At 38.9% G+C, this 72,089-nt stretch overlaps 1 long non-coding RNA gene across 1 annotated transcript; it reads right to left on the reverse strand.

The window, feature by feature from the left end:
- Window positions 1–14,350: 14,350 nt before the first annotated feature.
- On the reverse strand, window positions 14,351–44,271 carry LOC308631871. Its single transcript, XR_014018361.1, has 3 exons — window positions 44,195–44,271; window positions 17,745–17,920; window positions 14,351–14,551 (listed from the first exon to the last, which is right to left on the reverse strand). It is a non-coding gene; the product is annotated as an uncharacterized lncRNA (long non-coding RNA).
- Window positions 44,272–72,089: the final 27,818 nt, after the last annotated feature.

The raw sequence follows: 72,089 nt of genomic DNA on the forward strand, positions 1-72,089 counted from the left end.
AGTCAGGAATGAAGATGTATATGATAAATGAGTTGGGTTTTATTATCCTAGTGTGCTTACACGTCTAGTTAAGGACTTATTGTTTGATCTAATGATGACCTATAGAAAAAGTTCAAGGACAGCCAAAGACAGCCAAAGCTAAGTGTGCCACCCATATGGGAAGCGCCATGACTATTCACGGAGGATGCCCAGTTAGGAAGGAGGCTTCAATTTTCCCAATAACAGCATGTTAAATGATTCCACTCCCTAGAGATGATCGCTGCTGAAGTGTTTCCTTGTGAAGTGATTCTGTGAAAGCATATAAGCACAGCTCCACAGCAAATGCATATACACACATGGAACTGGGACACATACGGAACAGATCTGAGGCCTTTAGAAACTAAAAGTACTGAACCTTGACACTTGCCGTGGAGCAAGTATTGTTTAGCAGAAGTGTCAAAGGAATTATAACAAAAGGAGCCAAATGTTCCATTCTACTCATTATCCAATCTATTCATTAGTATCTTGTGCTTTGTGGATACCAAAAAACACTGCAGGTTTGCCTCGAGCTCCATACTCTAGGAGCTAAACTGTAGAAAGTGCCTATTTATTTGTATTTGTGTGTATGGAGGTGCACCATCACCCATGATGTACAATATAGAAATAACTATTTCTTTTAAAAGGGTCTTTTTTGTTTCTTTGCTGGTTTAATAATAGCTTTATTGAGATATTATTCATCAGCCATAAGATTGACCATTTAAAGGGTACAATTTGGCCAGGCATGGTGGTACACACCTATAGTCTTAGCTGCTTGGGAGGCTGAGGCAGGAGGCAAAGTTGAGGTCAACCTGGGCAATTAGTGGGACCCCCACCTCAAAATAAAATAAAAAGGGCTTGAGAATCTAGCTCAGTGCTATAGGACTCACTTAGTGTGCCTGAGGCCCTGATATCAATCCCCAGTATTAGAAAAAAATATATACAATTCAGTGGTTTTAATGTATTTAGTGTGATGTCCAAATATTACTACTGACTAATTTCAACATACCTTCAATACCCCCAAAGTAATTTTGTTATCCTTGCTATAGACTGAGCATAACCGTCCTTTCAAATTTCATATCCTGAGGAATGAAGATCCCCAATGTGATGGTATTGGCGATAGAACTTCAAGGAGGAAATTAGGTTAAATGAGCTCATAAGGGTGGAGTTCTGGTTCAAAATGATTGGTGGCCTTACAAGAAGTCGAAGAGAATATTATTATCTCTCTCTGTACTCATGCACCGAGGAAAGACTATGTGAACTCACAGAAAGAAGATAGCTACCAGCAAGCCAGGGAGAAAGCTCTTCCCAGGAACCAAGTTGGTACCCTGACTTCTCAGACTTCAACACTATGAGAAAGAAATGCTTGTTCTTTAAGCCACCCAGTTCAAACAGCAACCTGAATTACTAATATGAATATAAATCCCATGCCCACTAGCAAGTCAGTCCCCACCCTTCCTTACTCCCTGTCCCTGGGAACCACAGGCTCACTTTCTATTCCTGTGGATGTGCCTATTTTGATCATTTCACACAATGGAACCTTTCAACATGTGGCTTGTGTCACTTAGCGTAGTGTTTCCATTCATGCAGTAGCATATTTCATTGATTCATTACTTTTTATTGATAAGTAATATTATCTTGTTTATCCGTTCATCGTTTCATGAACATTTGGGTTATTTCTACTTCTGGACTATTACAAATAATATTTCTGTGAACTTTCACGGTTTGCTTTTTGTGGAGACGTAGTCTTTGATTCTCTCGAATATATATCCAGGACTGGAACTGCTGGTAACTATCATTTTAAAGAACTGCCAGATTACTTTCTAAAGTAACTGCAGTTGTTTTTCCTTTTCCCATTTCTGCGCATTCTCATCAACTCTTGCTATCATCTATAATTTTCATTTTAGACATTCTAGTAGTTGTGAAATGGTATGTCATTGTGATTTGCGTTTGCATTTCCCTAGTGACCAGTGCCGTGGAACACCTTTGCATGTGCTGATTGGCCATTTTTATCACTTCCTTGGAGAAATGTCTATTCAAATCTTTTGCTCATGGTTGGTGGGGTGTTTAGGTGTGCCTATGTTGTCCAGTTGATCTTGAGCATTTGGTTGCTTAGACAGCTTTTAAACTCTCAGGATCAGGTAATCTTCCCACCTTACCCTTCCAGGTCACTGGGAATATAGCCACACACCACCATACCCTTCTCCTTTGTTCCTTTTAAAACTGTATTATCTTTTCATTGTTTCATGGTAAGAGTTCTTTATATATTCTGGGCATAATCCGATTATCAATTACACAATTCACAAATGTTTTCTTCTATACTGTGCTTATCTTTTCATTTTCTTAACAGAGTCCTTTGAAGAAGAAAAGTTTTAAATTTGATAAAGTTTAATTTATTAATTTACTTTTTTCTTTTGCTGCTCATACTTGGGCATCATATACGAGAAACCATTGCCTAATTCAAGGTCAGAAAGGTCTTCCCTGTGTTCTCTTCTGTGAGTTTTATAGTTTTCACTTTTACATTCAGGTTGAAGATCTACTTTGAGCTAATTTCTTCTATAGTTGACAGGCAGGGTGGAGAGGGACTTGTTAGACACCATTTGGATATATATCAGCTTCAAATGTAAAGTCCAAAATCTGTAGATTTCCTGGGAGTCATTATAAAAAGCAACTTCTGTGGCTAATGGGACCTGCCTGATGATTTATTGAGTTGAGTTCTGTTTCAGATGGCGAAGGGCAAAGACATGCTCATGACAGCTGAGAAGATTTGTGGCAGGTCTATGAATCAATTTTAAAGACTTTTTATAAAATTTCAAAAATGATTTTAATTTCGCTAAAAAGCTGGACAGATCCTTTTCCAAATATTTTAAGTTGGCCCAAATGATTTATTTTACCTCGTGTGCATTTTTCAAAGATTTATTCTATGTGGTTTGATTAATTTACACAGAATTCCTCAAAACTGTCTAAACCACATTGTTGATATCTAAGAAACTCTACAAGCTTGTCCTAAAGCCCTCTTCAAAACACAGCACACTCATGATAACAGCTCCAGGTTCCAAGTTGAAATCCTCCCACTTCAGTCTAAGAACCTTCAGCTTTGAATGAGTCCAGGTACAAAAACCTATTTTCCCATTTTGAGGAGAAAATCCTTTCTCAGAGACTGTTTTTGACCGTAAGTTTGTTATCACATATTTGGGCTTAGGACTAAAACCTTGGGTTTGTAAGCTGAGGTTTTCATTTGTACTTGTCGTCAGCAGACAAGATGAAAAGCCTCTGGGATCTGGTTGCTGCCCTGAGTTACCTCCAAGGAGAGAACACTGAGAAGAGCATTTGAATCACTGCACATTATGTTTTCTGGCTGCTGCCACCATCCTTTCATTTGAGGAGGACGGTCAATGAAAACTATCTCTGTGGATCATGATGACTGGGCACATTGTAGGTCCTCAGTAAATGTTGATTTCTCTTTAAACATTACTAAGCCATGGCAAGGAAATCTTAAAAATGGTTTTCATTTGTCATGACTTTGGAAAATCAGCTACAGAGAAGAAAACCTGTGAATAAAGAATTTGCCAATACCCTGTCACTGAGCATGTTACCTAATGGTTATGTAAGTAGCGAGCATCATCCTGGCATTAGTAAGCAAATGTGGAGCAGGAAGAACTCAGGTGAGGATTTTTCCCAACCAAAGTAGAGGACTAGGGCTGGTAAGGCCATAGATTAGACTATTTGCATCCCAGGCAATATTGTTGTCAACACCAATTCTAATGAGCATTTTATAATTTATGACTTTAATGTATTTGTTATGAGAACATTTCTGAATATATTATATAAGTGGTAGTCTGCACCAGGACTAGGTATTTGGAAGACTTGGTTTTCAGACTCAGCTTTAAAAGTTTAAAAGGTCTGAAAGAGTTGAGACTTGCTAACAAAATAGACCACAGTGTCAAAAATTGTGCAAAGTCTTTTGTCTTGATTTTATGAGACTATTGAAAACTGGCCTAACAGTCAATTACAGGACAAATATGAAAAAAAAAATTCTTGATGTCTTACTATAAATATGGGAGCGGGCTGCTCACAACCACTGCTATAGGATGCTAGATAAAATAACGCAAATATATGACAAGACTTAGGACAAGTATTTTCTGTAGTTGGTAAATGGAAACGAGCAACAGAGGGGATTTGAGTGAGTTCAGAAAGAGTTTTCTAGTTCTTACATTGATCAATTTAGGATGTGAAAAGGCCCTCAAAACTTTTGTATCTGAATTTTAATCTGGTATGATTTCTTCTTTCAATTAGACAATCATTAACTAATTATGCATTGTGTGGAGGATACAGGAAAAAGAGAATACAATTTCTAATGGGAATGGACTTATATTTTCTTTTGGAGACAAAAAAAATTATAGAAATAGTTTGAATATCAAACCTCACAAGAATAGAAATACAGTATTTCCTAAAGTAAAATTTTTAGGAAATAATCAATTCCAAGTATTACTTACTGAGATAAGGATTTAAAGTAATGAGAGAGAGATACTGAGTCTCAAAGGAAATGCCCATGAGTCACTGAGACACAAAAAAAGTGCTCAGGAGCAAATTGTAGCTCCTGGGAGATAGGGCCTGCACCCTTGTGAAATGATGGAACTTCACAAGTGCAGGGAAACCATTAGGAAACTGTGTAACCCACCCTGGTTCCACTTCCTGTCCGGGCCTTAATGACTGCCCTTCTGCCAATATTAGAGACCCAATCCCACTGGGGCTTCTCACTCTCCGGAGAGCCCACGTTCTACCTTGAATGTGCCTCTACTTCCAAAATAAACCTCTGTGTAGGCCTTTGTCTGGCACAGGCTGAAATTCTTTCCATTGCTTATGACAAGAACCCACTGGTTCTGAGTCAAATTCTCCCTCCTCTCTGAGAGCTCCTTGAGCCCTTTCTCAGAGATGTCTCTTCTCCCATGACACTACCAGTCCCAGATGTCTTGTGGGGTCATACTTCTTTTAATGCCTAAATGATGTGAGACTGAATTACCATACTTTATGCAAGTGTGTTCAGCATCTCTCAACCATGCATTTGTAAGAATTCCCAGGAATGTGCTCAAGGTTCTGTTTTTTGTTTTTTTTTCTGGATTTTCCTTTAAAAAATGCATTTTTTATTTTGTCCTAATAAATTACCTTTAGCACAACCCACTGGAATGGAATATTGAATGACATCAATGTACAACTCTAAATCTAAGTTATGCAAGGTTTCAAAACACTACAGAAGGACTTCCACAGAAGAGCAAGGGTTGTTTCCAGAATTCCCTGCATGGAGAGCGCCTCCATCACAATCTGAACTGGTAAAGACGTACTTTCATATCCTACAGTGTCTATAGGATGCTGAATGTTTGGAAAAAGAAAAGGTACACGTCTGCCAGGAATGAAACTAATATTTAGAAAACAAAATGTTTGCAAAGAATTATGATCTATAAGATGCAATTCTGTCCACAAAAATAAATATCTTTTACCTAACATGCATAAAGAATATGACCTTTCAACTTTACTTTTGGTGAACTCAAAAGGCCTATGAAACAATTTTTCCAAAACAAAATTGCAACCATTCCCAAGCTGATTCAAATCTTTCCCTCTGGAAAAACCAATGATAACCTTATAATGGGAATCCTAACTTCTACCCTTTTAGCAATCAAGGTTTAAAACTTATTAGGGTTCAGTCCCATCCAGAATAGACCTCTCCCTATTGCAGGAGCAAGAATCTAAAGGATGATGGGGGAAGACTGTTGTTAGAAGAGCAGTCTTTATCCCCTACTATGCCATTAATGAACCACAGGAGTATGAAAATATTATCTCATTAATTTCCAACTTCCATATCTCTAATTTATTGATAGTAAAGCTTCTTTTCTGCAGTTTTTACAAAAATTAAATAAGAATAACACATTTGAATATCCAACACAGTACTTGGTATGTAATTGATGCTCTGCTATTTTAAGAAAGTAGAGCCCCTAAGTATTAGAGGAATTCAGAATGATACTATTTTACTTATTGCATTTGCCTCTTCTAGCCAACATTGCAAAATTTAAGAGCTGTGGAAGAAAGATCAAACCTTTCAAGTTTATGTCTGTGTTTCTGGAATCAGGATGGAATCATATAATGAATTTCATAACTTGGTTATAGATCTAGCTCCTTGGGAACCAGGGAAGATAAACCTACAGGAGACAGAGGGGAGAAGAAAAGTGACAAGTAAGAGCTGCTTAGAAACATTCTCATCAGGCTTCCTTAAGTCTGTGCTGCACTGCAACAACCCATCATCATGATCACGATGATGATGATGATGATGATGATGATCATCATCATCATCATCATCATCATCATCATGTTCAGTAGCAGCAGTAGTAGCAGCAGCACTTCTCAATGACCATTCATGGAGCTCCTGCTCTCTGCTCCGCCCCATGAAAAGCTATATAGAAGTACTGAATAATAAAGTGAGGTTATTCTGCTTCCAAATACATAGCAAAGAGAATGATTCCTATCCCTTCATAATTTTCATTGTTGCCTATGGAATCAGAAAACTAACTGCACATCCTACCTTGTTATCCCTTAGCTAGTGTAGGTTGAACAAACTCAGGGAAGGAAGGAATCTTAAAAATCATCAGATCCGCTTTACAGATGAGGACATGAATGTCCAGAGAAGCAGTGACTCGGCTGAAGGCAGAGAACTCATTAACGGGAAAGCAGGGACTGGATTGTGGATCACCCATATGTGAGCCGCCAAGACTGCCTGGCACAACACCCTGCCTCTCTTCCTGAAGAATTGCCTAGGTTCTAAGAGGCATCATTAGAATCCACCTTTTGCTAAAATAATATTACTACTCACGATAGAAATAGACCATTTTGACATCAGCACAATGATTTTATAAAGATAATTATTCCTGTGAAGACAAAAAGAATATTTCTGAAATTTTGATAATTGATGTAATTTTTCTGGTATTTCAATTTGCTTCCATGATTAAATCTTGGGACCCCAAATTTTATTATTGAATTATCATATATATCACTATTAAATGGTACCTACTTTTATGACTGAAGACAATAATGATGGGGTTGGGGTTGTGGCTCAGTGGTAGAGTGCTTGCCTCACATGTGTGAGGCACTGTGTTCAATTCTCAGCACCACATATAAATAAATGAATAGACTAAAGGTCCATCAACACTAAAAAATATTTTTTAAAAAAGACAATAATGGTGCTAAATACCAGAAGTCAGCATAATCCTTCCTATGACTTCATGAAAGTATCCTTTTGTGTGCAAAGTTTTCAATAGTCAGTCACTCACAGTGTAGTCTGGCAAAATGTGTACCTTCTTCTTAATTTTCTTCTCATCAAACAATACTAAGTTTGAATGTTTGTTGTATACTCTCCCAATTTTTGTATGGCTGCAAAAGACTTGAGCAAGCAACCTGGCTCTAACCCATTAGGAACAAAAACAGCCTGTTAACTCAGTAGAGAGTACATAGGTTTTGGAGTACAAAGAGTTGAGTTTGAATTCTAAATTATTCAGTCTCTCTGAATTAAGAGTTCCCAACAGTAACTGGTGATAATGATACTTTCTTCCTTTTTTTTAATAGAAAACAGCCACCTATTTTATTATAATATCATTTGAATATTAGGAATATGCTAATCAATGATGTGAATAAAATGAATGCTACAAGAGAAATAAGATGTAAGCATCCCATGACGTAAGATGTGTATTCCATGGCTTGTATTTGCTTCTTTTTTATTTTTTTTCATTTTAATTAGTTATACATGACAGCAGAATACATTTATGCACTTGATATATTGTACATAAATGGGATATAATTTCTCATTTTTCTGATTGTACATGTTGTAGAATCACATCGGTCATCAGTCATATATGTACATAAAGTAATAATGTCTGTTTCATTCTATTATCCTTTCTATCCCATATCTCCTCCCTTCCTCTTCTTCACTCCCTCTACCTAAAGTAACTCTATTGTTCTAAAGCACCCCCAACCCCATTGCTAATTAACATCGGCATATCATCTCACTCTAGTCAGAATGGCAAACATCAAGAATACAGGCAACAATAAATGTTGGTGAGAATGTGGGGGGAAAGGTACACTCATACATTGCTGGTGGGACTGCAAATTGGTGCAGTCAATATGGAAAGCAGTATGGAGATTCCTCAGAAAACTCAGAATGGAACCATCATTTGAGCCAGCTATCCCATGCCTCGATTTATACCCAAAGGACTTCAAATCAGCATGCTGCAGTGATGTGGCCACATCAATGTTTATAGCAGCTCAATTTGCAATAGCCAAGGTATGGAACCAACCTAGGTGCCCTTCAATGGATGAGTGGATAAAGAAAATGATACTTTCTTTAGACTCATTTAGTATATCTGGAATAAGCCCAGGAAAAGGGCCCGGGATGTGCAGGATCTCATTTACTGGTAGTTAATTTTAAATTTACTAAAAGAACACTTGTTGTACATCACAAGGTTCTGATAGGTTTTCACCACGTCCTCATATTTCCATTGTAGGGAAACTTAGACTGAGAGAATGTGGGCCATTGCTCAGTGCCTCCCAAGGGGCCAAGTCATAAAGGAGCTGGGATTAAATAAATAATATTGGCCTGATCCTCCAATCTCAGGCAATTTTATTTCTTTTTTTTTAATCTTTTTTTGTTGTTGTAGTTGTAGATGAACAAAAGGCCTTTATTTTATTTGTTTATTTTTATGTGGTGCTGAGGATCGAACCCAGTGCCTCACGCAAGTGCTCTACCACTGAGCCACAACCCCAGCCCTTTACTTCTTTTTGAAAAGTAGAATGGCTAAGGGTATGGAATGGGAGTGATGGTTGGGAAAGCTGGTAGGTCTTCAGCTTTGCCATCTCCTTCCTCCCCCATTCCTTTGTAATCCAAGATAGAACACTTTGGAAAGCTTTATTCATCCAGTGTGCATCAGCTTTTCCATATGACTTCGTATTTCTGAGCAGACTGTAAATGACTCATTCCAAGCTCAAACCACACTCTCTGAGAATAGTACTAAGAGGAATTCATTGATTATTGGGGACAAAGGTAGTCTTCTTGAGAACACTCCTCTCTGGTACCTTCGAGCCTGCTTGCTGCCTGTCAGCACGCTCATTGTAGCACAAGGCATCTAACAGCTGACAGGTTGGCAACATAATCAATACAGGAGAGAGCAGATGATTATCAAGGGCACAGAAGGCAAAGGTTATCACTATGTTTTAGCTTCTGCTTAAATTTTATGGGACCTGCATAAAGAACAGTGAGTATAAAATAATTCACTAAAAAATACAGAACTAATTAATCTATTACCATATTCCATTATAATGCATTTAAACAAGGCACCTACTCCCTTTTGTAAAAGTCATGCATCCAATTCTAACAAGCTGTTTTCCCCATTGCAATAAGAAAAAAAAAATTTAACTATGCTGAAAATTAAATTGGCTGTGGAGAGAGAGAGAGAGAGAGAGAGAGAGAGAGAGAGAGAGAGAGAGAATAAAGGCCTATGGCACTAAAAACTCATTAAGATTATTTTTTGGTGGCAGTGCACAAAATATTATAAAATGTTGTGAAATCCAAATATTCTTAAGCAATCAAAAACTGAATAAAATGGAATAGACTCTTTCAGTCCCAGATTTTATTTCCCTTCTGAAATCCTCTGTTAAAGTTACATTGTGGACCAAGTTTGATATATATGTTGATCTAATATACAGAGAATAATTTGTGGCATGTTCTGTCATAAGAAATTAAAAGCTAAGTTGGCTTTCAGGCAATGCTTGTAACATTTGGAATAATGTCTTAAGTAACTAGATATCACAGAGGATATTTTCTTCCTTTGTTGACTCCAACTCAAAATGGTAAAGAGCCCCCATAATTGTTGGGAAAGTTAAAAAGTTCAGCTTGGTGATGATTTGGAATGATAGGAAGATTAAAAGTCAGAATTTTGTTTTATTAAGATTTGAATGTATGATCTAAGGTCATCAATATGATTAGTGAAATACTTTTGTGATAAAACCTAAGACAATTCCACCTGCCATACAGAATTGGCCTTACTCTTAGGCAGAGTTGGTTTTTTGCTGCTATAAAATTATCAATTTTTTTTGGGGGGGGGAGACCATGAATTGAACTCAGGGGCACTCAACCACTGAGCCACACCCCAAACCCTATTTTTGTATTTTATTTAGAGACAGGTCTCACTGAGTTACTTGATGCCTTGCCAGTGCTGAGGCTGACTTTGAACTTGCAATTCTCCTGCCTCAGCCTCTAGAGCTGCTAGGATTACAGGTGTGCACCACTGTGCCCAGCCTATGAAATGATCTTGAAGTTAATATATTATTCTTGCTAAAATGACAAGGGTCCTTCAGTCCCAGGAGTTTATGAGTTCATGGACAATGTACTATCTTGCTGATGGTCATTTTGACCTGGGGGGATGTTGCAGGCCTAGGTCTAGAAGGCAGGCAGGAAGGGTCTCTTTGGAGACTGAAGTAGACCTCTGCTCATCCAGAACCCAGCCTTCCACCTCTGGTAATAGACCCAGTCTCCTTTTGGGGATTTCCCCTCTCATAATGCCTATAGTCCTAGTGAAACTATCAATCAAAATGCCCTTCCCTTCTCTGGCCAAAAAAAGGGAAATGGACAAATGACATTAACCAGCATAGGAGGCTCTCTTTAGCATCTGAATATTGAGCAGTATGACAGGAACTTAAAAAAATAAAATGGTTGAAATCGATTCATCCCAGTGGTGGCATGCTGAAAAGATTGTTACTTAGTTCCTGCCATTTAGATCCCTAGAGACACTTTTTTCTTTTCAAGCCTGCTTTCTCTATAAATCTTTTTATTTTAGCAACTACATATACCAGCCTTCAGATAAGTTCCTTTTGCTGAAAGATAGTCACATTTATTTTCTGTTGCAAAGAACAAAGAATCCTAATTCTAACCACCATAGCTTTTCTTAAGGATTATACTTAAGGATTATGTGTGTGTGTGTGTGTGTATACACACACACACACACACACACATATTTTATATATATATATATATCACTGGAATCCTGGGAATAATCTACCCACTGAGGGGCAAGAAGTATACATGATGAGGTGGGGATAGCCATATATAACTTCAGCTACATGCAGACTGGTCTACCTTTGTTAAAAGAAAAAGGGTCCCCCAAGTCTGGACTTTTGCCTTCTGTAGAGTTGATGCCTTTTATGAATTTGTCTTATCACTAGAAAAGCCATGAGATCATTGCCAAGTCTGCAAAGGAAAATATATGCTTTCTTGGAGTCATTGAAAACCCAGGTAAAATGAGTTTGAGTCTTTGTTCTGAATCTTCCTAACTTTAAAGGTAGGAAGGATAAAGGAAAATACTTCATGTATTTTATACTTCCCAAAGTAGGCAGATTTGGATCTACAGTCAGTCTCAAAAGCTCTCTTAGCTGTCCTGTGGCCACGAAAAAGATCCAGCTCTATCTTTGTGATGGTGTGAATCAATGGTTGCCTGGCTTTGGTCTTTACCACACACCCAAAGACTTTATTCATTCATTCATTCATTCATTCATTCATTCATTCTAATCGGCTTTACATGACAGCAGAATGCTCTTTGATTCATTATGCACAAATGGAGCAGAATTTTTCACTTTGGGTACTCTGGTTGTACCCAAAGTAGGGTCACAGCATTAGTATAATCATACATACACCTAGGGTAATGATGACTGTCTCATTCCACCATTCTTTCCTACCCCCATGCCCCCTCCCCTACTTTCCTTTGCACCATCCAAATTTACTTCAATCATCCCATGCCCCCCACCCCCCATTGTGGATCAGCATCCACTTATCAGAGAAAACATTTGGCCTTTGTTTTTTTCTTTTTCTTTTTTAAATTAGATTCAGTGTTGTCACCATTGATTCTTTTTTTTTTGGGGGGGGGGGAGGGTGGTAGCAAGGATCGAACCCAGGGCTTTGTTCATGCGAGGTAGGCACTTTACCAATTGAGTATATCCCCAGTGCTCCCACCATTGATTCTTAAAAGCAAGGTAAATTTAAAGACAAAAAAGCAAGCAGTATGTAAATTCACACACAAAGTCAATTAAGTGAGCTTCAGAAAAACCCCAATTGATATTGTCCTTATTTTCCTTAGTTTACTACATGGAAAAGAAGCCCTGGGACAAGAAATGGCCCACAGTGCATCCCTCCAAGGAACCCCCTAGAAGTACAGGTGCAAGGCCTTGGGGAGAATGGAAGGACATACCCAGGTTTAGGTCTTTCCAGGCTCATTTTTTTTTTCCCTGAAAACTGACCACAGTGCAATCACTAGTGCACAGGCTGGGAAAATTTGGTTTATATAAACTTCTGTAAGTAAACATGCTGGGATGATTGGGGACACGACTGGCTTTGTGTTCTTAACCGAAACTTCCATACCCAAGGGCAAATTCATGGCACATTACTCATTGCCCTGGGACAGCCTGGAGAACCCCTGGGAACCTCTCTTGGCTCCTTTTCCCAACATCCTTCTGAACTCTGGTGTCTGGTTTCTCTTTCATACCTGAACTTCACCCCTCTAGTCAGTATGTTCATATAGGTGCTGATTCCCTAGCTTTCTCACTAAAGACAGCGCAGAGGGGTGGCTTAACCTGCTGAAGACCTCTAACCAACTCTGCAACACCCTAGACCCCATCCTGAGTTCCAGGAATCTCTGCCCATGATGGATGTCCCCAGGCTTGCCATTTTTGGAAGAGATTTTGAGCAACTAATTTAATTTCTCTGGGCATGACAAATTGTGTGCTCAAAGTGAATGTCTTAGTCTATTTGGGATTTTATAACAAAAAATATCTTATACTGAATCATTTATAAACCAGAGAAATTTATTGCTCATGGTTCTAGAAGTTAGGAAGTCCAAGATCAAAGTGCATGGGCATTTAGCCTCTGAGGGTTTTAAGAAGGTACCTTCTCGCTGCATTTCCCCCTGGTAGAAAGGCAAGGAAGTTCTCAGGATCCTCTTCTATAAGGGCACTAATGACATGTGGTATTAATGTTCTGCCCCCATGACCTAACCACCTTCCAAACACCCATTTCTTATCATCATCTGGGGGATTAAGTTTCCAATACATGCATTTGGGGATGACACACACATTTCTGACCATAGCCATAACAATATTCTCTATTAACGTACTCTAGTGTAGACTAGAAAATCTTGGTATATTTTTCCCTTGAAATATTGTTCATTAGGATTAAGTCTCTGAATCCTTTCCTTATGTGAGTCAGGAGAGAAGAATACCGCTAAGCAAATGAAGCATAAGTTGGAGGTCACACTGGTAAGAGAAAAGGTACACATCAGTAGTTTTTACATAAAAGAGTAATAGAAGAAATAGGTTGGTTGCAAACTTCTGTAAGTAAATCCAAGAAATCAAGCACAAGTAGAAGAGAGGTCAATGGTACCAGATGCCAGCATTTATCTTACTAAAAAACAATCCTCATCATTTGTTTAGATTGATGAATTGCCAAAGCCTGTGTTAAGGTAATCAGAATTAAGTACTCAATATAATCTTAAACATGTAGTATGAACCATATAAGCCATTTAAAATTATTCTGCATTAATAAATTATTCTAAATTCATTGTGTCTGACAAAAACAGCTTAATTATTCTCATGTTCCATGTTCGTCGTATGTTGGCTGTGACTCTTTCTCATATGTCTTCACTCTGGGACTCAGATTAAGGGATATTGGTCTTGTTGGATCAGGAAAGACAGCTTGGCAGAATCACATGGTAGCTCCTAAAAGTTGTGCTGAGAATTGGCATGTGACCCTTCCACTCATATCCATTGGCCAATCGAGTCTCATGGTCAAGTCCAACATCAATAGGGTAAAGTCAATGAACATTTTAAATAATACTACAATATATCCCATGAGTACTGTTTTATCTTTTTCATCAAATATCTCCTAAGGAGTACAAATGCCAACAACCTTTACCAATTCTGTCACTCTAATGTTATAAGTAATGCAATAACCAAATCATAGTCTTCATAACTCCTAAAAGCCTTCAGATATTTTCCAAGTCAATTTCAAATCCTTGAGTGTGCCTCTTCTTTAGGGAATCCTGCTTACAAAATGGCAGACATGCCCACAAGTGTGTCAGTGTTTAGAGTCGATAATGCAAGCACAGCACTTCACCACAGCCCTGGTGGCTGAGTTGCAAAATTATTTATGGCTTTCCCATTTATGGCATGCTGCTCAGTTTCCCATGAGTTGCTAGGAAAAATTCCTGATAGCTACTATGAGCCATTGAAACCTATGAGACTTCATTTATTATGGCATAATATACACATTACCTCACTTGTGTTAGACCATATGGAGAGCTCTCTGTTGAATTTGGCATAGTTACTGGGGTGAAATGGGAACGGATTATGTTCCTAGTCCTCCTCAATTATGCTGTATGTTGCATCAGGCAGCCAACTTCAACAGATCATCTGGGCATAGCAATCAGTCCTCAGGACAGTGTCACTGCCTCCCCTATTCAAAATGAGAATAAAAAAATGTGAATTTGAAGGGTGTGAGTGGTAGGGAATAGCATGATTTCAAGATGGACCAGTTGAGCTCCCTGCTGATGTTAAGCTTGTGAGTGGAAGGTGAAGGAGTAGCAGATAGCTCCTCTGTCACTTATTATGGAAGGAAGAGCAAGAAGCTCAAGAGAACCTGAAAAACATAGCCATTTCGAAGGCCAAATGAACAACTAGCCATGACTCCCTAACTGTAGAAGGTGTGTGTGTGCATGCATCGGAGTGTGTGTGTGTGTGTGTGTGTGTGTGTGTGTGTGAGTGTTTTGGTGGGGGGAGGACAGCACACAGTCTGTCATGCCAATTTGCCTCTTGCTTAAAAATGGAATAAACTAACACTTGGACTCTGTGTTGAGAGAGGGAATATTCATCCCCATAACATAGATATACGGAGGAAAGTGGCCAACATAGAGATATTTACATGGGTTTTGTTTCTGGGACTGGTTTATCTGGTCCACACTACACTTGGTTTCTTCTGTTGTATATGATTAGAAATCCTTCGGGGATGATCTCCGACTTAGATGGTGGTGGGGAACACTAATACCTTTAGGAACTGATCAGCATTTTATTAATTATTACAGTGAATTTGCTTCAAATAAAAGCAATCACATTAAAAGTGGTCTGAAAATTCATAAGATAACCTATTGAGACAATAATCCCAACCGTTTCCTTCTTTTAAAATTAAAATTTTAAGAATTGTTATACAATTCTGTTTCCATTGCCAACCCATCTGTCTGGTCGGTCTCTCTTTTTCTCTCCCCCCCCCACACATACACACACACACACACACACACACACACACACACACACACTGACCTAAAAGACAAAGCAAAACTCAGCAAAGAATGAGAGCTGGTAAGTACTTTTAAGAGACTTAATGTATAATTGTAACACTTCCTCAATTTTTTCCTCCCTTGGCATCTCCTATATTTCTCATCTTTATGGAAATGGAACATTAATACTTGAAGAGTTCCCACTGCGAGATGTTATCAGTAATAATGAGCTGTGGGGGAAACAGACCCTTCCCTTCCAAAGGACAAGTCTAACTTTGCTTGTGGTTGACTATTTGAAATAAAATCAAAAGATTGGTGCCCACCCCCACCCCCCAAAAAAAAGTCTAATTAGTGTTCGTCTATTGGGGAGGAAGCTGAGCATGCTGCTCCACCACTGCCAAATGAAATTAAGGCCCAATTATTGATAAATGAAGAGTGGTTTGTGCTGGAGCCTGGCCTGGAGTCGCGGAAATACATCTGTCATTTGGCCTGCGCAGGAGTCATTCATGTGTGACATAGCATCCTGTGCATTTATCATGCATCTGTAGATTTTTGTTTTAATTCAGTTAGCTGTCTAACTAGATTCGGTGCTGGATGCCTCCAATGGAGTCAGGATTTGGACTGACAGATGCAATTCTAGTCTGAAATGGTGTGTGACAGGACTAGCTATCCTGCATATTAATTATTATTGAAACCATTATAGGCAAAGCTTTTGCACTAATGGTCGATTCCCTTATCTGTTTTGTGGCTTCTATGGTTGACAATCGCCCAGTTGCTCCAGGGCAGGTAGGAGACACGCTGGATCAATGGACCATTGTTGTTAAGTGCACTTACTATTACCATGAAAATTAGAATGGAAGTGCTTGAAAGGCAGGAATGAAAATGCCCCCGTCTTACCATTATGCAAATTGCAAATTCTATAAATGAGATAAGTGTGTGGGGGGGGAGAAACACTTTCATAAATCTCAACTAGGTAAGAGTTTATTAAATCCATTGTCAAAAACAAATTAAAAACAAACATTTGTTAAGTTGATAACAAAAAAGAAAAAGAAACAAAGAAAAAAAAAAAAAGAAGATGTCTCTGAGGCTGTTCCCATCCTGGTGCCACACACAAAGCTTAGTTTGGTAGCAAGCTTAGGTTTAATTTAAAGTTCCTGTCATTTATTCATGAGGTTGTATAAAAAGTTGAAATAATAAAAAGAAGCCACGAATGCAATTTTTGTCCAAAGTTCTCAGAAAGTGTTGTGTAGATAGGACTTTAATGAAACCAACTCCAGGGGCCACCATCCTGTCTTGACCTCCGTAGTTTTCCTTTGTTATTGTTTACATTTCATATTTTCATGGTCACGTGGCCCATGTCCTTCTTATTTTAATCATCGAGCTTTGGAAAATCCTGCAAAAAGCATTCCAGTCACTGAGAACTGACCAAAGCAAATGTTGCTGCTTCTTGGCATTTGCTTATCAACTTCATGTGATATAAATTTGTGATTATAGACTGTGAGTTGTATTTCTGGTACAGCTTGAATTGCACTTTTTCACTCCTTAGAGAATTTATGAAGTTGCTGAGGACTTTAACAAAGCAAAATACAAAATGGGAACACAATGAAACGTATTATTTTGCATTAAATAGAAAATTAATGGTAGAGTTAAACTAATAATGATGAATTTGCATCTTTTCAAGATTCATATTGTTAAAGGACATTTCATATTGGTATTTCGAGTCCAAAAGAGCTTCTACTTTCCTAAACAATTACAAACTTCCATCTTAGAATAAATGCTTTTTTCATCTCCTGATGTTTGAAAATGAGGTGTTTAAAAAGAACCTGGCTTCAATTTAAAAGTTCAATGGCTTGATTATGATATTGGATTACAAGATTTTAGTTGTTAAAGATCATTTTGAATAAAAGGGCAAATTAGAAAGCAACGCTATATCTTCATACAAATAGATCTTAAAATATTAATAGTCATAATATTCAGGAAATATAAGTAAATTTTGACTTTACAGTTTGGAAGCTATTATCACTTTTTGTGTGATTAGCTACTCCAATTTATAATGTTTGCCTCCCTGCTTTATTTCTTTCAATAGGCTTTTTTTCATAAGACTCCAAAAACTTAATTATGGCTTATGCAAATATCATTTGAGGGAAAAGAGGGTAATATTAAATCTTTAAAAGCATTGTTAGGTTAAATGCTAGGAAAGTCGTTGTAAGTATTAAATGGCATTCAGAGGAAAAATGGAACAGAGGTGGGAGGACTCAGAGCTTTCTCATTCCTTCCTAAAAGCCATTTACTTGGATCCATTTTTCCCAACTTTTTAATCGAAAGTGAATGTTTTAGAAAGCTAAAGAAACAGAAAAGAGTTTTGCTTCTGCTCACGTACAGTCTGAAAGCCAGCCCAAGTCGTCCATAGGATGCCTGAAATACTGAAATCCCATGCAGGAGGCACATAGCTGCTTTCTTCTCTAGACACAATACAGAACCTCTTCCTGGTCTCTCATCAAATGTCTTACATTTCTCCTATAGTGAGTGGGATCTCCAATAGTGTTTCAAACCTATGGAAAAATACCCACATGTGTTAGAGTAGTAATCATGTTTGATTTTTATGAATATTTACACTCCTGGGAGTTCACAGAAAAAAAATGGAACTCAAAGTAGTTGGACTTGGGGGCTTAGGTACAATTTTAACAAAGGAAAAAAGTTTGGACTTTGAGGGACCAAAAGTTGCGGGGAAGTCTTAGGAACATATGGGGGAACTAATGGGATAGAGGGACCGTTTCAGTAAGGTCTGATTGTGTAAACTCACTCTCCCTGCAAAGAGAGAAACTTCCTCAAAGGGAAAATCATGTCCAGTTTTTAGGCAGGTAAGATGAGGGCAGAGAATTCTTTCTGTAACAGTTGATTTTAAATCGCCTTCAGTTCAAAATAATCCTATGCCAATAACGTATATTTTGGTGTAGTATATTTTGATCTCCTTCAAAAGTTAATGATAAATTAAAAAAAATAATGATAAATACTTTTGTTTAAATGAATGTCTTTTATTCTCTGATTTTCTTTCCTACATTTCCAGCATTTAAAATAAGCTTTCTTTCATGAAAGAAAGACACTTCATAACTTTATAACTGGCAGCACCCCCCCCCATCCCACCAACAATACCTTACTTACTAAACTAAAACTTTGGTGACTCAATGTTATAAGTTTTATTTTTTTTATTTTATTTTTTTTTTATTTCAGTAGTCCACAATTTGCCTAAGACTTAGAAATAGTGCACTAAGGCACTGTCTATGGAAAAAATATTAACACTAACTTGTAAGGGTCCGGCGAAGCGTCGGAGAAGGAGAGACCACACGAGACTAACTCCATGCAATGGCAAGGGGGATTTTTATTAGGGATCCGTTCCAACGCGTTGGGACTCTGTGCTCACTCAAGAAGGGAGAGCAGCCCAGAGCCCAGAGCAGAGGTCAAGCAGAGCTTAAGTACACTTTTTGGAGAGGGTGGTGGGCTTTGCATACATCAGAACAAATCATCATGAGGCGCAGGGAAATTGAACAACAATTCTGATACATGATTAGTCCATTCATTGGAGGGAACAGTTTGGGCAGGGGTGATTGGTCACTTCCAAGTGGGGCACACATTCAAACTGATTGGTCCTGGGGCCTATATGCGTACGTGCCATGTTACCTGGAGCCCTTAGCTATTAAACAACCAGGGAATCAATGGAGATATTTACTGAGCAGGTCCTGCATTGTCCTAACAAGTTTACAGAGATTGCACCTTCCGGGGATAGCAGGGGAATTGTAACAATAAACTTTTACCTTTTAGCCCAGGCCTTGTAATCTAGAAGCTTTACAATGCCCTAGTCTTTTACACTTTAACTCAGACTTTTGCAGCTTAGAATCAGCTTAGAAATTTTACCCTTACAAACTGTACCTTATAGAATCCCTGCTATACCTCTGACAATGTGCAGAGAGAGCTACATATATTCTAGCATTAACACTAATCCTAAGAGGTAGGCCCAATTGTCCTGATTTAATGAATGAAGGTAGCAATGAAGACACAGTTGAGTTGCTTGTCCAAGGTGCCATCATAGAGGGTGACCTCATTGTATATCACTTAAGCAGTTCACTCTTTAAAGTGAACCAGGGTACCATAAACAGTTACACAGGGATAACAGATATATTGGGGTCTTTCCAGAACGACCCAGACTATGGTGTCACCCTGCAGAGCTACTTTGTAGGCTGAATTTAAAACAGCTTGCACCTAAAGCCCATATATACTCTCGTTGCTATATTCTACATTCTCTGAAAATATTTCTATTTAAATAGAAAAAAAGAGGGAGCTATCCATTGTGGAGATACTGGATTCACCGAATTGTCTGATACCAAGATACACAAAATAGTAATTCAGTTAACATTCTGTTTAGGATTGTTTGTATCACAGACCATCTACTCCCCAAAAGTGATTTTATCATGGGTTTGAGAATGAGATATGTGTAGAGGAAGCAGGCCTCCAGAACTCAGAACTGTGGATCCCTTAAAAGAGGGATTTGTTTTCTACACCTAGACATTAAATGCATGTAGTGGTTTTATGAGACTCTGACTTCATCTAATGGTGTGCACAGGACAAACACAGGGAGAGACTGTCTGGTTATGATTTACAGCAGCAATGCAACCCTAGAAATGGGTCTGGTACTGCCTGAGTCCAGCCTTATGGAAGGAAAACAGAAATTTGGCAATTATTTGCCTTGAGACCGAGCTGATCCTATACATCCATTAATACTACTTGCTTAAATTTCTCTGTTTTCTGTGAAAATGCAGACAAAACTGGCATGTCCTGAATAGATCAAGATAATTGTGGGAAGAGAGCTCAGTCCCACTAAATCAAAACGAATGCATCACCGTTTCCATCTCCCCAACATTACCATGAATGCCTACCGTTAAACTTCATGGTTGACTCCCAATTCTCCCACCTGCGCTGTGACCTGTAACTTTTTAATTTTGAGGGGAAGGCGCTTCCCTTGCCAGAAAGTGCTTTCTGTTTGTGAAAGAGTATGTAAAATAGCACCAGGTGAAGAACGACTTTTTCACCCAGTCTTGAAACCATCACAAAGAGACAAATTTTGCTGCTTTTGCTTTGTGTGTGAAATTTTTTTTTTTTTCCACACAGCTCTATTCATTGCCTAAAACAATGGGGCCAGTGTTGGCCAGCAAAGAATGAAGCTATTCATGCTCCCTGCACCCTGCACACTGCCTACACTTGTTAGTCTTGGCTGCCCTGCGCCGCTGGCTGCTGGCGAGAAAGTCGGGTCTATGTTGTTGGATGGAGCAGGCAGATCAGAGAATGAACACTGGCAGCCAGATTCCCAGATAACCCCAGTTCCTCTAGAAAAGTCTTGTTGACATAAGCCTGTGCTTTGAGGGGTGTCTTGGAATTCCAGGAACTCGGGCCAGGTGTGAGAGCAGGTGGTTGGGGTCCCTTTCCAGCCGTCTCCAGCCTCCTGCCACAACAGAATGCAGCTTCATTTAGAGGTTCAGAGCCTGGTGCAGGAATCAGACACCTGACCTCAAATTCTGGCTCCAGAGTTGACTGGCAGCAGGACCTTGACCAAGGAAGTCTCTTAACCTCTTGGAATTTCCACTCCTTTCTCTGCAAAGGGAACCAGGGCTATTTCCTTCACAGGATACTGTGAAATTCAATGACATAGTATTAAGCGATGATTGGCATGGAATAAATATTAGTTATTATTGTCAATATGAAAGATGGATGTAGTAATTATCATCACTAATAAAAGAGTGGTTTAATGCATCTTCTCTCTGGGTATAGAGTTAGCCACTCGGAAACTGTAACAGCATGGTAGGTGTGGGGGCAGGACAGAGATCAGCTTCAGAGCCAGGTTATGTCGATAGCAGCAGAGCCAGAGAATGTTTTTCAGAGAAAGAAGGTCCACTGGCTGAGGCTACTCCATTTACCTCAAGGACCCAACAGAAGACCGATTCACTTTCACATGGCATTATTCCGGGAGATTGGTTCCGTAAATGTATGCTAAGGATGGTCTTACCATCCTCTTCAGTATCTCTTCAACCTCAAATGAGTGCAGCACAAAACCTGGACCTGATCCTAACCCTTCATGTTCTTTTCCTTTCCTTTTTTCTTTCTTTTTTAAAAGGGAGATGAAATCTTTTAGCACCCATATGACTTCTGTAGGGAAACAAACTGCCAGGTCCAGGCCTCCTGTGGAAAACTTGCAGAAACTTTCCTAGATTTGGGGGTCACCCAGGGCAGGAAGCCTCCTTATCCTTCTCTGGCATCACCCCCATGCAGAGCCTGGCACAGTGCTGGACTCCAAACGTGTTGTCAGGGTTACAGCTGTAAAAAGATTGCAATTCCAAATCAAGTTAAGTTGAAGATGAATGCAAGGCTGAAGGAGACCATCTTTCAAGTTCCTTCCAACCCAAGATGTTGTGTTCTTTGAAGTTTTCTTTGCAATCCATGTTGTTTAATTCCCTGTTACCTCTGAGAAGTTGCCACCATGAAAGCTGACATGTCTGGCAGCATTTCTCTTGGCACAGTTTATATACTTGCACACTCAGTGTAGCATCAGCGCTTGAGATCCTGCTAATGTACTCTCTGAAGCACAGAAAAGGACTAATCACAAGGACAATTTTCTGGGTTATAGGTATCATAGAGAAAAGATACTGCCTTCTTGGTGATTTTATCCATTTTAACCAGTACTTCTGTGAACAGTAGACTTCACTGGATATAAGCACGTAATTAGAAGACATTATTGGAGTTCATAAGTGGAATTAATTAAAATTTTAATTAAATTTTCAAAAAATAATTTAATAAAAGTAGGATTGATTAGAAAATTATCAATGAATTTACAGATTCATTTAAGACATTTGTCTCTGTCACATTTAAATTTCATTGAAATCTGTTAAAAGTGATGGTAGCTATGTCCACAATAACATGTAAATAGTCACTATGTTGTTGTGAGAGTCAAACAGTATGTGAGGTGTGCCTTGACGTGTTTTATTGAGTAGGACATTTTATCAGTCAACTCTATGGAACATTATCCTGAAACAATTTGACAGAAAAATACGAACTGTCCAGTATTGATTCTGATATAAAAATATTATTTATTTGGCCAATTACATTTTTCATGAAAATATAAATAAGGGTTTCAGAACTACTAAGGACTGAGCTTAAATTATGGATGGTTTTTTGGAATACCAGTCATAGAGCTGACATAGAGCAAGTGGACATTCCAGAAGAAAATGGAAAATAGGTCTGAAATTTGTCAAAAATTAAAGTAGACCTCATTCATATGCTGAATGTGTTGCTTATGAAATATGATTAATAGTATTTATATTAGACCTGCTTTAACTATAGCAGAAGAACATGTACAGTTTTCAGAGTGTTTGATAATTTTCATTTCCTGAATAGAAATGACATCAAGTAAGAAAGGGGACTTGAAAATCATGTATTCCTTCCCTCATTCTTTTACTCATTTCACCAATGAAAAGTTAGACCTCTAATCAGCAGTTGGTTGTAGAATCATAAAACAGGGCAATACTGTCAGCAAATCTACCAACCTCTACCCTCCAAGTAGACCCAGAATCCAGCCACTTGGCACCTCTGCAGGTACTATGCTGTTCTATCATCTTTTATCTGCCTAAATAGGGGCATTAACTTCTTAATATGCCATCCTGCTTCCACCTCTCTCACCATAGGTTGCTCTGAAATGTAAGCAGGATTCAAAACCTGTCAGGGGTATCAATCCTCACCCGTAATAACACCCTGGAGTTTCCACTGACCTGAAAGGCCCTATGTTGTCCTTCCTAGCTCCCCCTGTGACCCCATTATCCCAACCTTCCCTCAGCCATGCTCCCCACACAAAATCCCTAATTCACTGGAGGGTTTGTGCCCTTTGCTTACATGTACCATGGCTTGCTCCCTCCCTTTTACAGTGCTCAGAGCCAATAGGCCTTTGGGACACTTTTCCTGGAACTACTTTCCTACCCTCACTAGGTTCATTTTCGCTTCTGTAGCTTTTATGGTTTGGATCTGAGATATCTCTGGAAAGCTCATGTGTTGAAAATATGGTCCCCAATACGGATGAGGTTTTTTTTTGGGGGGTGGGGGTGGGGGCAGTTCATGAGACTTCCAGTCTCATCAGTGGATTGGTTCATCAAATGGATTAATCCATTGATAGCTGAGTGAACTACTGGGATGTAGGAGCAAGTAGGTCACTGGGTTTGTGCCCTGGATGGGTTCATCTTGTTGCTCACCCCCTGCCCCATTCCCATCACTCTGTCTCTGCTTCCTAGATGCCATGACTTGAGTAGCTTTCCTCTACCATGCTCTTTCCTCACGTCCAAAGGAATATAGCCAACAACCATGCACTGAATTCTCTAAAATGATGAACCAAAATAAAAATTGTATCCTCTGAATTATTCTTTTCAGGTATTTTGGTTACAGTGATGAAGAATTAACATAGTAGTATTTATTACCCTTGTCTGTGTTATACACATAATGCATTTGTTTATTTTCTATCTTTCTTTTATAGAATGTAAGCCCCATTACAGAAACAACTTTATTTTATCTATCACTATATCTGCAGGTCTCAATTAATATATGTTAAATAAACAAAGGAATCATTGTTGTCTTATCTTTCTAATTTACCTGGAAAGTTGGGCAACAACTTGGGGAAGCAAGGAGAATCATGGCCATAGAAAAAATAACCAATGGATGTTCTTAAGGTCAGGCTATTTAGATTAAGCCTGAAGTATGGATAGAAATCAGCCAGCAAACAATTCCAGTGAGGACCAACCACATCTTTAATCTATTTATTTATTAATTTATTTGATTTAGATCTAGTCATCTCTTTTGTTCCCATCACTTTAATTCTTGGGGATGTGATGTCTGCTTATGACAATAATTTGAATTGGAAAATCTGAAGAAATCATGCTACAAAATAACCAGAAAAGTTATATTACTTATACATGTATTTATGCATGTTTCTAAATACAGTCATACATTGATTAACCATGGGGATACATTCTAAGGAATCCATTGTTAGACATTTTATCATTGTGTAAACATCATGGAAAGTACTTACATAAACCTAGATAGTATAGTCTACTTCATGCCTAGGCTACTTGGATATAGTCCATTGTTCCTAGGCTACACACATATATATCATGTAACCATAATAAATACTATAGAAAATTGTAACACAATGACAAATATTTGTGTATAGAAACATAGAAAAGTTACACCCAGAATACAAGGTGGTTGATAGGAATTTTTCTGCTCCATTATATTATGAGACCATCATTTTATGCCTGTTCTATCACTGATTGAAACATTGTTATATGGCATGTGACTGTACACAGCTGAGTCCTTAAGGAAATAAGGATTAAAAAAGAATCCTCAACCCAAAGAAGAAGTACTAAAAAAGTGAAATTGACTTTTTTAGGAAGGAGGCATCTCAAAATGAATGTCCAACCCAGGATTAAAGAACACAGGAAAAAACCATGAGTGATAATTAGCAGACACACACACACACACACACAGAGAATTAAAACTCAAAGAACTTCAAGTAATAGATTATTAGAGGAATATTATAAAATAAGGTGTTAAAATGGTTAAAAAAAGAAATTAAATCAGAAAATCATAAGGAATATGAGTAAGGAATAGGAAGCTTTGAAACTAATTAAATGGAATTTCTAAAATTGAAAAATATTACTATTGAAATGAAATGCACAATAGATAACTGAACCAGGAGACTAGAACAGTTGAATGACAATTTTATTAAAGTATAGAAAAGAGAGATTAAATCAAGAAAATATTTAAAAATATTTAAGACAGAGAAGAAAGCTCTAATGAGAGTGACTAAGGGAAGAATAGATTAGAGAATAGTAAGTATGTGAAGAGAGAAAACCAAGAATTCTGCAGATCTGATGAGAGACATGAAATCCCTAATTTAAGAAGATCAAGCAAGATTAAATACCTGGACACATCTTACAGAGATACCAAAACCAACAGAAAAATCTAAAAATGACAAGAAAGACAAAACAACCTGTAACAGAACAACCATATTAACTGTATATAACAATACGCGAAAACAAAAGAATATAGAATAACATGTTTAAGGGGCTAAAGAAAGTAATTGCCAACCTAGATTTTTATACCCAACTATACTGTCACTCATAGTTAAGAATAAAATAAAAAAATTATCAGATAAAAACCGAGTGTTTCCCAATATTAGACTCATGATAGAAGCATAAAATCAGGATGTATCTCAGGAAAAAAATGACTTAAACTTCAAAGAAAAGAATAGAATACAAAATTATGAACAAAGAAATTGACATATGTGTGTGTTTATGTTAATAACTAATGATTATATAAAATAAACATGATAATAATTAGGATGGATGATTTGGTAGGATATTGGACATGTAAGGTAGAAGAGGTGGTCAGAATAAATGTTTTTCGAGACATTTGCCATAGTAGATTAGAATAGAAAGATCAGTTAACTTTTGACCCTTTTACAGTAGGAGGAAAATTAAAACTCAAGGATAATAATTAATATAAACAATAGTAGTGTATCTTTGAAGTAGAGAAAAATACAAGATTTAAGGAAATTCAATCATTTCAAATAGGTAAGACAAAGAAATAAGAATCTCAGAAAGAGTGAAAGCAAAAAATAAGGTGGAAAAATGATGAAATACATGTGCAACTGTAATAAGCTGAAACTGTAATAAATTGAAACTAAGTAAAATAATACCAGTCGTGGCAGCAGAAGTGCACTTCATCTGGAAAATTGAAAAAAAAAAAAAGCTAGATTGAATAGACAACTAAAGAGTAGATTAGAAGGTTTCCAACAGTTATAACATCTGTGATAACTTTGTATATTATAAATATATCTGCATCTAAAAATTTTATATATTTCATGTGAATTACTAAGGTCCTAGACTCCACTTTTTCCTCATGTGATAAATCATGTGTTCTATGAATATGGGCCTACCAAAAGACAAATAGTAGTAATGTTGCCCAGCCTTGGAAAGATGGTGTTCAATGTAAAAATCTGGGGATTGAAGCTATGACTAGGATTACAGAATATCAGGGGTACAACTTATAGGAACTGAAATCATAGAGAGATGAGTCAAGATCAAAACAGTAAAATAAGTAACTAAACAAACAGATGAAGTAAGTGCATGAATAAGTGTTAAATGATGAAAGTTCCTCTACTTTCCCAGAGCATTGAGGCCTGGCCAGGAAGGCACCATGGGATACCATCCTCTGTCTTTTTACTTTTTTGGAGGAGGATGAAATTCATAAAGGAAAATTAACATAATTCAGGGTGAATTATGCAGTGGTTTTCAACACATTCACATTGAATGTTGTGCAACCATCACCTCCTTTCCACTTCTAAAACATTTTTATCATTCCAAAAAGAAGCCCCTTATCCATAGTCACTCCCTTTGGCCCCTTGTAACCACTAATCTGCTTTCTGTCTCTATGGATTTACCTATTCTGGATATTTTATATAAATGGAGTCATACAATATGTGACTTTTGGTGCCTGGCTTTTTTCACTTTTCACAATGTCTCTGAGGATCAACCACCTTGTAGCAGTATCCAAGCTTCAGAATTTGCTATGGCTGAATAATATTTTATTTTATAAATCAACTACATTTTGTTTATTCCTTGATCCGTTGATGAATGTCTGGGTTGCTTCAACATTTTGAATATTTTGCATCTTCTTTCTTTATCTCAACTCTTTCCCATTTCAACTGGAGATACCTCAATGAGCAAAATCCTAGAGGAGCCTGGGAGTCTAGGAAAGCTGTGAACAGAGTGCACAGCTTGCTGAAATATTAGTGCTTGGTATGCAGCTTTGGCTCACATCCTTCAGAAATGTAGTTTAAAAAAATTCATCCCTTATCTTCTGCCTTTTGCAAGTAAGTGTGCCCAGGCTGGTACCTGCTAGAGAAGCCAAACTAAAGACTAGAGTTAGGAATTGCTTCCATGTGGGCTTTATTCTTATCCAATTTCTTTTCTTTCTTTCTCGCTACTTCTACAACAGTCCTGAGAGTTGAAGTAGGTGTTACCAGTTCACCCATCATTCCTCTAGGGACTGAAGTAGGCCTGAGATGGTGGGGTAAATGCTGCCTGATAGGGACATGCTGCATTGTTACCTACACAGATTTTTTATTGTGGAAATTTTCAAATATACATAAAATTAGAAAGGCTAGTTTAATAGACTCCCACACATCTACCACCTAGCTTCAACAATTGACATCTGCTGTTCTTATTTTATCTATTCCCCTACCATCACTTAAAATTTTGTTGTTGTTGTTTTTCATTTGTTCTCATTTATTTACTTGTTACTGGGGATTTTAAAGCTAATTCTAGACATATTATAATTTCTCTCATACATATCTATATACATATTTCTGTATTCATATCTAACATTGTAAACATAACTGCATTATCAGTATCAAACCCTTCACACCTAACAATTTTCAAATATCATAAATTTGTTTTTAATTTCCTGATTGTCTTAAATAAGCCCTTATTATATTTAGTTTTTTAAATTCAGAATCTAAAAAATATTCTGTGAATATTGCGTATGGTTAATGAACCCTTGAATCTCTTTTACTGTATATGTTTTCTTTTCTCTGGTGCATTTATTGAGGACATTGAGAAATGGATATATTATCTTATAGACCAATCAGGTTTTCCTGATTGTATCTTTTGCTGTCATTTGACTTGTCTCTGATCTTCCATAAATCAGTAGCTAGAGATAGACAATTAGATTAAGAGTTACTTTGGTAGTGAGGGGTAAAGCTGTTTCACAGATGGTACTGTCTTGTATTACAATAATGCATTTGTCCCATCTTCCTTCATATATGAATTGATCAGTTAATGTTGTATCAGGCTGAAAAATAGTCCCCCAAGGCAAAATATATCCACATCTTAATCTTTAGGACACATGAATGATATTTTATATGGAAAAAAAGGTAGACAGGTCTTTCTACATGGGTCTCACTGTGGATGATGAGATGAGCAATTATCCTCAGTTATCTGGTTGCAAACCAAATGACATCACATCTGTCCTTATGAGAGGAGGCAGAGGGAGATCACAGATAGCAACACATCAAGAAGAATAAAAGACAATGTGACATGGTAGCAGAGATTACATTGATGAAGCCACAAACCAAGTGTTGCTAGCAGCCACCAGAAAATGAAAGAGGAAAGGAACAGATTTTTTCCATATAGAAGGAGTGTAGCCCTTTCAATACCTTGATTTCCACCCAGTGAAACATAGTTTGGACTTCTGGCCCTCAAAACACTGAGGGAATAAGTTCTTGTTGTTTAAAGCTACCAAGTTTGTGATAATTTGTTATAGCAGTCAAAAGAAACTGATACTGATCCATCCATTAAAAAGTTCCCCATTAACTTTTTGAATACTCATTTTAGATTTTTTTGATTACTGTTGTCTAGATTCATTATTTCATTAAGGAGTGGAAAAGAGTTATTCTATAATTCTTTCATTTTTTTCCTACATTTATTACACATGATTCTTTTATATAAAAAATAAGTTTTCCTTATCAACTAGTTGGTCTAGTCCTGAGGTCTAGTCCAAGTTAGGAAATATTGGAGAGATACTTGAAATTTTCCCTTAACTTTTAAATTTTCAGAGTATGAATTGATTCTCTAGCAACCTCCAAGGTGATCAATGAGATTTTTGCTTGTATATTTTTGAGGTATCATCATGAACCATCAGTTTTCATATATTCATTAAAGTTCTATTTATTATAGCCATTATTTTTAAGACTCAAATTGCCCCATGGGAGCCCCTCCAAGATTGTAAGCTGGATAACCCTGGCAACTGAGTAAATATGGGTAGTCCAGATTTGACAATCAATAACTGTTGATGAAGTGCTGATTTCTGTCCTGCATCTTTGTTTCCTTTGTGTGAGTCACATACATACTGTAAGAAAAAAAATTGTGTCAAAGCATTGGTAAAAATAAAGAACTATGAGGACACTTAATAAAACAAACACCTCCTCATCTCCTGTTATAATAATTTTCAACTATAACTTCATAGTAGAATCATCTGGGGAGTTTTTAAAAAAAATAGTACAGCTTGGCCCCTACTCCTTGAGGTTCTGATCCCCTTCTTTGGGGTGGGGGCGCTGACAAGCTTTAACAGGTCCCCAGCGACTTAATGTGTACTGGGGTGGAGAACCACTGCCTAATATGTCAATCATCCTCCAGAAATGTAGTTTAAAAAAAAATTCAGCCCTTGTCTTCTGCCTTTTGTAAGAATCTTGTATACTCAGAAAAGGGAGAGATTGTATCCCATGTGATTCAAATGTATGATATGTCAAGGTCATTGTACTGTCATGTGTAACTAATTAAAAAAAAATTTAAAAAAAAAGAATTTTTAGTTTTGACCACGCTGGGAACAAGACTGAAAGGCTGCCCTACCATGAATGTGTTTGCTTGCCTCCATATTCAAGGAAGATTCTTTCATTAATCACATCCCATAATTAAATTTAAAAAGCAAACTAAAAACTTGCCCTCACCCTAAAGCCTCCATTTGATCTAAGTTCACATTCAACCTTTCCCTCTCAGCTTGATCTGCCTTCTCTGGGCTCTGTTGACCACCTTGCGACATTTGTCTAGAGGGAAATTCCTTCAACATATTGTATGCAGGGACACCTCTCGTTCACCTTTTCGGTCATCCCCTAATACATGGAATAGAGATTTAAACATAATTGACATTTAGTAAAGTTTTCTTTGGTGCAAGAATATTAGTAGGAAAATTCTCCTTTCTTTCCCTCCAAAACTCTTCTTGCAATCTATAGTATAAATAAAAAATTTTAAATTGCCTATGCTCTTTATCTATATAAGTTGTATATCGGTTTTATATTAAGTACATATAATTATTCACTTGGCTTCAATTTTTGCAGTAAAGGCCTCTGGGTAAAAGATTCCGAATTAAAAAAAAACTTATAAGATTTAATATGCATCTCAACTTTTTAAAAGTTTCTCTTTTTGAATATATCTAGAGATGATAAAGGTAAACAGGTGTTTGAAAACATACTGTTGTGAAGTACCAACCTGGCAGAAAACCTGTAGCATTTATAATGAGAACATAATCCAATTGCATTTGTAATTAGCACTTTTGAAATGTGCTCATTATTATTGTTATTATTAGCTACAAAACTATGCAGCTTTGGCTCACACCCATTGAAATTTTAGGGTGTGAATCTAGCCAAGAGCAGTCAGTATAGAACCCAATAAAAGAAATGCTGCAGGTTTTATGGAAATAATTTTAACTTAAATATCCAAGCAGGGCTATCAATTAGATGGAAACAATTTACTCCTCTGTGTCAAAGAAAATTTTCACTTTTGAAGATGTTGTTCTCCTTTCCCCTTTTTAAAACTGGTGTGTGTTAATTATGCAGAATGGTGGATATTGTTGTGGCACATTCATACATGCATGCGACATAATATGATCAGTTTTACTCCCAGCATCTCCTCAAAGAAGCAGTTCTTTATAAACAATGTCCTAATGATTTGTGAAAAATGAATACACCCATGAATGGAATGTATTTGGAAAGTAATCCTGAATAAAGAAATAGTCATGGCTGAAAACATATCCCAGTGGAGCAGAGAGAATTTCCGAATCAGGGACCTGTCTCCATTGAGCTTCTGGAGAAAGCCAGTCCCAGCACTTTCCAGGCCACAGATGGTTGTGACCAAGCCATTTCTGATGACTCACGTAGGAAAAATGATTGGATACCCAAAGAGCTTACAGCTTACTTCATTAACAAATATTAGAAACAAATTGTTGCTGGAGAAATAGGAAGGATATAATAAGTAGGATTGGGTCTTGGGAACAAAGAAACTATCACTAAGAGTTTAAGTCAGCTTTTTTTGTGGCTGTGACTGAAAGATCTGACCAGAACAATTGTAGAGGAGACAAAGTTTCTTTGTGGGTTGACAGTTCCAGAGGTCCATAGACAGTCAACTCCATTCCTCAGGGCTCAAGGTGATGCTGAACATCATAACAGAAGAGTGTGGCAGAGAGAAGTGGTTCACATGATGATCAGGGAGCAGAGAGAGACTCCAATCACCAGACACAAAATATAAACCCCAAAGACACACCCTGAATGCCCACCTCCTTCAGCCACACCCTATACATTTTCAGTTATCACTCAGTTATGAGGGGATTAATTCACCGATTGGGTTGAGGCTTTCCTAACCCAACTATTTCTCCTCTGAACCTTCTTGTATTATCTCACACACAAGCTTTTTGAGGATACTTTACATCCAAATCATACCACCACATGAAGGCAGTAATCATGGGCTCAATACTGTTTGCTAAAGAAGGTGCTGTTGAAAAGGGATCTGGTAAGGACTAGAAGTTAGGAAGGGATTTCTGGAGAAGATTCATCTTGACGTGGTTCCTAAATGTTATCTCACCTGACTGGTAGAAATATTCAGAGGTAACCTTTCAATAAGAGAAAAGACACAAATTAAGCTTGGACAAGGTATCAGCTAAGGCTTGAGCAGGGATGGCCAATATATGGACTTTTTAGAACAGAAGAACTTGCCTGGTACTGTAGTTGGCACATAGTCAATAAGTGTTAATAGATGCTCAGTTAATAGTAGACTCTTTAAAAAAAGTATTTGCAGGTGCTAGGTAAATATTTGAGAATGATTTTGATTTTTCTGACTGTGATATGGCAGGAGAGTATACACATTACTCACTAAGACATCAGACTCAACACTGAACAATGAATTAGAGCAACCATGGACATGACACCCCCTTTCAGTCACAGTCTTCCATGAACCTCTGCTCATTGTATTACCTGGTGGGATTGCTGTACCTGATCCTTGGTTTGGGTCAAGTGGGCAGAATGTATACTAAGTTGACGTGTATGAATATAAACCTAGATGTTGGGACACAACAACATTTTTTAAAAATCAAATATATATGGAAGCCGACTTGCCTTTTAGTAACCTCACACCTCATTCTCAAAAGTGAGTTTCTACCTGCTGTATTTCTGAAGAGGGATCTTGCCTTTCACGTGATCCAACATAGTTCTTTCCTTTTTTTCAACAGTTATTAAACTCCTACATTTCCCATATTGTGTATTCCTAGGAAATCAGCGAGACCATGAGGCCTGAAGGATCTCAGAGTTGTCAGAGGTAATTCTGTGAAAGGTTTTCTAGAACAGGTCATTCCTTGGAGATTCCAATTTCACTCATCTGGAGTGGGGCTGGCTACAGATATTTAACCCCCACCTCCGATAACTGTAGTCAGAGTGGAGAATCACTGTGGCGCTCAAAGAACGGTCTTTGGGCCAGCAGTTTGAGAATTTCCCGGTAATTTGTTAAAAATGTAAATTCTGTTGTGGACCTATTGAATCAGAAACTTGGATGGGATGGTGGTAGGGAGGTGGTGATATGTGTTTTAAGAACCCGGGTGGGTGACTCTGATGCACCTTCACACTTGAGAACTACAAGCTAGAAAAATTTGTTCCTGTGTGGAGATATTAGGAAATACTCCCAGGGACCTTTTCTGATCCCCTTCCTTCTACCCAACCCCAGTCTCTTTTGAATATAATTAATTTCCTGCTTTGCTTTAAAAAGAAATATACCATATCCATGCAGAGTTTTTAGAGTACCTATTTAATTCAGTCCCAATTTGATAAGTATTCACGTGTGAAGCTAACCTTGTCCTAAGGTTTATAGAGAATTTTCTTTAAAGTACATGGCACAGTTCTAGGAACCTTTAAGGAGTCACAAATCAGAATCCAGAGCCTTCTAACAGGTACCGTGCTGACAGGATAGGCATTAAAGACTTCAACAGATCAAGGCAATAATGGGAATTGCACAGGAACATGGGAAGAACAATCCTGGAAAGCTTCCTGGAACAAGTGAAAACTGCATAAAGCCTTGAAGCACAAGTGTTCTCTGGATTAGAGAGAGGCCAGAGGGGAAGATCGAGAGCTAAGAAGCTCTTTAAGTGTCCCAAGAAGACACCATTCTGGCCAGAGGAGAATGCAGAGCTAAGGGGCACACTGACTTTCCCAGCTGAGCACTCAGAGATATCTGTATCTCGTTAACACTCCAAAATTCAAGGATAAATAGATTTTTATTTTCCTTAGTGCAAATCTGAGTTGGAGCAACTTGGCTCTGGATGGTTAGCTAAGCTGGCTGGCCACGTTAGCCTTGTGACAGTCAGCCTGTGCCTGTGACAGTGGCCAGGAATCAGGCGGGCCTGGCCCAGAATCTTGACTTCACACTTACTAGATGTGAGGCTTTAGTTCCCTCTGCTATTCAGTTTCTCAACAAAAGAAGCTTATGAAAAATAGGCCTAGGTAAATTAGTGTATCTTATGTGCCCTGTTGTCCTTTGACCTAAATGTAGTCAATTATTGGATTGGATGAAAAGAAAAGCAGGGGCCGAGGGTGTAGTTTAGTGATAGAGCATATATTAGCATGCAGAAGGCCCTGGGTTCAATCCCTAGCACCCCGCTCCCATGGAGAGGCATGGCAGAGTGGCAATAGTTATTAGGAAGGAAAGCAAGCTGCGAATTCAGAAGGCATACGCTGGACCCCAGCCCCACCCTAAAACACCTAATCCTGTCCACATAAGTCAGTGGCCTCCAAACTTCAATCCCCTTTGAGTCATAATCTGGAGTAATGGTAACCACACACCCCCACCCCGTGGGATTATCCTTGGGGTTTAATGAGGCATTGTAAATACAGAGCTCAGCATAGCACCTGGAGCACAGTAAGATCTCAATAAATGCTAGCGGTTACTAGGGAGGTCTACCACGCGTCCTGCGCAGTGGTTTCATTAATGAGGTTCTGGCATTCAGTTAGTTAGAAGAGATCAAAATAAAACACACAGACAGTACCTTATTTTAATGCTAGGTCCGAGACGGCTCGGTCTCCCTGTTTCCCTGCCTCCAGCCGCTCAGCAGGGCAGCGAGGATTACTCTGGGCTAGCAGGAGAGAGAGAGAGCGAACACGCCGGGGATCAGCCTTTTATTTTGGGGGAAACAAGAGATTCAGGGGAGAATTCCATCCAATGAAGGTTGAGGGGGGGCTGTACTCCAAGGTCAGGGTCAGTGATTGGGTCTCCAGGGTCAGTGGTTACGCACACCCCCACACGGATGGGCTCTCTCATCAGGAAAGGGTCGGGATAACTCCGACACAGCCAGAGTGCCTCAGGCCCTTAACGGGAGTCACCCAATCACGTGTCAGAATGGCTCCCCACATATTCCCCCTTTTTATTCTTAACAATGAGGCGGCGGTTCACTCTCTGGAGTCCCCGGATTCTTGATTGGAGGACTCGCCATCCTATAGTTACAATACAAAAGAGAATTAACAGCAAAGAGAATAATCCAATAATGTACCAAGCGGAGTGTTTAAGAATATTTCTAGGGTTGAATCCATTTAACTCCTTCAATATTTGGTTAGCCAAAGAAGAAGGATCTGAAAAATCAGCTCTATTATTTTGAATGTCTTGGATATGGTGATGAAGTTCCAGAATATCCAAGCTATTATTACTATTTTGCCAAATACCTAATAAATGGGTTTTAACCTTCTCCCAATCCCAGAGAGAAGCATTGTACTTGGCAGCTGTAACACATACATACTTATAATTAGCATGGCATTTAAGCCTTTCCTTAAATTTTAAGGCTGAAAGTTCATTACCAATGTTAATAACAGTCGCCTCTAAGGCGTTTAATTTAGTCTCAATCCTTTCATCAATATTTACTTGATTACGCAGAGCCTTGGAAGTATTTTGAGCTAAATTATTAAGAAATTTTGCATGCTGAATATTCTGAGACAATGTCAGAGATGCAGAGACGGTTGAGGCAATAAATGAGACCAGTGCTAAGACACCAACAATTATGACTCCAATAGCACGTTTAGGTCTTGTTAGCTGGGCATGAATTTGCTGTAAAACTTGTAAACCAGCATCAGCATACCATGGCTCTGAAATATTAGCAGGTAATAAAACAAAAGAGGGCTGATGAAGTATCAGCACTCCTTTTCCTCCATTATACCTAGAAATACAATTGGTTAGGTTGCACTTATTACAAGTAACAAAATATCTATCATCTATCCATCTAACTTTTACATTTCCAATAATTAAAACATAAGGAGATTGGACACAGGCTCTTAGGCCATAGCAAAATCCCTCTTTACAGTTCTTGCCAACAAATTTTGGTAAAGGTTTATCTGTAAAATGTAAATATTCTGAGGCAGCAATTAAACGCCAAATATCTCTTTGAATGCCTCCTTCACTATAAGTCAAAATATTACTAACAAATCCTGTAGGTGTCATAGCAGAATTTCTTCGTAATTGTCTCTTATCAATTTTTGGAGACCAGTCTAAAATATACCCACTAGCTTTAGACACCTTATGTCGTACAGGAAAGGTATTTACACAATCCATCCATTTAGGAAAGGTGCCAATTTCAATTATAGAACTATTTGGACAGTGGGGTACCGGTGGAGGTTTTGCAGAAATGACTGGCTTGTTATGGGAAAGTCCCATCTTAATTATTGATCTAGTATTAGGTTTTAAGTCTCCATAAATAGAATTATTTGTCAGTCTAGGTTTACCAATCGCTGTCTTTTCTTCAAATGATACTTTCAGACAGCCAGCATGTTTATCATGTGACCAACATAAAGGTAATTGGGCACTGTAGCCAGAATAATTAAATCTAGTCACATGACTGGGAGTAATATGAGTATCTGTAAATCCTCCCATCATGAATGAGTCATTAGTAAATACTGGAATAGATTCTCCAGTCCACACAGCTGGGTGTACCAGGGGTGGATCTGGGAAATATGTCCAATAAGTGTCTATTTGATTCCCTTTTACCTGACAGCCCAGTAGGGCAATTACTGTCGCTACCATCAAGACTGGTGTCCTGTTCTTTCCTAGGCGTCGAAGTATTTGGGAAGCCTGGGTTGTCAATTTCTTCACATCTTTCCATGAAATCAGCTTCTCAGCTGGTTCAATCTGGTCTTTCTTCATCTTTTTCCGGTATCTCCTCCTTCTGGGTTGTGGCTCCTCCGTGTCTATCCTCAGTCGCTTGAGTCTGGGTTCTATTTCCTCCATGTCTGATGGCACGTTCAGGCACCCAGATGGGACGGAAAGCACCTTCTGGAAAAACACAAGCATGCCCTCGGCCCCATGATATTACCGGATCTGGGCCCTTCCACTGACCAGTCTGTAAATCTTTCCATAGAACTCTGCCTAAAGGGCCTGTCACCGAGGGAGACATTTGCCTCTCAGCAGCAGTGTGACCTTCTGTGTCACAGTTTAAAAAATTTAAAACAAATAAGGCATGATTAAGGCTATTTTGGGGAGTCATTATCTTATTCCCCCTTTTTAATTTTTGTAATTGAAGTTTAATAGATAAATGAGCTCGTTCTACAATGGCTTGACCTTGGGGGTTATAAGGAATTCCTGTTTTATGATTAATTTGAAACTCTTGGCAAAATTGTTGAAAAGCAGAGCTTACATAAGCTGGAGCATTATCTGTTTTAATCTGCATAGGACACCCTAAAACAGAAAAAGCTGCTAAGCAATGAGAAATTACATGTTGAGTATTTTCCTTAGTACGTGCTGTGGCAAAAATAAATCTAGAATAAGTGTCCACTATGACATGCACATAACATTGCTTACCAAATTGAGGAATATGAGTTACATCCATTTGCCATATTTGATTTGGTTTTAAACCACGGGGATTTACCCCTGATGGCAGAGATGGAGTGTGAATAACACACTTAGGACATTGGCTTACAATCTGACGAGCCTGTTCTCTGGTAATACTAAATTTTTTACGTAAGCTAGAAGCATTTTGATGATGCAAGGAATGGGAAGCTAGGGCACAGTCATATGAAGACATCTGTTGACAAAAAGCTACTAATTTATCAATATTATCATTACCTGCAACCAAAGGTCCAGGGAGGCTAGAATGTGCTCGGATATGTCCAATAAAATATGGGTACTTCCTCATTAGCACTGTCTTTTGTAAATTATGAAATAATTCAAATAACTCCTGTGATGAAGTAAACCCAATAACTGAGGTTTCAATATTTTTGGTAACTCTGACTGCATATAAGCTGTCAGAATAGATATTAATAGGCTCATTTGAAAAATAATCTAAGGCCAAAATCAGGGCTTGAAGTTCTGCCCTTTGAGCTGAAGTATAAGAAGTTTGTATTACCTCTGTGTGAACACGGCTGAAGAAACCTGCCTTACCAGAGCTGGAACCATCTGTGAACACCGATAAAGCTCCCTCTATTGGATGGGAAAGTACAATCTTTGGAAAAATAAGTGATGTTAATGATGCAAATTGTACAATCTTATCACGAGGATAATGGCTATCTATCTGGCCAGGGAAATCTGCAAAAGCTATCTGCCATGAACTAGAAGTTTGAAAAAGCCAATTAGTCTGTTGAACAGAAAATGGAATAATTATGATATCAGGCTCAGATCCAATTAATTGTAAAATCCTAGTTCTACCCTTAATCACTAATTGAGCTGTAGAATCATGAAAAAGTGTTAATGTCTTTTGAGGGGAATGAGATAAGTAAATCCATTCAATAACTCCTAATTTTTGCCATATGGCTCCTGTTGGGGTATGTTCAGTTGGAAATATTAATAAATATATTATTTCTTTAGGATCTATTCTAGTAAGCTGTGCATTTTTAATTGCAATTTCCACTTTCCTTAAGGCTGCTTTGGCCTCCAAAGTTAGTTGACGTGGAGAGGTTGGAGAAGGATTTCCTTGTAATATCTGAAATAAAGGACTTAACTCAGAAGTAGTTAACTTTAAGGATGGTCTTAGCCAGTTAATATCTCCTAATAGTTTTTGAAAATCATTAAGGGTACGTAACTCCTTAACTCTTATCTGAAGATTTTGAGGACGGATTGTACTCCCTTGAATTATCTGACCTAGATATTGAAAAGGAGATACCTTTTGAATTTTTTGAGGAGCTATACTTAAACCCAATGTTGTAAGTGAGGTCTCTAACTGAGTAAAAATTTTTGAAAGTACTTCTGAATTAGCATGGGCCAATAATATATCATCCATAAAATGAATAATGTATGCATCAGGGAAGCTATTTCTAATGGGATCTATTGCCTGATCAACATATTTTTGACACAGGGTAGGGCTATTACGCATTCCCTGAGGAAGGACTTTCCAGCAGTATCTTTTAACAGGTTCCTTAAAATTAACTGCTGGGACAGTGAAAGCAAATTTTTCACAATCTTCAGGATGTAACCTTATAGAGAAAAAACAGTCTTTTAAATCTATTACCATCAAGCTGTAATCTAAAGGAATGGCTGTGGGGGAGGGAAGTCCTGGCTGTAATGATCCCATAGGCCGAATTGCCTGGTTTATTGCCCTTAAATCCTGTAATAACCTCCAATTTCCTGACTTTTTCTTAATAACAAAAATAGGTGTATTCCAAGGGCTAAGTGTTGGTTCAATATGACCAGCTTGAAGTTGTTCCTCAACTAATCTATGAATTATTTTAAGCTTTTCCCCTGAGATGGGCCACTGAGAAATCCAAATAGGCTCTTCTGTGAGCCACGTAATTTTTTCAGCTGTTTTAAGGATCGGGGAAGTACTCAGTGCCCCTAATAAAAATTTTGTCCTGAAGTATTTACTAATCCTTGTCGTGGAGACTGGCTTGTAAACAGATATTCTTCCTGAAAGTTTTCCCTATCATCTCCAGGAAAATACCTTTGATTAATTTCTTCAACTGACCTTATAGAATTTGGGGTGACTAGTAGCAGTCCCATTTTGGCTAGTATATCTCTTCCCCATAGATTAGCTGGTAAAGACTCTAACACATAAGGCTTAAATATTCCACTGTTTCCATCAGAATCTTCCCAACGGAGATAGTTGGCACTTTGAGCAGGCTGTGAAATTTTTCCTATTCCTTCTAGATTAGCTGAGGCTGTATGTAGAGGCCATGTCCTGGGCCAAAATCGGCTGGACAATATTGAACTATCAGCCCCTGTGTCAATTATTCCTAGGAAATTTTTATTATTAATTCTAAGTTTTAATAAAGGGCGTTCTTGTCGCACTAACTGGGACCAATATACTCTGTCCGGCGGTTTAGAAACTGAATCTGCCGGCAGGTGCCTTTCTGAGACACAAGGCAATAATATTAATTGAGCAAAAATATCCTTTGGGGTGAGTCTTAGGGCATAATTGGATCTTACAGTAACATATAATTGCCCTCTAAATTCTGAATCTATCACACCAGGTATTACTTCAATAGCTCCCTTTAAATTATTACGCCCCAAAATTAAACCTACAGTATTTTCAGGAAGCGGCCCGAAAATCCCAGTAGGGATTTGTGTTGGTCCCGTTTCAGGATCTAATTCAACTGTCTCTGAAGGTCCTAAGAAAACTGTCTGTGATCCATGTCTCTGCTCCGGTAAAAATCGCGGACTGTCCTGGTCGGCGCCGCTAGTGACGTCACACTGTGCGACCGTTCCTGGAATTCCCGGGCTCCCACTAGGAGGGAATGCCGGCAGCGGTGAGAAAGCGGGCTGATCCGCGCCATTTAAATCCTCCGCATGGGGTTGCGACTTTAAGTTTACATTTCTAACCTTGGTCCCTAGTGCTTTTGTTAACTTAGCCTCAGGCTGATTTTCCATTTGAATAGACTTAACAGCTCCTTGAATGGCTTTTATAAGGTCTTCAGGTATTTCAGTAGAAAGACAAACTCTCTGTAACTTTTTTCCTAATTTCTCCCAAGTAAGTAAATTTGGAGACTCTTGGTCACAAAACCAAGGACAATATTCACCTACAATCTTTAAGAATTGCAATAACTGAGTTTTCTTTATCTGTTTTCCTTTCTGATTAATTATACTGTCTAAAATAGTTAGATACATTTCCTTATCCGAAGAAGTAGAATTTCCCATTTTAAGTAAATTAACGTCTCTTTCCTTCAATATTTCCCGGTACTTTTGTGACTCAAATGTCATTTTTTCCTTTCTCTTATCTTATTTCTATTTTCTTTATTCTCTTTATTACTTTTGTGACCCAAATGTCACTTCTTCCTTTCTCTTATTTCTTTATCTTCCTTATTTCCTCTTTATTTCTTTATTTCTATTTCCTTATCTTCCTTTCTCTTTATTTCTTTCCCTTAATCTTTTTAGCGCGCGCTCCCACTCAATCTAACTAATTCAGAATGCCCCCCTCTTGGGCGCCAATTCTACCACGCGTCCTGCGCAGTGGTTTCATTAATGAGGTTCTGGCATTCAGTTAGTTAGAAGAGATCAAAATAAAACACACAGACAGTACCTTATTTTAATGCTAGGTCCGAGACGGCTCGGTCTCCCTGTTTCCCTGCCTCCAGCCGCTCAGCAGGGCAGCGAGGATTACTCTGGGCTAGCAGGAGAGAGAGAGAGCGAACACGCCGGGGATCAGCCTTTTATTTGGGGGAAACAAGAGATTCAGGGGAGAATTCCATCCAATGAAGGTTGAGGGGGGGCTGTACTCCAAGGTCAGGGTCAGTGATTGGGTCTCCAGGGTCAGTGGTTACGCACACCCCCACACGGATGGGCTCTCTCATCAGGAAAGGGTCGGGATAACTCCGACACAGCCAGAGTGCCTCAGGCCCTTAACGGGAGTCACCCAATCACGTGTCAGAATGGCTCCCCACAGGGAGGGAAAGGCCACCTGCCCATGAGATGTGGCATTCGTGCAAACTGAAAACTTTGGCAGTGGCTTTTGTGCCTCTGTAAGAAGAAAATCACATGTTGGACTTCAGGAGCAGCTCAACGCCTCTACCTCTGCTTCCTCCTCCTCTTCTGAAGAACCCACCCCCAGACCTCTGTTTAGGAGCTCTGCTGTCTTCTTCCAGAAGCGAAGTCAGTTATTGAATCCATTTTATAAATGCTGCTCAGAGTACATAATGGCTGGCCTGGGAATATCCTCTACAGTAAAGTTTGCACTTACAAAGGATCCAGGCCTTCCTCCAAGCCAATACTTTAATTCTCTTTCGAATACACAGCTATGTGAAGAATTAAAATGGCCAGGAGTCAAAAGACAAATGTTCTCATCTCCAATGTGCCCTCTTCCCACTCACCTCCAAGTCTCTCCTACAATACCCTCTCTCCTTTCACTTGTACCCAAAACCTTAAATGGGGGAAAAAATAATCCAAAGGAAACATTTTACAGCTGATTTATATATCCCTTAAAAGTGCCACATTTAGCTTTGACATTGTTCCTTGTACACCATAAAAATCAAGGCACTGAGAAGCCTTTGGGGTCCTAGTCTGCTGAAGCACTTTCTGCCATATTTTTTGCTTCTCATTTTACCTCTTATTACTTTACATGAAGCTGCAGCTCTCGGGACGACTGCACACCCACTGTAAACCTCTATTATTGATCATGTACTTACATGGTTGGCAGCGTTTTATGTAAGAGGAATAAATGATATAGTTGTTTCTATCCATTAAACTATACTGTTATCAAGGGATTGAAAAACTACCCTGAACATGGCAATTATTTTTGGAGGTTCTGTAATGTTTAAATATAATTGCCTAGTAATCTTGTATTTACTGTGCGGGCAAAGTATAGTTAGCTTCATGTTGGCACCTTATAAAATCTAAGAACATTTAGCGAGTTTAATTCTCTGTTGTCTTCCTTCTCTTCCTGCATTTCTATCTCCCCAATGTTCCATCCCCAGGCATTTGACTATGTGGCTTCTAGAGACTTTCCAAGCGCTGTAATTTTTCCCCATATTAACTCCTCCTTGGAGATCAGTAACTTGCTACTTAGTATGATGTGGGGCTTCCCAGGCTCTGGCCGTGGGGGAAGGAGAGCTGGGTCTCCGAGGCACGGAAAGACTTTGCATGATTAGTAGAGCTCTGAGAGTGATGGGGAACGTGCCTGGTGAGCGAGCGCTCCAGCCTCCAGGAGGCTTAATTACAGCCAAGGGGAGGTATTCCATCCTCAGCGCAGCTGCCTCTGCCCACGTGTGCACACACATGTGCTCTCACATGCGCACACGCAAGTGCATGCCCACCCACAAGCACCATCCACGTGTGAATTCTCTTTGGAAGCTCATGTGCTTCCTCTTCCTTCTTCCCCGTCGAGGTCCCAACATTGGAGAATTTAAGCCATATCTTTTTCATCTCCACCTCCCTAGACAGAGCCTTTCCTGACTTTGCTTTAATTTTTTAAGCCATTGGTGGAGAAAACCTTGGAACTTTTGAACATAACAAAATGATCCAAGTCAAATAACTGGGAACTTGCTAAAGATAGGGATGGGAGCTGTTTTAGCTTTTTATTGAAGTATGATAGAGGCTGGGATCTTTAAATGTTTTTCTGTTTTTCTTTGCATGTGAGGTTTTAAATGTGCTTCTTAAATTATTCCTAAACCACTCATGCTAGTTCTGAGGGTGGCAATGGAGAATGTAAATGCTTGATTTTTCTTATTATAGGACTCAACTTTTTCAACCTGTGAAAAAGAAAAGACAGGGAATCATCCCATGTTCCATTGCTATAAACCAGAGACACCCGGGAAGCCCAGAGGATTCAGTTTGGTGTAGGATGGAGCTCATTTAGGCTCCCGTGTATCTCAGCTTCCTAAGGGTGCAATTCTGCGTCTGTTTTTCCCCATCTGAGATTCAAGGTGCTGTGTCAGGCTGGTGTTCCAACCACTCCCACCCCCAGATGGTCAGCAGGCAGCAGTTAGAGCACACTTACTTTCCTTAGCCTCATCTTTCTTATTCTTGGTGCTTTTCCTTCTCCACTTGTTAGTAAACAACTTTGGAATTTGCCTTATCTATTTTTGGCATGCTGGCTTGGAGGAGCAGGACAGGGTGACAGATAAGAACATGGACCCTGAAGTCAGTAGCTTGGGTTCACAGCCTGACTCTTGTCTTCACTGAGTATTACCATAGACAGGTCCATTATCCTCTCTGTATCTATTTTTTCTGTCTGAAAAATCAAGGATACTGACAGAAACTACCTCCAAGAATTATTTACTACTTGAGTTTATTGAATTAAATGTATGAAAACCTCAGGACAGGGCTTGCTCCTGTTGCTTCCTGAAATCTTTTTTAGACTGGCTTTGGCTTTCCAAGTCTTTATGCATTTTATTTATTTATTTATTTATTTATTTATTTATTTATTTATTTATTTATTTTTGGTGCTGAGGATTGAACCCAGGGGCACTTTACCACAGAGCCACATCCCCAGCCCTTTTATTATTTTATTCTGTGACCCAGTCTCTCTGAGTTGTGTAGGGCCTCACTAAGTTGCTTGAGCCTGCTGTCCTCCTGCCTCAGCCTCCTAAATCACTTAGATTATAGGGGTGTGCCATCATGCCCTGTCCTTTCAGGCATCTTACTCCCACTTATCCATCCCTTTCAATTCTTGCCGATTGCCTCTATCTGTGGGCCTCATCTTCATGACATTGAAGTTGTCATTTGATGGATTGATTCATAGTGATAACAAGAACAAAAGCAGTGGAATGTTCTATTTTAGAGTGGGGATTGACTTGCTTGAATTTCTAACATTTATTTATTACCTGACATGAATGGGTCCTGGATTTTCAAGGTTGCCTTTGCTAACTACTCTGTTTACATTTTTTTCTCCTTTGTAAGACCCCTCCTCTCAAAAAGGTTTCATTACCATTAGAGAAGGGTGAATCCCAAAATGCATTCTTCCTGTTAGTCCTTTCTTTTGGCTTTCAGAGAGTCTGTGAGCATTTTTGAGGGTAATTCACCTACCTTGGCAGAGATCCTCAAGAGACCAAGAGGAAAGGATCCAGAGAGTGAAGGAAGACTCCCCCTCAATATCATCCCCAAGCCTTCCTCCTCTTCTTCCAGATTCTAACTGACCATTAATTCCCACGTAGACTGCAGACCTGGGGAGATCCCAGTGGGTGGGACACTGCATTTAAAGCCTCTAAGCCCATCAAGATTAAGGTCATGTTTCTGGCCAGCTTAATTTCTCTCATCCTGTTTATGGGGAATAAAAAGCTGTTTTGGGAAGGAGTGAAGGATTAAAAGGAGGGAGGGTGAGGGAGAGAGGGGATAACTCCAGAGCTGCTTCAGAGGGCTGAGGAACAGTCCTGGTGAATTCTCAGATTCGACAGCGTATTATGACATAGATCAGCTGTTATTTTTCCAGTCTCAGAGGAAACCTTGAGGAATCTCATTCCTGCAATTGTATTAAATTATCTGCCAATATTGTCCTTTCCACTCTGAACACTTTCATTGAAACACTCTACCTGAGCTCCAGAAACGGCAAAATCTCTTTAAAGCTATTGTTTCTGTGGACATTTGGTTTACCTTTTGGTTCCACAACAAAATAACTTAATAAATGAAGGGTGAGTAGAATTGTTACTATAGCAATCCCCATAGTAACATTAAAATGCCATCCACACTCATCCAGAGCGCACTGCGCTGGGAGATTTCTCCTCGCCCTCCCCGTGTCGCAGGTTCGGCTTTTCAGGTTAAGCTCTGATGGTTTAAGATTTTATTAAATTAAATCCGTTTTATTTCCATCCCAAAGAGTTCATAGACTCACAAAATACCAAGAATTCTTATCCACTTATATCCTTTGCAGAAGAGTCAGCAGTGAATTTTCTCTGAGCTTGTCCGTGTGTTCGAACTGCTTGCATTTGAGTTGTTCTTCCAATTTTAGGTCTGTCTTCAAAAACAACAACTCTAATCCCAGTCGAGGCATGAATCGCTCTTTGTTGCTTTCCATAGTCTTACATAACTTACGTGGGGGCAGGACTAGATGAAACGCCTTCAGAATGCAGTATTGTGGGAACACACATGGTTTTAATCTCCTATTTTCCAGAAGATAGCCAGAAGGGATCCCCAAGGGGTCACTTGGAGAAGCCTTTTACCACCTGGTAGGGTTATAAATCGATTCTCTGATTAAGATCGCTGTTATTAAGTTGAATGAATGACTCAGAGTCTATAGAAAAATTAAATGGGAGGCAAAAGCCGATTCCGAACATCATGTCATATCTTTATATAATAGGTATTCATGCATACATGTAAATATGTATATCACTGTGCATATTTAGCATAAATTTATAAACCAGATGCTGAATATCAAATAGCAGATCTGTGTATCCTGTTTCTTAGCTCATTGTATCTTGAATATTAACACTGACACCCTAAAGGCAGAAATTACAATTGGAAAGCCGTTGCATTACATACAGAACCAGTGGGGCTATAAAGTTCTGCAGCCCAGAGAACGCAGGCCAGACTATTTTACAAAAAGAACGCTTCACTAGATGAAGAGGAAGACGTTGGAAGAATTAAACACAGGTCATAAACAAGCAATTCATGAAAGAGGAAATGTGATTATTAATAAACATATGAAAAATGCCCAGTCTCACTGCTAAGCAAAGAAATACAGATGAAAACAAGCATTCCGGGATGTGGATGGGGCTTCCCCTGCTGCTCTGGAGTCAGTACTAGGCCCACAGCCAAAAACAACAGGTGCTCAGTGCTCGGCATGTGTGAGAGCAGCCAGACCCCAGCTCCAATCACCATTATATAAGCAGAGGGCCTGGGAAGGGGGCTGGAGGGACAGGGAGTCACAGTTGGGAGTGACCAGGCTGTGTGGCAGTGGAGCTTATCAGAGGTTCCTCCATTCTCTTCCAGTGGGCCAGGGAGGGGTTGCCCTCTCTCCTCTGGTTCTACTCAACCTCAACAACAGAGGAGCTTCACAGAAAATCCCCCTTGCCCTTTGAAACTGAGGGCATTGATGGTAGGCAGATTGGTCTTCACTTCCCTGGCTGTAACTCTGCTTCCAGAGTTGAAGGGCTCTCTGTTCTGCTCCTGTGCTTGCCTAATAGGGGAAAAAATGACAAGGGAGTCACAAGTTGGGGTAGCCAAGAAACAGCTTGCATCCCTCACCAACTTGTATCCTCAAGGATGTACAGATCCAGTGGGTCAAAATGACACCAGAGACTTGAGAGGTTCAACAAGTCTGCCAACAGGTGAGGTGGTTTTGATGTTGGGAACTGACAAGCGATGCAGAGATTGAGATTCAGTTAGATCTCTCTGAGCAGGGGGTGTGCAGAGGAGACCCCTACAAGGCCCAATAGACTTCACATCTACTTTTTGGAAGAGCCCATGCCTGGGTGCCTGCCATGTACAGAAGTCAATGCCTAGTTAGTCTAAGTCAGAGAAGTAGTAAAGCACCACGGGAAGAATATTGTCATATAAGTAGGAAGGTACTTTCCCCATCATACTCACCTTCTATAATAAAATTATCTCATGGGTTTCTCCATACTGAATTGAGTTTGCTCAGTGAAATTGATGACAAGACAGTGTTTGTCTATGGTTGCCATCACTAAGTGCCCAGGGTGGTGGGGGGGCTGCAGCGAAAGAGACAAACTCACCTGTTCAAAGGTACATTCATTTGTTTTTTCCTTGAGGGCATTTTTTCAATTCTGTATTTAAAATGCCTTAAAAATTGGCATGCTGTTCAATTTAGTGGTTCTATTCCTAATTAACGACCTACTCAGAAATATACATAAATACACATAAACAAAAAATGTTCATTGAAACACTATTTTAAAAAATAGAAAGGAGTAAACCCAAACTTCAAGTTGAAAATGACTACAGAGCTTATGCATCTCCCTACACAGACTATATTTAAGTATTTAAATTGTGCTTTAGAGATCCTTTAATAATGTTGAACAGTGCTCCTGAAGTAACAAATCATATTGTGGCTCCATGGTAGAGTGTTTGCTTAGCATGTGCGAGGCACTGGGTTCAATTCTCAGCACCACATTTAAATAAATAAAATAAAGATCTATTGACAACAACAACAAAACAAAACTTTAAAAAATCAATTAGTGTAAATTCTACCATACACGAGAAGCAGAAAATAAGAGGAAAAACACATTTAATAGCAGAAAATGTGTACATCTGGAAATCCCAAAAGAACCAATGGAAAAAGTATTACAAGTGATGGAAAAATTTGGTAAATTTTGGTATATTGGGGGGGGGGGGTGGCTCAAAGTAAACAAACCATATACACAAACTATAAGTTGTAAGAAGATGTATAGATAATATATTTAAGACAATAACTGATAACAAACCTAGGCATAAAAATAAACAAAAGTGGTGCAAAATCTATGTTACCAACACCAAAAGCACTTCTGCAGGATGCAAAAGACTTGAATAAATGGAGGGTCATCCTGTTTCTTTGATAGAGAGGAGTCAGTTCTGATTTAGTTAACTGATAAATTCAATGTCATTTAAGAATATCATTCATAACCCACTTCAATCTTATGTATGAAATATGATATGTCAAGAGCTTTGTAATGTTGTGAACAACCAATAAAAAAAGGAAAAAATAAAATAAAATAAGAATATCATTCAGAAATAAAAACCAGCTAGAACAGTCAGGAAATCCTTGTAAAAGTAGAGCAATGAGGATTGGGGTGGTAGAGTGGCTGGCTCTATCAGATATTGAAACACAGTATAAAGCCTCTGTAACTCATATAGACTGGGGTAGGTACACGAATAGATAGGCCAATGAATAGAAATTCCAGAAATATATCCAATTGCATATGGAAATTTAATACGCAATAAAGGTGGCATTTCAAATTGGTGGTGAAAAGACGGACTTTTAAATAAGTGGTGTTGGGATAAGTAGATAGCCATATGGAAAAAAGATAAAATTGGATCCACTTCTCACATTGTAAGCCAGGATAAATTCCAAAAGATTCAAAGATCTAAATGTGAAATAAATGAAACCATACATGTTTGAAGAGAAGACATGGATATTTCCCTCCAGTAGCAGGAATGAGGAAAAACATCTCAACAGCTTATCAGATCCAGAAGATTAAGGAGAAAAAGTTATGTTTGATGGCATTTAAAAATGGTTTCAAAGAAAAAGTACTCTAAACAATATAAAGAAAAATGACAAGTGAAGAAAATCATGACTTCTCTCGAAAAAGGGTTAACATGTTAATATGTAAAGAGCTTCTAAAAATAGAGAAGAAAAAGACTGAAACTTGATAGATAAATGGGCCAGGGGAATGAACAGACTGTTTCTTAAAAAAGAAAAGCAATTGGTTCTTAACCATATCCATTCAGACTTGCTCCTAATAAAAGGAAAGCAAAGGATAATATCCTGAGATACCGTTTCTCACATTTCAGATTGGCAAAAATCCAAAAGTTGGGAAGCATACTCAGATGGCAAAGTTGTGGGAGAGGAGGCACTCTAATACACTACCGGTGGGAAGAAAAATGATACCACATCTGAAAGAGAGAATCTGACAATCTCCAGCACACTGGCATTTATTCATTTCTAAGACTACCGCAAGGGCACACTGGTGTACCTGAAAAGATAAATGTCATCCAGATGCATTCTGTATATGCTGCAGCCCAATTTTAATAGTAGAAGTCCAGAAACAACCCAACTATCCATCAATAGGGTCCTTATTGAATAAAAAATTGGCAAAGTCACACAAAAAAAGTAGTATGCCGTTGTGTAGAAGTCTGAGGGATCCCCTAGAAACTGCATTGGAACAATCTGTAAGAAAAAAGTAAGGAGGAGAAAAGAGATCACGACATGCAATCATCAACCAAAGAAGGGGTGAATGCCAATATATATAGACATGATTAAATAGGTATATTTAAGCAAAGTAATTTTAAGAAACATTAAATTTTTTTAAAATATTTATTTGCAAAGACAGTACGCAATCAAGGCAAAGAAGCCTTAGATATAAATTTGACTTTTCTGGCTATATCTTATTCTGTTAATTAGACTTTGGAAGCTTATAGATATTTTACATAATTATAGAATAAAATTTTTTTTTAGAAAGTAATCATTAAGAATCTAAAGTAAGCCGGATATGATGGCACACACCTGTAATCCCAGTGCTATGGAGGCTGAGGCAGGAGGCTCTTGAATTCAAAGCCAGCCTCAGCAACTTAACCAGGCCCTGAACAACCTACTGAGAGAGACCCTGTCTCAAAATATAAACTAAAAAAGGGGGTGGGAATGTTTGCAGCACTCCTGGGTTTAATCCCCAGTATTGAAAACAAAACCAATCAACAACAAAAAAGCTTAAAGTGGAAAAACAAAGTCACTGGGTTTTGAGTTGCTGGTCTAACAATACAAAAAGGAATTATTTCAATTGATGCCAAAACTCAATAATATTATTTTAGTCCTAGGGTGTTATTGCGAAAGAACAAAAATAACTGCAAAAGATAATCATATTAGTCATTGTAACACTGATTTTATTATCCTGTGACCATATTGTGTATGTGTGTGTGTGTGTGTGTGTGTGTGTGTGTGTATCATAGGATAAAGTGTGAAACTAACTACATTGCTGTTAATAACTGAAATTCTCAGCATATGAGAAAAAGGTATAGATGTGATTTTGGTGAAATTAAGCAAAAATTCCATAGTATTTAACTTTAATTGAAGGTTATCAGCATAAATTCATGATATATTATCTCTTTAAAATATTTTCTAGATCTGAACAGTTAAAAAAATACTAGAAGTAATGTCAACACAATAGGAGTGGGTACTTTTAATACACAGATTGTGATTTCTAACTATCATATTGAACTAAACAGAACATATTCCAGTTGGTGTTGGAACATAAACAACATGGACATAGCAATTTTTTTTAACCATTCTAGAAAGCAACAATGATTTCAAGAAAAACAGTCATATTAAGAGTAAATTTTAAGAGTCTAATAAGCATCAATAAGAAAAATAGATGCAACTGACTAAAACACATGAAACTATGTTTAAAATCATAGTTTACAGTAATATTGAAAATAAAATTGAAAAAAAACAACAACAAAAAAGTCATTTGTCACTATATTATTAGCATTACTTTGGCTTGTTGTGTCATGTCTCAATTGAAGAACATGCTAAATTTTAGTTGGAAGCTAGTAAGAATAAAACGGTATTTTTTTCCCCATCCAAGTTCATGTGTCCCTTAATTTTATCCATGAATCATTTTTTAACCTTATGGTTAAAAATTCCTTTGTAAATTCATAGGAAACAGAATATGTCAAATACAATAGAATATGTCAAAGGATAACCTAAGGATTTAAGGTACAAATGATATGATCTCTTCAATAGATTATAAGGGGAAACTATGGAAGCAAAAATCTGCAGAAGAAAAGAGACTTGGAGAAATAGAGCCAATTGTAATCTGTAAACATTATTGGAATTCTGACTGAAACAAACTGCAAAATATTATAAAGCCGTTGGGGAAATTTTAACCCTAATCAGTTAATAGGTAATATTAAAATTTTGACTTTTGTAGGTGTAGTAATTGTACTTTGTAAAGTATGATTGTATTGTAGAGACACAGATTGCAATATGTAATGATGAAATGATACATACAGTATCAGGGATTTCAGTCAAAGTATTTAAATGGAGTTAATGACGTCATAGGTAAAAACATACTTAGAAGGAAAAATACTAGAAATAATTTGTCAAAATGTAAACAGTAGGGAGGGGCCTTTCATTTTTTTTACATTGTTCTTGTATTATTCTTTTACCATTCTTATAACTTTTCCACATGGATCGAGCAGTCTTTCGTTATTAGAAAAGTAAAGATCATAATTGTTTTATGTGTGTTACCTATCTATGTATTTCCAAACAAAGGGATAAACTTAGGCCCTGAGAATACATTCTGATTCGTATAAAGTTTTCAGACATTAAGCAGAGGAAAATAAGGCAAGTCCTGAAAGAGAAATACACCTGATGGAAAATGGCATTAGGAACAAAAACTGGGTTGTTAGATAAGGTGTTCTAGAGAATACATGGTCATTGTGACTCATTGTCTCTGGACTCAACCTACTATGGATCCTTGTTAGAGTTCTGTGGAATGGAAGATAATTAGGGAGAGTTGAAGCAAAGTCAGGAATGGTTTGGTGGGTTGAGATTCCAGAGAACTTGGTGATATTTTGTACCCTTGCAACAACAGTGATAGAATTTTTAAGGAAGCTTGACAAAGACATGGCAGCCAGCCTGTGAGCTTCAGAGGATGTACTGAGAACATTGCCAGGAAGGTTCAAAAGAAAACTCAAGAGAAAAGCCCCACATCATAGACAAGAAGACTTGTTATAAGTGTAATAATGTGAGAGAGACCTCGTCTGAGGTGAGAACGCTTCAAGGATGGAGGTTCTACTACAGAAAGTGAAAGATCTAAAAATAGGACTTCATGGCAGATGAGAGAACTTGCATGTGCTTTAGCGCTCTGATGACATATAAATTACAAGTTTTAATGCTACAATTACTGTGTAAAACTTCTTGAATTACATTGAAAGTAAAAACAAGGAATCTTTTTTTTTTTTTAATTTCATCAGCTCTGGCATCCCTAAGAAACCACAGCCTAGGTCCATGTTGCTTATGTTCCACCACCAACATGCTATCATGTTCTGTATAGTTCAAGATGAGAGTTAGAAACCACAATCTGTGTAACAAAATCACCCACTGCTATTGTGTTGATATTACTTCTAGTATTTTTTTAACTGTACAGAACTGGAAGATATTTTAAAGAGAAAGTATATCATGAATTCATCTTGATAACCTCCAGTTGGAGACTCTAGAGTTTTTTTTCTTAATTTCACAATTTAAAATCTATACCTTTTTCTCACATGCTGAAAATTCCAGTTGTTAACAATATTGATGTAGTCAGCAGCATTCTTTATCCTACAACACACACAAAATACAGTCATAGAATAATAATATGGCTTAAACAACAGGCATTTACTTCTCAGTTCTGGAGTATAGGAAGTCCACAAGACAAGATGCCGGCCAGTTTGGTTCCTGATGAGGGCTTTGTTTGCTCCAGTGTCCCACCCTCTTCTTATGAGACACCAGCTCTGTCAGATTAAGGGCCCCTCCATTAAGACCTTATTTAAACATCAATCATCTCCCAAAGGATCTATCTCCAAGTACAGACACATTTAGGATTAGGATTTCAATATATAAATTTGTGAGAGGCCAAATTTAGTATAATTCCACGCAGACTGATAAATGACTCTCAGATGCCTCTACCCTTATGCAAAAGGTTTTCCAGCTGCCTATTTAAATAAACAACAAATCCTCAACATGGCAGAGGAGTGTTACTCAGAATCTCCTCTGGAAGTAATTAGTACCAGGACCCCTAGGAATGAAGGCCCAGTTAGTGGGACTGGATATGCAGTTGGTGCCCAGCTGTATGGCATTGGAACTTCTACCTCTCCAACCAGCCTCCTCTAGGCTAAAATCACTGGCTGTCAGGGGACAAGGTAAAGATTGGGGTACACTAGACTGGGAGGGAAAGATCACAGGTATAGGAAATTTAGACAGATACAGCATGTCCTATATCCCAGACCCATAATCACTGGTTGTATCACAGCATATTAAAATGTTAAATGGACCTAATTAAAAATGTATTTATGGAGTACCTTCCTTATGGCAAGCACTGGTCTAGGATCAAGGATATAGATAGCATTGAGCAATGCAGACCCAAATTCTCATCCTTTTAGTGTTTACCTGCCAGACAACTTTATTACCTTTTAGTTGTTATTTTTCTACCAAGTCTCAGAAATATGTCAGAACTCAACCCAGTCACCCACAAGGCTTGCCTGAGAACCACAATTGTTCCTTTGACAATATAATTATATAACAGAAACATAATACTAAATTTGGATTAATATGCTCCAGGACTTTAATACAGCCTGATTGTAAATAGATGACCTTTTGGGACTCCTCCATTGTAAATTGATTATCACTAATCATTTGCCACTTTTATTTTGTAAACTTGTCGATTTTCATTTATACAGGTGCAAACCCAGCATTCGCATAGGCACAGGTCATAAGCATTTCTGTTTGTTTGTTAACACTACCTACATTTGGAAGGGGTCAAGCTGTTAATTTTACAGCCTGTTTGCATAAACTCCCAGGCTGGGTTGCAGCGTGCCAAGTCTCATCCAAGCTCAGATGCTCAGGAAGCCCCTGGAAAACCAGAATGGTGTTTATAATGGGAAGCTGTGACCCCATGTACACTGGAGTTGCACTATCCATGTCCTTAAAGCTGTCCTCTGGGTCCTTGTTAGGGGATTTCTTTTACATGAGATTGCTTTATAACTGTCTACTTTCTTCCATAAATAATCCCCCTTTAGCAGAGGCCTGAGACATTCCTGAGAGAGAACCTATATTGAACCCTGCTCTATAGCAAGAGGTATGGTTGGTTGCAATCTATTAGGATCTGGTGGAAACTGCAGACCCTACTGTATGTTTTAATTCTGATGCCTAGTGTGAGGCTTTGGACATAATTGAGTCAAAGAATATATTAATGCAGTATCACTGTTCATGATAGCTATCTTCTATAAAGTTACCACAAACATTGAATGAACAAATAGTGAGCCCTTGGTCCTAAGGGAAACACAGGGTCAGGTTTCTGGGAGCCTCTGGTTATAGCATTTCTGTCAACTGATCAATGCATAACCTTCTTTTATGAATATATCTGTTTAAAGATACTTTGTTTATATACTGATGATTCATTAACATTGAATTCCAAGCCAACAGCATCAAAACTCAAGTCAAACATAAATATTTTCTCCAGAAAGCATGTCACAGACTTCCTGCCCTTGGGTGCCCTAAACAGTACTTCAGCAGTTGTTCTAGGGCCATTTTTTTTTTATTTATTTTATTTTTGCTGGTGCTGAGAATTTCACTCAGAGCTTTGGGGAGGCTAGGCAGATATTCTGCCACTAACTTACATCTCAACCCTTCAAGGGTCATTTTAAATAGCAAAATCACCAAAAATAAGAAAGAAAATGTGAAAAATTTGGCACTAAATAGACCATGTAAAGTACATTTGTTTGCCAATTGAAAGTTGAAACAAGAGGGGAGCAAGCCTCTGTATGCTAATAATGTGCATATTACACAATTCATTTTTCAACTGATTTGCACATAGTCATGTGACTGCAAACATAACCCCAGTATTGATTTGGGGTTTAGGAATAACTTTTCCTTGCCGATATAGTGGCACATGCCTGTAATTCCAGCAACTTGGGAGGCTGAGTCAGGATGATGGCAACTTCAAGGCCAGTCTCAGCAATTTAGCAAGCCCCTAGGAACCATAGTGAGACCCTGTATCAAAATAAAAATAAGAAGGACTGGGGATGTGATTCAGTGATGAAGTACCCTGTGGTTCAATCTCCAGTCCCCCTTCCAAGAAAAAAAAAAAGGAATAACCTCTCATGAGTAATAAAATTTATAAATATGGAATCCATGAATCTGTGAATAACAAGGCACAACCCTGTGTGGATGTGTGCAACTTTTACCTGACAACACTGACGGACAAGGAGTAGCACCTGCATAGTTCATAGTCACTATGGAATTAAATCTGCTCTGAGCACCCACACATCTGAAATCATGGGAAATTCCATTAGCTTATTTAAGATGGTGATTTTGTGATTTGTGCCATGAGGAAAAATCAAAGGAAGTTTCCCACCTGAGAGTCACCATTGTTGCCAAGTGCTATGGATCTGACAGCACTGAGGCTGCTGCTTCAGGAAGCTGCAAAGAGCTCCTTCTTGACGGTCAGCAAAACTGACCATGGCCTACAACATCAGCATGGGGCAGTGTGTTCTGCGTCCCTCTCATAGTCATTCTCCACTAGAGTATGGCCAGCTGTGTGGCCCGTTCCTAGAAAATCTGTCGTTCCTCTCTTCTGCCGTCTAATGAATTCCCTGCCAAACCTGTGGATCCAGTTGTTCTGTCCCTTCATCTCAAAATTCCCAGAATGCAGCCTTTCCTTACCACACATATTGCTTCTCAAGGGCCCGAGAAGGGTGGGCTGAGGCGATGAAGGACAGCCGGGAGAGACAAGTTTTCATTTTCCTTACAGGAAGGGGAGTAAGGACATAGGGCCTTGGGAAATATAATACTGGCATCTACCCCGAATGGGACTAGGGAAAAGAAATGCTTGAGCTAGTTATTCTTTTTTTTTAAATAACTCATGCTGTTATAATTAATGTAAACTTAGGAATCCTTATTTTAACTTGGTATAATGTTTTCATTTCTTTAGTTCTTTCATTTTTTTTTTTTTTTAGTTCTGAGGAACCCTGAAGTCTACACAATTCTTTCATGGACATGGAAAATATCTGGAGAGGCGATTTGAAGCTTTTTTGGGACAGAGACTATCTTTACTATGTCTTGGATGCTATCAACAACATTATGACAGTTGTAAGCAGACCTGGGATGTACGAGAAGAATTTAGCAAGGCCCAAACACTCTCTAAGGTCTATTGTAGAATTCTGTGATACACTCCAGAACTGTGACACATTCGTAACATTTTTGAGAATCATATTATATAAAATGAGGAATTGACTATTCAGATGAATAATGAACAATTTCAATAGTCATCTTGCCTAATTTATATTTTCTATAGGTTGAAATTTTATTACATATCCTGTTCTTTTAATATGAGACTCATCCAACCGTTAAAATGATAGACAACTCAAGGAATATTTTTGAATCCAAGAGGAAATTGATAATAATAACAATCACCATTATCATTGAATCATCCATATGGTCTAATTTTATATTTTTGAACATGTCACTTAAACTGTGAGACTTAGCTTCTTCATCTGAGAGATGGGATGATAATATCTAGGGTAAGATTCGTAGTGATAATGAATCATATATTATACATGGAATTGAGTGATGAATTATAAACTGATAAATAAATAAACACTATGAATATTATTCTCACTCCTTTAAATTCAAGTCACTGGCCAATGTTTATATAAAGCTCAACCTTACTCGAGAAGTTCTTCATAATCCTTCCAGCCAGCAATTGGTATCTTTCCCCTCTGCATCCCAGACGCCTGTATTACACACTATCCACTTTATTACTCAAATACTTGGTTTTTATTTTCTTAATGATCTTTGCAAATACATTAATTCTTAAAATCTGGAACAAAAAATTCTGACTCCTATAATGTAGAACTTCTCATATAATAGATTCTTGGCATTTACTGGATGGATGGATGTGTAGATGGGTGGATGGATGGACAGATGGATGAATGGATGTCTAAAAGCCATCAAAAAAAAGTTACCTTCTCACCTTGTTGGAATGCTGAGTTTTAATGAACAATAATGACGATATAAGGTTTATTCTGGTATTAAATATACTCGGTAAGGTACTAATGCATACCAGATACTTGAGTGCAGACTTTTTACACATCACAACCCTAATTATAAGAAAAGCTTGTTTTATCATCAAACTGAGCTCATCAGCCCACCTCTATCTGTTAAAAATATAAAAAAGTATTGACTTTAGTACATTAGGACAAGAAGCTAAATGATATATATGCCGGGTCTACCAATCTTAAACTATTTATTTTTTCCTTTTTCTGCTTTCTTTGTGGTTCAGTCCCTACATTGTCCTTTTTTTTTCAAAACATATTTGTTTTAGTTGTAGGTGGAGACAATAACCTTTATTTTATTTTTATGTGGTGCTGAGGATCCAACCCAGTGCCTCATGCATGCTACGTAAGTGCTCTACTGCTGAGCCCCAGCCCCAGGCCCCCCCACATTGTCTTTCATAAGAGATTTTGTCTTGCAACTACTTATAACATTTTTCCTAAAATCAAATGCTCTATCTGCCTACATCCAGTTGCTACCATCCTACACCACCTTGTACAATGCCTCCCACATGTGATATCCTGGCTCCACACCCAAATTGTACAATTGTTATTGGCAGGATGCGTGTCTCATGTTTATGCTGAATCCATCTTGGTGCCTAGCATGGTGCCAAATACCGTGGAAGGTACTCAACAAATACAGTTTAATGTTGTAGCAATATAAAGATTTGCTAAAAGCATTTTTATCATTTGAAAGTGAAATCCTAAACTGAGAAAAAGATAAAAGTTAGTCCTCTTTGCATGCCAAGAGAAAATTTGATTAATTTTAGACAACTAATGTATCACCACTGGTCATTTGTGCATCAGTATTGAGTCCTGTTGACATACAGCTGTTGATCAGGAGCTATTGGAGTGACACATTGAAGGTAAGAAATGGTGTTGCTCCCCTGAAAATTAAGATTGTTATTTTCCTTTTGCTTTATTGAAAAAAATTAACAATTTGTCATACATTTATAAGAAATGGGCCATGAAAAGCCAACACTTTTAAGTTCAGGTAATGGTATAGTAAACAAAAGGGAAAAGTAGGTAGTTTCCATTAAAACATCCAGCAATTACTAATTCTTTCAAGGCTAAAAACAGTTGGTCTTCACAAAGTCATTTTAATCTAGTCCAATTGTTCGACACAAATTCATTTTACAATGCAGACAGTTTGGGAAGGCAATTGACCATGTATAAAACATTGCTTTTTAAAGCGAAGGTAGAGGAGTGTTGAACTTTCTGTTGAGGTCAGCCCTCCAGTAGCATGTTTGTTGATTTCATTACTATCCTGCTGCAATTTCTTTTAAGGAACGGTAATGAAAAGTTTTCAGTTTCTTTTCTTAAATTTTCATCACCTTAGTTAGAGACAAAAGAATGGTTTCCCCTTACGCATGATTATTTAACCATGTACAAGTCAAACAAACTGTTAGCGTCCAACAGGCCTGTCAATCCTAATGGTCACGAGAATTGGAATGGTGACCCCAACACATGCTGACTTTTTGGAAATATTTGCAGGGGTGACCTGGAGCCTGCAAGGTGAGAGAGACTCTAAAAGGCAATCTTATATGGCAGAAAAGACTGCTTGGAATCTTCCTGGGAAAATAAGCAATATCAAAGGTCATTCCTCTAACATTTCTGGAGCACCTCACTGGAGTGGAGTATTTTGATTATAAAGGAAATCTCCAACAGCATCGAATTTTATCCAACTTTTAAAAAGTTAATCATGGCTATTTTTATCAATACTGTGTCTATCCACTTTCATGGTGTCATTAATCTCACGCCTTATGAAACACTGGCAGATAATTTATTTCCTTGCTATGCAATGAAGTAAACCATCACACCAGCCTATTTAAGGGTTTTCTCCCTTTACTTTTTCATCAGCTGAGAACTGGAGGAAATGGATGATGCCAATGCTTTCTAAGTACCAGAGAACCAAGTTTTGTTTCCCCGTATACAGTATTTTTCCTCCCAATCTTTTTTTTTTTCCTGGGTAAACACCTCAGCTTCCCTTAGGTATCAACCAGTTATGACTAATCCAACTATCCCAAGGAGGTAGCAATAACAAAAGTGTCTCGTTTGCCAACTTCTGCCCTCATTTGATTTATTTTGAGCACTTTATTAAAAATAAAATGTATTATCACCTCTTCATTTATCTTCCCTATCCAGAAGGTTTGGCTGAAAGATTGATCTGATTCCAGATACTAAGGGAGTATCACTTGGCCGCCATTCACTTTAGGTTTTCTGGTGTCCTAACCCAGTGCCTTTAATAGGATGTGTTTCCAGTGCAGACTGTCCAAATGCTGTTTCCTACCCGTGCACAGGGCAAGGCAATGCTAACAATATTTCTACTCATCTTGTAAGATACTGGAAGGTGATTATATAGCATATGGCTACTGAGTCTCACAAAAGTGGGGGGAGGAGGATAGAGACCTGGCTGTCAATGTTCAGGAAGCTGGAGCAGCGCCACCTGCAGGAGCCAGGAGGCCAGGAGGCCGGATATGCACAGATCCCTGGGAGGACAAAAGAGGCCTGAGCAGCTTAAATGGTCAAAGAATCAAATGTAAAGTGAGCTGCAAGGGTCAGATCTGGACCGAAGCCCAAATTCTGAGTCTCCGCATCCGTCCGGGGATAAACTTGGCTCCTAATCAGGGCTGACAATTAGGCTGTACAGTTAATATTTTTACAGCTGTTTTATTAATAACACATACAGTGCATCCAGCCAGGATTTGTTGGAGACACCTCAGGAAAACGAATGATGTAAATAACAGATGGATGTAGAATATTCCTACAAACAGGCATAAAGATATTCCCTTCTTGTTTAAAAAGAATTTAAATAGACAGATTGTAGATAAACAGGCAGACAGAAAAGGGGAGAGAGAGGATTTATGATATTTGAGGTTGTGGTTGCATGTACTCACATGGTGGAGAAGGCGGACATAAACATACATACTCTCTATATGGAATAGACACTCAAAGCTTTGGCTTCCAGAAAGCAAAGTTCCATGGTGCAAGGGGCTGAGCACCGCAGCATGGGGGCCATTTGAAGCAGGTGTGCTGATGTAGTTTTGCAAATTCCTCCCCTGACTGAGTCTGGGTCTAGAGATGGATCTCAGGGCTTGTCCAGGCCTGCCTGTGCCCAGCCTTGACCCAGGGAGGCCTGGGCCGGTCCTTTTCTCTCTCTAGATCTGTCAATCTTATTAGAAGACCCAGTACATTTTTCCCAATTTTGCATCAGATCTAGAAGCCGTGATATTTCAATTTGAAAAGAGAAATTAAAAATTCAGGATCTTCATGTCTTTTGTTTTCATTCCTACATTTTTTTTTGTACTGCTTTTTCATGAGCCTGCTGCACTGTGCTCCTAACCATACTTTGCAACCAGATGGCTCAGGAACGAAGAACAAAGGCCACTAAAAAGTGGGCGGGGAGAAGAGGAAAAGAAGCACAGGATTGAAAGTCAAGGCAAAATCAGGGAACGGAGCAAAGCTCAATTGCTTTAATCACTGATAACTTTTGGTTGAATTATGAGCCTAGGAGAGACACTCTTCCAAGCGAGCCCCCGTGCATGGCATCTGTGTGTTTTGTGCTGTGTGCATGCCTGTACCACACATGTACACATCCCCGGTCTCTTATTTCACTGATGGGAATCAAAGCCAGATCCTGTTTTCTTCAATGTATTTTCATGTATCCTGACATGTGTCAAAAGTGGTGTCAGGTGCCTTTAGCAGGAGGGAGAATTGGGAGCAGATTTCTGGGGGTTGGTGGGGGGAGAGGTCCCTCTACCTAGTGGGAGAGTCCTGGCTATAGGAATGGCTCTGGGGTTGTAAGACCTGCCATTTCATAGCTGGCTGACCTTAGGAAGGTCACTTCACTCTCTCACTCTTCGTTTCCTTTTCAGAAATATCTGCTTCAAAGGGATGCTGCTAGTGTCACATGAAATCACACCTTGAAAACTAGATGCAGTGTATGAAAAGATTGTGGTTATCCCCGAGTATCCCAATCTCTCCACAACTGTCAAAGTGGCCAAGAGTGGTCCTCAATGCTTCTTTAAGACCTTCTGCACCAAGTTTCATACTGTACTGGGCATCTACCCACACCTGTCTCTTCAGAATCTCTCATTCCCAGGAGTCATTATGACTCTCTCCCATGACCACAAATTGACCTTATAGTATGTGGGAATTTTATTAGAATACAATATGACCTACGGTTACTTAGACTATTAATCACTTTGTATGTGGGAAGAGTTCATTTTTGATCAAATTTCTGCCATCACAAAAAATAAAATAAAAAGAAACAGCTAATAGTGAAATTTCATGCAGGCCAATGGGACATATTTATTTTCCTCCTGCTCACAGAAGCCTATTCTGCCTACTGGTAAGGTCAGCCCAGCATTCGTGCACTTGTGTGATATTGACTAGGAAAGAAGGAAGACTCATGGAAGGTTTATAAGTGCTTCTTCTGAAGCCTCCAGTTGTGTTCAAATTTGCCTAGTTTACTCCTATCCCAAGCTTCAGACAAGGTAGAGACACTTCTGAAACTGTCAAGACCTGATACTTTCATTTCATATGAAATCGTGTCTACAGCTTATAGAATGTGATTTACAGATGACTTACAGGGGAATGTGATTTACCAATGAATAAAAGGAAATATGACGAGAGAGAGTGATTCATTGGTCTTTCAGGCCCAGGCAGGCTTCTGACACGCACAGCACACCTGCCCCTAGTCAAAAGGAAAGAGAGTGTGTGGTGCCCACTTTCCATGGGTGTCCAGGCAAAAGACCTGCGCCCATCTGCACCATGGGCCCGTTGCAACTGATGCTCAGAATCCCTCATGTTTGGCAGCAAATCATAAGAAACATTAAAGACTTGGGAGTCGGCCTGTAAGTTTCAAATCTTGGCTCTCCTGCCAACTATATACTCTGTACCTCTCCAAGATTGCTTAATTTCTTCAGTTCTTATAAAATAGCATCATGATTACCTAACACATAGGGTTGATGGGAGTGTTCAAGGAGACATGCATGGAAAGCATTGACAAGGCATCTGGAAGCACCGTTAAGGGCAAAGAAACGCTTCGTGTGATTAGCATCATCATGTGGTGAGTGAGCTGGTCCCTCTGCCTCCCGGAATCCCAGATCTTACAGCTGGACAGAACCTGAGAGGAGAGTTTCAAACCTTTGATCACAATCCTTCTTGCAAAATAGATTTACTGCCTAACCTACTACAAAAAATATTACTTTAAAGTAGGGAGTTATTGGAACATTTTACAGAAGTTGTTAAAAGCTGAGACTTGTTTGTGATTACTTCTCTTGTTCATCCCTTTATGTGGTTTCATTTTAAAAATTTAATAAGCATATTATAGAGGAGCAAAAGAGTTTCTATATAAATATACATACATATGGAAACAAATTTCCTAAGACAAGACCTACTTTTACTACCTGTGATATCTTCTGATATTGTCTCTTTGGTTTTATTCTATTTGCTTTTTCAATGTTGATTGGACCGACAGTATTGCTTTCCAGATCCCCTAATGGGTCACTGCTAATGGTTGAAAACTGCTGGTATAGATGAACCACTTATTTTTACAGATAGATATGTGAGGCCTAATGTGGCCCGTCCAGTATTCCCTGTATTTCCAGAGGCTACTCTTGGCCCAGGACCTGGGTCTCTAGGTTGCCAATCCTGAGCCATTATGGTGACTAAAGGGTGCCAGGCTACAAGGCGCTGCTTTTCTGCTGCTGCTGTCATGAGAGTCTGGTCCAAGGGATTGGTTGCCACTCGGAGCATCCAAACAGATGTGCACAGGTCACTTTGACATACTTGCTAATTTCCCGAATCTTAAGAAAGATCTGTTTTCTGCACTTCATTGGCAACACAGTCGGAAAGTTACTTGAATGTTTTTCAAAAATTGTTTATAGATTTGAAAACTGTTTGGGGTTTGTGATTGCTTCTGTTGTTTGCCTGTCTGCATCATCTCGTTTCTCAAAATTTAATAAACACTTTGCAGAGGAGCAAAATAATTGGTCACATACTTGCGGGTTCCCAGATTTGTTGTACATGTGCATGCAATACAGAGTAACTCAAAACATGTTCGGGCCCAGTGCATCAAATCATCTCTGATGCTGTGGTCAAGACCAAAGCAGAACCCAAGAGAGCAAGCACCCACGGTCCCAGACCACATCCTTCACCGGACCTCTGACTGCAAGGCTCAGGGCCAGACTTTGGCCCTAGTGACGCATGTGGCGCCATCACAGCCCACGGCTTGGAGCTGCTGTGACCGGCTCCCACGGAGGCTGAGACACAAGCTGGGGTCCCTCAGTGCATTCATGATGCCTGGAGAAAGAGCCGCCGGTGCAGGAAGCCGCAGAAGGTGGGGCTCTGCTCAGCAACTTTCACTTGGCCAAGCTCTTGTCTAGAGGTCGGCTGAGCAGGGTTTGCCCTTGGCCAATGTGTAAACAGGTCTTTCTCCATAGAGATCATTGATCTGCTCTTTTTATTTTAGATGCTGCAGTTCTTGAGTGTCTAGAACAGTGAGATTCCCGAGACATTTCAAAAACAGCTATCGACTTCCATAAAGCCTCACTTCAAACCACTTGGTACCCGATGGGGCCTGGTTAACCTCCAGGCATTTTCTTTGCCTTTACTTTCTCAGGAAGATAGAGGGTGAGAAGATTTTGTGAAGAATGCCAACAGACCTCTAAGTGGTGAGAATCTGGCTCATAGATAAGTAAAGAAAAGGAAGCAGCCAGATCACCGGATCAATGAAGGTGATCTTGCATCTGAAATCTGCAACAAAAATGAATCAGATATTTATCCGCTAAATCATTTCTTTCATCTGCATATATATTTGTCAGACATTTCTTGTAAGAATAAGGTTTAGGTCTTCAGTGCACCACACACAAGACTCAGATCCAGGTTTATTTACATGGATCAAGTGTGTTAGAATGTGGTATTTCCAGTTTCTGAAAAAGGATCCAGAAGTCCAGGTCCTGCTGCCCACAAAGTCTGTAAGTTGTCTATGGGGACTCTTAGCAGTAAATAATTTCTTCATCTCTTAAGATGCTTGAAGCTTTTGTATCAAAGGCTAATAAGGTGGTTCTCATACAGCATCTCCAAACAGTTTAAAGTGAAGAAAACAGTAAATCTGTTTGGATGACAATACCTAGAATGTTCCGTTTCAGCCATGATTATTCAGGCCTAAGACTTTAGCATACAGTCAAGCTGGTTTAACAGTTTATTTGCCACAAATTACCACCTGGTTGATTACCTCAATCCATAACTATTGCTCTATCAATACAGACACCATGTGTATAGTCTGGCAAACACACGTCACTTACACACAACTACCGACTCCTCTGTCACCCTCACTCATGGTACAGTGATTAGGTTGGTCATTCACTTCAAGCCTGGCCTTCTATGACCTGTTCTGTGAGAAAGGGATTGGGACTGTGAAATGGCATTTCTCCTTTATGTCTAGTTTGGTTGGACCAATAGGAGACTCTAGAGGAAGGAAGGGGAGGTGGGGGGGCCTCTTCCTGATCTGTGCTGCCCCAGCAGGGGTAGTTCCTCGGCTCCTTTAGCTCTCTCAGGACCAGTGTCATCGAAATCCATGGAGGAAGTGCAGTTTCCAGACAGCCCCCTACCTCAAAGGTCTGTGCCCTATCTCCATGGCTCCTGCCAGATCTCTGGCTATGTTGATTTCTTGTTCTTTAACCCTTTATATTTCTTTATTAAATTGCCCAGGGGAAATTCCTAGTGTAGTTTCTGTTTTCTTCATGGACCCTGATTGTACATTTTGTATGTCAGGAGGAGTAGTCCCAGAAAGGAGACCCTCCAAGACAGAGTTATTGATAGGTTTGGCCAAATATCTGGATTTAAATGCAATGCTGTCATCCTGATAATTGAAGTATAGGGTTAGTGTTTCCTGGCAAGCAGCAGCATCTTGAATAACATGGCTAATTGTGATAAAGTGCCAATTAAGCCTGTGTCTTAGGGTACCAAATGGCTGCATTTGGTTTCCATGAAAGAGAAGAGATAGTAATTTTAAGTATTATAGAAGAAGGTTTCTTTGAATTGATTGGGTGGGGGAGTTATGGGAGGACAATGCCAAATTTAGGGCTTTAAACTTAAACTCAAATCATAGTCATAGGACTAGAGAATTTTTTATTTTATGGTGACTCCCAAAGATTCACTTCTTACATCCACAGAACTGACCTCCTTAAAAATTAGATTCAGAATTTAATTGTATGGATTGTAAAATTTTACAAAATCACCAAGACTCTTGTGTGAAAGTCAGGCCCCTGATTGGAAATATGTGGGACCCCTGCACCTTAGAATGGAGCGTCTGGGTCACTAGACCAAAGCTGAGAATCTTGAATCCCCAAGTGGCTTTTAAGGCAGCTCATCACTCTGGATTTGAGAGGACCAGCTTCCCTTTGCCTGAAGACCCTGTAATAATAACCTGACATGGGCAATAGGCTTGCAAGAGAATGACTGTTCTCCTCAAAGCTTACCCCCACTATCACTAACTGTCTCTAAACCTGTAACTAGGATCTGTCTCAACAACCTCTAGGGATACAAAATAAGATCCAAAGGAGCTATTTTATACTAAAATGGGGGGAGGGTAAGATTTTGTTGGCTTATAAAGTCAGAAACCTAGCATATGTGTTGGAATGATTTCTTAGTGTATTAAACCAAAGGTCATGGGCTATACCATTGTATCGTACTGAATTTATTACACAGGTGCACTTCGCAGAGATTCTGGATCTCTGAGTGGAGATAATTGCCTACTCTCCTCTTACTCCATGCCCACCTTCAAATATCTCCAACTACAATTGCCACCACCACTTTGTCTTAGTCTTCTGCTTTCCATAGACAATTAATCTTAGTTTTGGTTTCATCTGTTATATTTTATTGCCACCTTTATTCATTTTTCTTTCTCCTCCTCCTCCTTCCTTTCTCTCTACCTTTCTCTTCCTCAAAAGAGAACAATAATAAGAACAGTGCTAGTGTTGGATCTTCATCAAGGGAAAAGAAATTCATAAAGTTTAAAGGAAAATTCAACCAAAATAAGTGCACATGCTGTCAAGTTCCAATCACACTGCTTGTGATTATCACACCTTGAAGATAATCACATGTGATTATCTTAATCCCCCTTTCAGATTTCCCACCACAATTTTCCTTCTCCTCCTCATTCTTATTGAGTTAGGATCTTAAGTAGAAAATATTTCACAAAATAGGGAAACTGAGACCTAGGAATGTTAATTCATCTTCTGGTGCCATTTTTAACTTTCTTCTATAATTTATAATAAAAATGTATAATATTTTCCTTCCACTGGCATTTGATCTTTGTTTATATATTTCTTTACTTATCTTTTTTATTCTGGAACATATTTACAACTTTTAAGCACCACGGTAGGAGAAAATGAATTCAAGGCAGAAAGTAGCCAGTTTCAAAGAAAATTTTGAAGTAGAAAATTTTAAGCTGAGTATTATTAAGATAATCTTTTAGATATGAGTTGAGGAATGACACTGAAACTGAGCACCTGAAACTGAGTACTTTATAAAGAAAAGAGGTTTGTTTGACTCAGGTATGGAGGCTGAAAGTCCAAGACTGGATGGGCCCATGTGTTTAGCCTCTGGTGAGGGATTCCTGGGATGTATTACAACGTGGCAGATACATCATAGGGGGAACACATACAAGGGGGAGAAGTGATATGGTGACACAGGAAACCAGAGAGTCCCAGGGACCAGGTTCCTTCATTTTCTGATATCCTACTCTCACAGGAACTAAGAAGTTTCCCTCAAGAACTACGTTAATTCCCTCTGAGGACAACACCTCGGTGACCTAATTTCTTTCCACCACATCTCATTTCTTAAAAGTTTCATCACTCTCAATGTTGTCCCACTGGGGATCAAGCTTCCAGTACATGAAAAAACTCAGGGGACACACTGGAATCATAGACAGACCATAGCACCAATCACATGGTGGTGTTGGGACAATGAAATGAGTTCATGGATGGAAAAGGCAGAACCACACGGCACAAGGAAAACTGTGTAAATGTTACTGTTTAACAGCCTTCTGAAGGCATTGTTTTTATCCATCTTCATAGGTGGGAAACTAAAGCAGAAAGGTAACTAACCCCCTGGGGAATCAAGGCTGCTAAGTCCAAGAGCTGAGATTTGAAGCCACATCCATTTGATTCCAAAGTCCATGCTGTGTCTGCTATGACATGTGGCTTCCTTTTTAATAATCAAAGATCCAGAAATACACATACCACATCATAAAGCCCACAGACTAAACAACTGCTAGTATAGGAGTTTCATTCACATAAATGACTTTTAAAAAAATTGGAAGGGATTTTTTAAATTGCTAATGGCCTAGATGAGATTAAACATTTCAGGACAAAAAAACCATAATTGTGTTATTGATTATCTGTAGGAAAAGGAAGAGAAAGTAGACAAAATCTCTCTTTATTCCTCAAAAATGGGCCACAAAATTTTCCAAAGAATTTTTGTCATTTGTGACTGCTACACTCAGAAATATTCCCTTGCTGATATTCTAGTCTCTGCCATTTCATCTCATATTTGGGGGAAAGAGAGAGAAAAACTATCATTCCTTCTGATTTATAACTTGTTATACAAAAAAGAAGCCTTTAAATGTTATGAATTTTTAATTTTTTTTCATTTAGTTGATTCTCTTGCTGAGAAAAATGACTGCCATAGAACTGTGCCTAGTATGAGCAATAAACACCAACAGTATCTGCTGCATTAATAATTTATACATAAATAGTCAAACAAAATGATCTGGCAGGTCCCACAGGTGAATCACACAGGGTTATAGAAATGCTAGTATGTTTAAACCAGGCAACTTTTAAATGAAAATATACCCCACATGTGGTCAGAGATGTTAGAGGGGCTACTGATGGGACATTTCGTGAACTACCACAAGGATTCTACATTTTTTAAAAATAATGATACAACCCTACACAAAACCTCATTAGGTTATGTATTACACACGCAGTCAGGTTCAAGGCCCTCTGTAAAGAGCCTGTATCCCAACTGCCTTGAACCAATATTCAGCAGGTACTTTTTATTGGTTGGACAGTCATTTTAACTAGTCAGTCATGGCTTATCTTTTATTAACAATCTTAACTACCATTGTATTTGTTTTCTATTGCTGCAGTAAAAGGCTGTTCCCAGCTTCATGGCTTCAAACAGCATGGGGAATTTATTATTTTACAGTTCTATAGGTTAGAAGTCCAACTTAGGTCTTGCTGGTTACAAACCAAGGCTTTAGCAGAACTATATTAATGTTTGGGAAAAATCAGTGTCTTGCTCTTTTCATGCTCTAGAAGTGGCCCACATTCCTTGGCTCCTGGTCCCTTTCTTCCATTTGCGAAGCCATAGACAGACGGTGGAGTCCTTCTCACATTGTATGATTCCAAGCTTCTCCTCTGAGTGAGTCCACTGGGCTCATTCTGAAGATTCAGGACAGGCTCCTTAGCTCAAGGTCATCTAGCCAGCAATCTTAATTCCACCTGAAACTTTAACTCCATTGGCTGTACCCTCACATATTCAGAGTCTAGAGCTCATCGTCACCTATGGGACTCTTTCTCTGTCTACCACAGCTATTCATGCAGTGATCCTGAAATACTTCCTACTGCCTGGCTCTTTGCTGACATTAGGCGGAGTTCCTTGTTGACTCTCAAATGCTTATTCCTGTCTCTGTGCTTTTCCTAAATTACTTTTTTTCTCTTAGTTAAGTCCCTTCTCTTTGTCCCAAAGCCTACACATCCTTCCAGGGCCAAACTCAGTTTTACCTCCTACATGGAGTTTTGCCACTTCACAGTGTTTTTGCCCCACCCCCACCTTTTCTTACTTTCTATTAGAATTCTTTTTTCTTTTTTTTTTTTGTAAGAAAGGAACAGGTGAGTGAATGAGGAAAGTGATGGAGGGAAAACCACACTCTGCATTTTTTTAAATACCTTTTTTAAGAGAGAGAGAGAGAGAATTTAATATTTATTTTTTAGTTCTCGGCGGACACAACATCTTTGTTGGTATGTGGTGCTGAGGATCGAACCCGGGCCGCACGCATGCCAGGCGAGCGTGCTACCGCTTGAGCCACATCCCCAGCCCCTTCTATTAAAATTCTATTGCCCTGGCCCATACACAAAATTGGCAATAACTTTTTATTTATACAGAAAGACATTGCATATGATTTAACTTAATACTGAGTTGCCAGCTTTATCATTTAGCCATTCCTGAATTTTATGTGTTTTTGTCTTCACATTCCATTTGGATTGTAATGTCTTTGAAGCCAGGATTCTGTTTCACCTCTTTTCCAATTTTCACTTGTTCTAAACCATGTTGTTCAACTAGTGTTGATGTAGTTGATGTTGTTGTATCTGTTATGATTATTTCCTAGTAAGCAACAGAATCACAATCTGGCCCATTTAAGGAAAAACTAATAATTTATTAAAAATATAGTGAATTAAAAACTCATATGATGAAAGAAATAGTCAAGCATTAGGGACTGGGGAGCCAAAAGAACTTCAGAAATGCATAGGACAGTGGCTCTGGGTGGGTCAGTGCCAAAGAGGACTGGTCTGTGACAAAAATCTTGGAAGAGAGATTAACCTGGTTTACACCATGTCATGTCACTACTTTGTAAGTTAAAGAGTTAGCAAGGACACTAGAATTGACAGTCCACCAGGACCACATGAAATTTGGTGATAACAGTTTTCCAAAAGATATTTAAGATGCTTTTACCAAATAAATAAATAAATAAATAAAGGACACAGAGATACTGGGTAGATAAAGTGACCAGTTCACATGGATGAAGCTAAAAATAAATTTCTATGTTAATTGGCAGTGTCAACAAAAAGCAAGTAAGGGAAACAAGAAAAAATATAAACAGCATATGGGATAGGAGAACTTTCAGTATACTGTAATCTGCATTAAAATCTTCAGTACTATTCTCTCAATAAGCAACTATCAGCCATGAAGTTTTTAAAGATAAGAATCTTTCTCATACAGCAGCAGTACCAATAGCTAATATTTATTGAGCATATATTATGTTCAAGATACTATGCTAAAACGAGACATGCATTCTCTCGTTGAATTTGTATGACAATCCCCAAGCTGAATTCTACTGTTCTTCTCATTTATTCCAATTTCTCTCATATTTCATCAACTAACTATAGAGGGGAAGCGGTGATGACGTAAAGCAGCAGGGTTACAAAGGGGGAAGAATACCTATGGTGTTTGGACACCAGTGGAAGTTAGATCTTCTTTTAACTAGGCATAGTGTCAGCCTGGGCTGGAGGCCAAAAGACGACAGAGGGGAGAATCCCCACACTCTACAAGGGAGTCTGATACTTGGACAATGCAATGGGGGAACCCTATACTAGAAATCCCTGTAATGTATAGAAAGAACACAGAGGGACCCATGATCTAGGGTATGAGAGGAAGCAGGGAGATGGAGGGAGTTTCTCCAAGAGAATTATGTCTTGAAGAGTACATAGAGCGTGGTGATGGTCAAGAAGGCAGTCCTAAGCTGGGGTTGTAGCTCAGGGGCAGAGCACTCACCTAGCATGCATGAAACCCTGGATTCGATCCCCAGAAATGTAAAAACAAATAACAAAAACAATGAAGATAATCCGAAATAAATGTGTCTAGATGAAGGAGAAGCCAGCGTTATTTAGGGAACTGCAAGCAGTGAGGTGCTATTGAAATCTGGAAGTGACAGTGGGAATTTGGAGATGGATGACAGGAGATGAGAATGAACACAGGTCACAGCAGTTTCAAAGGGCTTTGAGTGCCATACTAAGTCATCTGTTCTAAAACTGCAAGTAATAAAGAGGCCTTGAACATGGTCAACACCCATCGACTGATAACAAGATTAGATTTGCTTGGGGACACTGTAAACGTTAGATTGTCTTTGGTGGGATGACTCCCAGTTTCCCGATTTAGACAACTGGACAAATGAGCTATAATTTAGCCCATACTGGACTCTGGAAAGAGGAAGATAGTTGAGAGGAAATAAAACGAGTTTGGTTTGGGAATCTTTTCATTGCAATCTCCAGCAAATAACTGAAAACAGGGTAGTGCCCAGGAGATACTGACATAGGGGGAGCCCGAACTCACAATGATTCAGAAAGTTAGAGCAATGAGTCTGTAAGATGAGCAGAGGAATAAGAACAGAAACTCTGGGGCATCAACATTTAAAGCAGGGAGAGGAAGATAAACTAGTCAGGATGGCTCAGAAGGAAGTGAAAAGTTAAGAGCAACCCAGAAGAGCAAATAATTCAAGAGCCATAATAATTCAAGGGAGGAGGAAGCATCGCGAATGCAAGTTACCATGCACCCATGAAGGATGAGGAGACTCAATATTTTCCACAGAATTTGGCCCTTAGCAGGTTACTGATGATTCTCCTGGAAAAACGTCATGGGGCATGGTGAACCCAAAGTCAGACTGCAGGGAGTGGCGCATAAGGGATTGTCAAAGAGCTAAGGGCCATGGAAATCAGTGAGGATGGAGAAGAGAGAGGGATGGCGAGTGGATAAGAAATGGTGTTCTTATTGTAAGAGAAAGCAGGAAGTGAGAAAGGCGGATGGAGTGTGGCTGTAGGGAGGGGGAGGCTACTCTCCCAAGGGGGAGGGACAGATAGAGGCCCAGATGGGATTTTGGTCTGAAGAGGTGGTGCAATTCTTTCCTTGAGCAGAGATACTCTATTTAGCTCCCCCCTTGTTCTTCTCCCTCCCCTCTTTTTCTTAACTTCTCTAGCCTGTTAAAATTCAGTCCTAATATGGGATTGTGCCTGAGATCTGTATGCAAAGCACCTGGCACTGTGCTGGTTACATAACAGAAGTTTGAAACGTGTTACATCCCTCTCTCTCTTTTTCCCTCCTTGGGCCGGACGGTTCTCCTCCATTTTCACTTTTGTTCATGAAGAGGATGCACAGCCTGAGAATGGGAATGGAGAGATGGACATACCAAACATCTTGACAGGCTGATTGTGAGAAATATGGCTAGAGACAGTTGGCTACAGATCCTAAATTATATTTATGACAATGGACTTCCTATCAAAAAAACTTCTCACACGGGCTACACAGAGTTAGCCTGGCCACAAGATATCCCCCATGCTCCCACAGTCCTGCTGTTTTGGGTCAAAAATGGACAAAGTGTGGGTGGAACATGAAGGTCTAGCCAGAAAGGGATAATGTGCATAGCAGGCCAGCCTCCGATAAAAAAGCAAGGGATACAATTCTGCTTCTGTCTGTTCCATTTGCCTTGCTCTAATCCAAGGTGATGGCCTCAGGGGCAGAATTCAGGAAGTGAAGAAGAAACCAGAGAACAGAAATGTGTGGATAGAACAGCTAATCACCAGAACCAGGATTTCCAAAAAAACAACAGTCCAGGAAAATGATCTGTGAAAAAAAGTGTTCCTTGCTAAGAGGAATTTGGGGATTGCTGCACGGACACCTGCAA

Source organism: Spermophilus citellus, assembly GCF_964194105.1.
Source record: "Spermophilus citellus genome assembly, chromosome: 12".
Classification (NCBI taxonomy): Eukaryota; Metazoa; Chordata; class Mammalia; order Rodentia; family Sciuridae; genus Spermophilus; species Spermophilus citellus.